This window comes from Triticum urartu, chromosome 3A, assembly GCF_056163025.1.
Source record: "Triticum urartu cultivar PI428250 chromosome 3A, HENAU_Tu73, whole genome shotgun sequence".
Taxonomy (NCBI): Eukaryota; Viridiplantae; Streptophyta; class Magnoliopsida; order Poales; family Poaceae; genus Triticum; species Triticum urartu.
This window is the reverse complement of record NC_141875.1, coordinates 98,705,723-98,766,670: the sequence shown is the minus strand read 5'-3', so window position 1 is coordinate 98,766,670 and position 60,948 is coordinate 98,705,723. Positions and strand designations below refer to the sequence as shown.

The following is a 60,948-nucleotide window of genomic DNA, read 5'->3' as shown; positions in this document are numbered from 1 at the left end:
GACTACTTACCTGAACGGACTCCTCCTCTTCATCGCCACCCCCCAGCGCCCAGAACCTGCTTCCAGAGGGGAACGGGCCAGGGGGCCGCCCGCCGGGCGAGACGCACCACCGAGCGCGCCCCACCGCAGGACGCACCGCCGTCCATCCCTCCGCCGCCGCCACGGGGTTCCCCCCGCCGTCGCCCGCGGAATCGCCCCCCTAGTCGCCAGGTCGCACGGGAGCCGTTGGGTCACCCATACGCGTTCCGCTATCTTGAGCCAATCGAGTCGTACCTCTCTCAAAATAATATTCTGGCTAAGAACACTCAGATGAGCAGAGAAAAACTTACTACTACCATGAACCATACAGGTTGCCTGCTAGCAGGGATCCCCCAAATTGCAGAGCTGGGTCTCATCTCATGTGCATTTCAGATATTTTCTCCAATGCTTCTATTAGCTTCCCAGCTCCACCAAGGAGGTGGATTATGCATTTATGCATCCATGGTGGAAATTCTGCAGACGTTGAGAAAGTAACCCTTTGTTAATCAAGCCAGCAGTGAAAACACCAGTGGATGACACTGGAGCATTCTGGAAAACATATGGATGGTCTCCTCACCGTGAGGACCAGAGAGCTTGCAACATGGGTCGGTGGGCGTTGAGCTCCAGCCTGAACTTTGTACCTGCACAGCGTCCCTGACAGCCCGCTCTACGGCGCCGCTTTGAGCAAGGGCAGGAACGTGTACATTGTTATAAGTCATATGGCCAACAAATTACACTCCGTTTACGACAAAACATAGATGATGTATTTTTTTCTGTAGTGATTTGTGCCGAGTGCCCGTGGAAATACACTCCTTGGCGTACAAAAAATTTCATGTAGTGTTTCTTTCATGAGCAATGCTATACGCACGGAATATTTTTACAGGGTATTATAGAGTGGCTTACCTGGCTGATTTTGATTAGGTAGAAATAAACTGACGGGCCCATCCCCGTTGAAAATTAAGAGAGGAGAAGATTAGTTTGGAAACAACCCGTTATGCTCAGTAAACTGTTCGTGTGTCTAGGATTTTTGTTCTTTCACAATCCTATTAATTCTCGAGCCACCCCTTTATTCATGGAAATGGTTTGAATATCATTTGATCCCAGATGCTGCCATGCATGAAAAAATAGTGCATCATTTAAAGTATCCAGGTAGACCTCATAGCTTACTACAGTCGGTGGGGACAAATGACAATTTCCCTACGGTGATATCAAACAACAACTGTATGTTCTGTTGCTGGAAATTGCCCAGCATCGAACTTGAAGCCGACGTCGTCCCAACAATGCTTAAGCAGAATGAGGAGTCCTCCTCGTTAAAGGACATGTAGTTGCCCCATGCAGCCTCATATCCGCACCACCGGTGAAGTGCAGCACCATGTCCGGCATTGCTGGGAGCTGCCGTACACCGGCAGGAGCCGGGAAGCAAGGGCTCTCCAGGCTCGTCGTGTTGAGCGCCGGCTGGCCCAACACCTCGGCCACGTGGTCGGCGACCACCTTGAAAGCACTTTCCACGAGGACGGTGAAGATGGTGCCGGAGTCCACAATCATCCCACCCGTGCCGTCGGCGTGCAGCTCGAAGGATTGGTTCGGGATCGGCAGGCGAGTGTCGCCGAGCGATATGCCCTCGAGAGAGACATAGTACCGTGATGGACTCTGCGGGCTCTGCACAAGCGGCATCGACTGCACGGCGGCGGGGCCAGCTCGGCGAGGGAGCCGAACAAGACATGGCTACCCAGGCTGGTATTGTACAAGTCGGTGAGGCAGTAGGAAAACTTCTCGAACCCTAGCTGCGCCACGAGAGATAGGCTCCCGCGACCGAGGCCGACCAGCCCGGTGGAGTTGTACCAGTCGCCCCCGTTGTCTCTCCCGCAGCCGAACGCGACAGCTCCGGCAAAGGGGGCCGGGACTTGGCTGGGGCCAGAGCCGAACGTGAGCGTCTCCGTGCCCAGGACGCCAGCCGAGTGGGAGTCGTCGCCATAGGCGTAGCGGTAGCCGCAGAGGGAGCTAGGGGCGCATCCACGGCTCCACACGGGCAGGCACGCGTCGCTGGAGCAGGTCAGAGGGGAGAAGCTGGACGAGGCGGTGGGGACGAGCGTGTCCTGCGGGAAGCAGAGCTTGCAAGGCTGACACTGCGTCCAGGTGAGGTCGCTGCCGGTGTCGAAGAGGGTGATGAACGGCACCGGCAGCGTCCCGATGGCGAGCTCCATGAGGTACTTGGCTTGGCCCGAGCGGAGCCTTGGCCCGGCCTCTGAGCTGGAAAACCCCGTGGCCGCTTGGAGGCGGCTTCTGTGTGCGGCCCGGCGCATCAGCTCTGCCTTGGTGAAGCCGCCTTTGGAGTCAATGTGGGTGAGCGTGAAGCGGTGGCCGGAGCCGGACGGTGGCGGCGCCGCTGAGCTGACTAGTGAGGCAAGCACAAGCAAGCTCAGAGCTTGTAAGTGATCCATGAAACTGAGCATGTGGATGATCAGTGCAAAGCTGGCTAGTGTAAACTTGAAAGAGCTCTGCGGTCCGAGTTTGAAACTTCCATGTCATTATCTAGGGGAGTTTTTGAGCAACTAAATTTTTGCCATCTTCCTCTTCCAAGATTCTGCACCTTAATTATGACAATGTCAAGATCCACAAGGTAAATGACAACACTAAGTTATGTAGTAGTGGAACATTAACAATGTTTGGAATGGAATGGGCATACATTATTTAGCATCCAGACGTATAGGGCGGAAGAACTGATAATAGGGCGTTACAGCATAGTTGGACAGCCGGTTTTACCAAATTATAGAGCGTTAGAACTGATAGAACTCCTCCGGCCTCTAAACCTGGTGCCGCCATTTGCAGCCACTGGCGTCGCTCCCACTACAAAAAAAAACATTCATAGCCGAGTGTTTATACTTACGCGGAGTGTTATTTATCGGGTACTCTCTTATAAATACCTAAGGCTGCGTTTGGACTTTGGATCGATGTAATTGAATACAAGTGTAATTAATTTACAGGTGTAACTTACTGGCCAAGAGCTATTTTCGGCTGGATACAAAAACAACGGGGGAGGTCTGTAAGTTTTATACGGGGTATTTAAAATGGAAATGCCAATCCAAGCAGGGCCTAAGCCGAGTACCCTTAAAAAAGGACACAGTATAAAGCGGACTCTCAGCATATCACACGCTAAGCCAAATACCGCTAAAAATGTGTTCATCTTACGACAAACACTTACACGTACCTATGGAAAACTACTCGGCTTACAGACAAGCCTCGGCATTATATGGCTGCCATTTGTCCATCCTTAACGCACTTAACGTCTGTGTGATGGCGGGCTATATAAGCCAAGTTCCCACTAATGTTGTGCTCGGCTTACAATTTCCTTTTAAAGAAAACTCCAGCCCCTTCGCCTTCATGTAAGCCGGGTGTAGGAACATAAACACTCAGCTTAATTTTGGGTCCGCTTGGCCCTCCGTCTTCCTACACTTGAACATGGTTACATGGATCCCGCCGTGGCTTAGACCTATTCTGCCTTCTGGCCGGCAAGGCCCTCCCCCTGAACTGCACCGCCAGCAGCCACCGCGCTCGGTGCGCTGCAGCCGCCATCGCTGGGGGTTGCACCGTGAACCACCACCTCGACGCCATCGCCGGTCTCTACTCGGGAGGAAATACGGATGTCTCCTACGTTACCCATAATAGAGTTCTGCTACACTTACGTTAGTTAGTATTGGATGACATGGTCTTTATTTGATTGGATAATATTGGGAGGACGGCCCCACCCCGTGAAATTCAGGGGGGTGTTTAATTAGTTTAGGAAGGTTACGTTGGAATTTTCGTAGAGTTTTCATGGATGTAGCATTCGATTTGAATGCTACATGAACTAACCCCCTAACAATGTGGTTATTATTTCGCATAGTTTCTTCTTTTGTGATAGAATCTTTTTCGTGTCTTTTGTGTCTATTATATTGTGCGTGTGATCATCGTCGTTGACAGAACTCCCGTCGATCTGCTAAACAATTTGTCATTCCCGCGGCCCTAATTTTTGAACAGAGTCGTTGCATCAGACATGTGTCCACTGAATCTTTTTCTTTTTCTTTTTGAACAGGAGGCATTGCCATTGTACCTCTTTGCGACATGAAGTCTATACGCTCTGTTGGTTAGCTTTGCAGGAGCGCAGGCTGCTCACCTCGGTTTGAGGCTTGGCTCTGCCGCGGGTCATTAGAGATTTTCTTCTATAAACATATGCCGCCAAGGGCTAGTTTTGACTGGTCTCGTTTTTTGTATATCAGTGTTGAATATGATGCATTGCCTCCACTGGCGTCGCTCCAAAAATGGACTCATATTTTCCAAATCGATCAAGTTCTTTTTTCTGCAGAAGCTTCTGACTGGCAAACAGCCAAATTCAATGCATCGAATGGCGTCCTCTTAAAAAAAATGCATGTCTTGGGCTATTTTTCTTTCGTCCACGGTTTCACGTTTTTCCTTGTGTGACGTAAAAAAAAGCCGGTGAGGTCATCAACCAAATTACAGGAGTTCTAGAATCAAAACAAAACCTGGCAATATGGATGCGTCACGCTTCACTTCAGTCACCAGAGAGTTTGAGTGAACCTGCACTGTATTGTTGCCATCCAATAAAATCAGACAATAACAAACCTTGGTTCATTGCTAATCGCCGCAGGTTATCTGTTACAGTACTAAAACTAGGGAGTCTCTTTCAGACAGTGTTTCTTTGGTTTTGTGTGCGCTGAGTAGCGAGGACAGACAGTGAAACAAAACGGAGAAGGAGGAGGCGTTGCCGTCGTACCTCTTTGCGGAAGTTAAGTTTATATCAATGTTGAATAGGATGCACTGCCTCCAGTCCACCGGCGTCGCTCCAAAAATGGACTCGTGTTTTCCAAATCGATGGAGTACTTTTCTCTGCAGAAGCTTCTCACTTCCAAAGGCCTGAGGGGATACAGACCATACAGAGTAATCTTTGACTAGACTAATATGGTCGACAAGAAAATTCCACCCGCTGTCGCAGTACACTGAATCTCCACATGGAAAATAATGCACTCCTGTCATATTATTGGCATTTACCAGCTGGCTCTGCCTTCCACAGGCCACAGGCTTCAGAGTTGCGTAGCACCATGCATATACGGCAAGTCGGCATCAGAGTTGAACATCATCCTGGCAGCCAAATTCAGTGCATCGAATGGCGTCCTCTTCTTTGACCATAAGCCGCGCCAGGGGTTAACCTGCGCCATCCGATGCCCCATCGGACCGCCTGGACGCCGCCTTTCTGGAGGTTCAGAACTTGAGAAGATTCATTCATCCACATGGCCGACTCCATGAGTCCATGGCTGACGTTAGAGCATGCGTCACTAGCAAGAGGTGACCAAGTTGATACGCTGCACCCGTTCCAACGTCAGCTCGTCAACTCAACTTAGGAAGATATATAGCACCAGAACCTCGTGATATATTACTCACCACGGTTGCCGTTGCACCGCTTCCAAGTCCTCCCAGCTTGACAAACTCCACTAGCACTTTTGCTGCCACAGCCGATTAGCCATGACCCTCTCCGGCAGCGGCGATGGCCAGAGCGGCTCCGTGAGGGCGCACTTCGTGCTGGTGCCGATGATGGCTCAGGGCCATACCATCCCCATGACCGACATGGCACGCCTGCTGGCAGAGCATGGCGCGCAGGTCAGCTTCATCACCACGCCGGTCAACGCCGCTAGGTTGGAGGGCTTCGCCGCTGACGTGAAGGCGGCGGGCCTGGCGGTTCAGCTCGTGGAGCTCCACTTCCCGGCAGCGGAGTTCGGCCTACCGGACGGGTGTGAGAACCTCGACATGATCCAATCAAAGAATTTGTTCTTGAACTTCATGAAGGCCTGTGCCGCGCTGCAGGAGCCGCTCATGGCGTACCTCCTTGAGCAGCAGCGCTTGCCTCCTAGCTGCATCATATCTGACATGGTACACTGGTGGACCGGTGACATCGCAAGGGAGCTCGGCATCCCGAGGCTCACCTTTAGTGGCTTTTGTGGCTTCTCGTCCCTTGTCAGGTACAAACATAAAGAGGCAAACCTTGTTAGTACTGGACATATTTTTGCTGCTATGATTAATTAAGTATTTTACTTCAGTAGTAGAGGACAGATTACTGTAAATTCCTTCCAGAAAAGAAAAAAACATACATATATAATAGAGTGCACAAGATAATAAAATCAACGTGTGTACTACCTTACGTAATGAAACATGTAATTCAAACTGCATAAGGAAGTACAGAAAATAAGCATTTTTCATCAGATATTTGCTAAGCCAGTTACAGCTGGTTGATGCGTCAACGATGTCTGCACTTCAACGTATTTTAAACAACTAATATCATCTTGCAGGCACATTATTAGGGGGTATTAAGTTCTTTCTAGATATAAAGTTTATTTGGTCTGTGTGCATGAAGCAAAATGAAAACAAGGAGCCTCGGTCGTACCTCTTTGCGTCAGGAAGCCACTGGGTTGATTAGGATGCATTGCGTCGCTCCAGAAATGGACTCATATTTTCCATATCACTGGGAGATCCTTTTAGCTTCTCACTAACAAAACCCTGAAAGGATACAGACAAGAAAATTCCACCCACTGTCACAGTACACTGAATGACTGAATCTCCACACAGAAAATAATGCACTATCATATTATATCGGCTGGCTCGGCCTTCCACAGCCTTGAGAGTAAAGTAGTGTGCATATACGACAAGTCAGCATCAGACATGAGGATCATCCAAATCCTGTAAAAATAACTCCTCTTTGAGCGTGACAGGCGGTAGCGGTGGTTAATCTAAGCCCTTGATGTCTGATCGGACGGCCTGGACTCCGATGATTCAGAACTTAAGAAGATTCATCCACGTGGCTGACTCCACGAGTCCATGACTGACGTGAGAGCATGCGTCACTAGCAAGAGGTGACCGGTTTGATATGCTGTTGCATCGTCGGCTCATCATCTTTCCTTAGGAAGACATAGCACCAGGTGCTATATGTATACACTATAGTTGCCATTGCGACCATCATCAGATTGTGCCCAACACATCGTGCTATCTTGCCGGTGTCACTGTCTTCCCAGTTTGACTGACTCCACCACCAGTCCTTCTGCTACAATAGCAGATCAGCCATGACCTTCACCGGCAGCGGCGATGGCCAGAGCGGCTCCGCGAGGGCGCACTTTGTGCTGGTACCGATGTTGGCGCAGGGGCACACAATCCCCATGACCGACATGGCTCGCCTGCTGGCAGAGCACGGCGCGCAGGTTAGCTTCATCACCACACCAGTGAATGCATCCAGGTTGGCAGGCTTTGCAGCCGATGTGGAGGCGGCGGGCCTGGCAGTACGGCTCGTGGAGCTCCATTTCCCGAGCGCCGAGTTCGGCCTACCGGACGGGTGTGAGAACCTGGACATGATCCAATCCACGGGTCTGCTCTCCAACTTCATGGATGCCATCACTGCGCTTCAGGAGCCGCTCAAGGCATACCTCCGTGAGCAGCAGCGCTCGCCTCCGAGCTGCATCATATCCGACCTGATTCACTGGTGGACTGGGGACATTGCAAGGGAGCTTGGTATCCCGAGGCTGACCTTTAGTGGCTTTTGTGGCTTCTCGTCCCTCATCAGGTACAATCATAATAAGAGGCAAATCTTATGAGTAATTAATTTTGTACTATGCATATTATTGCTGCTACAATTAAGTGCTTTACTTCATCAGTGGACGAAAAACTAGTGTAAATTACCTCCAGAGAGAAGAAAGCATTGAACATATAAAAGGCTACACCTGAAAGGATAAAAAGAATGATCTGAGTACTAGTTTGTGTGATGAAATATGTAATTTACACTCCATAAGGAATCACAGACAGCAAATGTTTTCATGATTAAGTTTTTAGGCCAGCTATATCTGGTTGACGTTTGTCAAAGAAGTCTGCTCTTATACGTATTTGAAACAACTACAACCATCTTGCAGGTACATCACTTATCACAACAATGTATTTCAAAATGTCAAAGACGAAAATGAGCTCATCACAATCACAGGGTTCCCTACGCCACTAGAGCTGACAAAGGCTAAATGCCCTGGAAATTTTTGTATTCCTGGTATGGAGCAAATCCGTAAGAAGTTCCTTGAAGAGGAGCTGAAAAGTGATGGTGAGGTAATTAACAGCTTCCAGGAGCTGGAGACATTGTACATTGAATCCCTTGAGCAGACGACAAAGAAGAAGGTCTGGGCGGTCGGACCAATGTGCCTCTGTCACCGAGACAACAACACTATGGCCGCAAGAGGAAACAAGGCGTCAATGGATGAAGCACAGTGCTTGCAATGGCTTGATTCAATGAAGCCAGGCTCAGTGGTCTTTGTCAGCTTTGGCAGCCTCGCTTGCACTACACCTCAACAGCTTGTAGAGCTGGGACTGGGACTTGAAACCTCCAGGAAACCGTTTATTTGGGTGATCAAAGCAGGAGCTAAGCTTCCAGAAGTCGAGGAATGGCTCGCAGACGAGTTCGAGGAGCGTGTCAAAAATAGAGGCATGGTCATAAGGGGTTGGGCACCACAGCTCATGATCCTGCAGCACCAAGCCATTGGAGGATTCGTGACGCACTGCGGGTGGAACTCAACAATAGAGGGCATCTGTGCAGGTGTGCCCATGATCACATGGCCGCACTTTGGGGAGCAGTTTTTGAATGAGAAGCTGCTGGTGGATGTGCTGAAAACCGGGATGGAGGTTGGAGTGAAAGGAGTTACACAGTGGGGAAGTGAAAACCAGGAGGTTATGGTTACAAGAGATGAGGTGCAGAAAGCTGTGAACACCCTGATGGATGAGGGAGTGGCTGCAGAAGAGATGAGGGTGAGAGCAAAAGACTGCGCCATTAAGGCAAGGAGGGCTTTCGATGAGGGAGGTTCTTCGTATGACAACATAAGGCTATTAATTCAAGAAATGGAAATCAAGACGAATGCATGTCGTTCAGTGGTTGATACAGATGGTAATAAGCTCTCTTTTTTGGTGTAAACATAAAGTAAAAGAGCCTATAGCGTATTTATCATTATAAAGGATTTCTTTTACAAACAACCGGTAGCTTGTATCAGGATCACTGTCTATTCTGTTGCGCAGATTTCATATTTTTGGGAAAGGGGATATCCCCGACCTCTGCATCATACTGATCCACACAGCCATATTTATTAAAAACAATCAGAAGTTCGGTAGTTTCATAATGATTACACGGTCTGCTTCTCCAAATGGCATGCTCTACTTTTCATTTTGCTACCACTTACTCATCAGAGTTGATAAGAATTCAGAAAGGAGAAAAAATGAAATAAAAGTATGCACATTATCAAAACTAAGACTAAAAGCAAGCGATGATTCAAGGTGAATAATCCAAAGGAAGATAAGGAAGTGAAACCCACATAAAGCACATATGAATTTAGAAACTTATGTTTGACTTAGCAGTGTGACAAACATGAAATCTCAAGGATCTCTCCATACTAAAAAGAGGCTCAAGGTTACCTAAAATAAGGTTCTCTTGTACTGTTTACATGAGAAGTAAATGAAGGATCAAACTCAAGACTAGTGAGCAAATCTATTGTTTTAAACGTGCTGGTTGATGCTCCTAGTTGCCAAAATCAATCTAATCCTGCAATTAAGTCTTCTAAACGGATAAAAGTATGTACTCAGTAAAATAAAAAGGAGCCTATAGTACAAATAACCTGTTGTCATTAGAAAGAGCCTATATATCATTGGAACTAATTTTATTTCACAAATAAACCGTTGCTTGTATTAGGCTCGCTGGTGGGGCCGTGATTGTTTAGAGATTAAACAGGGTCCAAATGACAGCAATATCAATTGTCTACGCTGTTCTGCAGGTTTCATGGCAGTCAACATAATGATTACATAGTCTTCTCCTGCAGATGTTATGCTCTCCTTTTCATTTTGCTACCACTTGCTCATCAGAGTTAAATAAGGGTTCGGAAAGGAGAAGAAAATGAAATAAACTGTATGCACATTATCAAACTGAAACTAAAAGTAAGAGATGATTCGAGATGAATAATTCAAAGGAAGAGAAGGAAATGGAACCCACATAACGTGCATATGACATTAAAATCTTATGTTTGACTTAGTAGTGTGGCAAACATGAAATTTCAAGGATCTCTCCATACTAAAAGAGATAAGGATCACCTAAAACAAGGTTGTCTTGTACAGTACTGTTTATATGACAAGTAGCTAAAGGGTCAAAGCTCAACCCCAGTGAGCAAATCTATTGTTTTGAACGTGCTGGCTGACGCTCCTGGTTGCCAAAATCAATCTAAACCTGCACTTTCGTCTTCTAAACGGATAAAATTACGTAGGAGTATTTATCTAGCAACTGGGGGCACAAATAGGAGTGAATAAGTTCAAATAAACCATGATTAAATAAAAGAATATAAACAGATGACTGTTTCATAGGAAGTATCCAGATTTACTGAGCAATTATGAACAGGCATGGTCAAATGTTCTATATTCAAAGTAGGACAGTGTGTTGAGTTCCTTACAAAGTCAAATATGAACTAGGCAATGGGAAAGATGTAGACTGGAGGAAATAGACCAAACCTGGTTTCACTATGCACCGATGAGCGATGACTCTCACTTGATCTGGAGCATTCTGTAAAACATACGGATAGCCTCCTCACCGTGAGGACCAGCGAGCTTTGGCAAGTGAGCGTTGAGGTTGAACTCTAGCCCAAACTTAGCCACGACGTGTGCATGAACGGCAGCCGGCTCCATGGCGCGCGCATTGAGCAACAGCGCGCGTAGGGCGTGGCTCCGCGCGCCAGGATGCCCACGTACACCCGCAACAGCATCCTCGGCGCCAGCAGCCACCGCCGCGAGGCGCCCCGGCGAGGAATTTCATCGAACGGGCCACGGGCGGCATGTGCTTGCTAGCCTTCCGCGCGCGCTCCTCGCCGCGAGATTGTCGCATTAACATTAACCGCGGGTAGTTGCAGTGATGCGCAGGGAACGGGTCAGCAGAGGAGTCCAGGCGGTGGCGCCCGGCGAGCGTCTGGTCCACGAGCGACGGCGGTGGCGGACTGGCAGTCCACAGGCGATTGGCCAAGGAAGGAGAGGGCCAGAGGGGGAGAGAGAGGAAGGGGAGGAGGACGCCGGCACGGTGGAGCAGGAGGGAAGCCTGTCGCTGGACGTGGACTCGTCGCAAGCTGCGCTGCGGCGGCGAGCCGGCCGGCAACCGACGGCTTTTGGTCGCGGCAAGCAGGCTCGCATTCGTCCCCTGTTGCTCACAAATGGTGGTAGCAAAAATTAATATGATGGTAGCAAAAATTAATACGATGGTAGCAAAAAATAAGTTGCTCCCAGCAAAATCAAAAAACGGTGATAGCAAAATCACAGCCAGTTGCAGCAAAAATTCAAAAAAATAGGTTTGATGTACCAAAAGGAATTAACCAGTTCCAACAAAAATTTACGTTGGCTCCAGCAAAAAAATCCATGATTACAGCAAAAACAAGTCGTCCCCATCGGTCACAACAAAAGTCTTTCACATGTCCTTGCAACAAAAAATCTAGCATGTTCCAGCAAAAAAACTTGCCGGTTCCAGCAAAAACGAGCTCGACGCCGTCTTGCTCCAGCACCGGTGAAAAGTGGTTGCAACTTTCTGGCGCCCGGTTTCAGCAAATAAAATATGTGGTTGCACCACCAAAAGCCGCTGTCTTCGCCGCCGGCACTGATGCCCTCCTCGCCGCTGGAGGCAGCTTCCTCCGCACAAGGTGTCGACCTTGCAGCACATCCACCAGCTGGCTCCAGCAAAACAAGGCATCGGTTTCAGCAAAAAAAATAAAAAAAAATCATTAAAATCGAAAGGGGATGGTAGCAAAAAAAGAAAAGGGTTGTAGCAAAAATAACGGGTGGATCCAGCAAAACGGAGGTTCCAGCACAAGTTCATCGCCGGCATGATCGATTGCAACTTGGCCGCGGCGGCTAGACGACGAGCACGGCCCTGACTGCGGGAGATGGGGAAGGAGATCGGTAGGATGTGGATGGGGACGACGACGAGCGCAGCTCCCTGATTGCAGCAGGATGTGGATGGATCCAGCTGCCGGCGCCCTGGCGACGAGTGGATCCAGCTGCCGGCGGCCATGGTGACGAGCGTCGCTCCTTGGTAGCGGGTGGGGAGGGAGATGCGCGAAGGATGTGGATGGGGATGAGCCGCCGAGCACATGCGTGAAGAGATAAGGAAGGCTGGACGGTGCGTGGGGCCCACTAGCCACGTGTTGTTGTTTTGAAGACCGCATGATCAATAGTAGATCGCACGGACGTGGTGAGACCGGTCGCTCCGCCGATCAGCCGGCACAGATCGTTTCCCTTTTCTTTTTGGATGAACCTCCCCTGTATTTAGCTGATGAGATCGGGAATGAAGAAGATTGTGAAGCTTTTTTTTCCAACGGAAGGGTTTTTTTAGCAACCAAGGGAAGGTCATTGGCTAGCTTCCAAAGCATCTCTAGCCGTTGGAGCCCCAAGAACATCACTGAACCAAAAAAATGGTGTCTTAGGGGCCAAATCCTTTATCCAGCCGAAATAGGAGTGCACCAGCCACACCCCACCCCAACCCAAAGTTTGTGAGAAAAATGATTAAGGGCCAGTTCTTTTGTGGCTTCTACCAGCTTATGGCAGAAATAAGCTAGAAGCCCAAAAGAACTCGTTTTGAGAAGCTGGCTCAACTTATTTCCACCGCTAGTTTCTTCACGATGGAAAAAAGCTGGGGGTAGAGTAGCTTCCCGCAGCTTATGACTTAAAACTGAAGGGGTATACCAAAATGGCACCGTTGTTCGCTCAAATTACAAAGGAAATACCCCTCCCAGGTCCCAGCCCGCGTCACCTGACCCGACCCCCGCAGAAAGGAAACCCGTCGCCTCGCTCGATCCCCTCTCACTCTCGCACGCCGCGAAGGCTAGGGTTCCTTGCCGCCGCCGCCGGTCCCTGGGCTCCTCGTCGCGGCTAGCTCCGGCCACATGGAAGGTGAGTAGGAGCCTATCTTCCGCCGCTTCTCTGTCCTCTGGCGCGGCTCCTCCCCCGCAACAGCTCCTGGTCGGTCCGGCCAGGGCACCACTCCGGCAGACGGCGCCCCACTCCGAAGCACCGAGGCGCGTCGCAGCTGGCCGGGAGCCCGAGCCAGAGCAGCCGTCGCCAAGGCCCTGGTTGTGCGTCCCCGCTGTTCCCCTTCCATACTATTCAAGGGTATTACAGACTATTCACCTGACAGATGAGGAAATAAGCTAAATGAAAGGAAGTGAAAAGAACTGAATAGCTTATTTTCATAGGCTTATTTCCACAACAGCTTATCTGTGACTTATTTCTAGAGTAGCTTATTTCCACAGCGGCACTCAAAAGAACTGGCCCTAAGTGGGCCAAGAAAAAGGACATATGGGGAGGCACGATTCGCAAAAACTTCCGCCGGCGCCCCCAAGAGCCCCCAATGCGCTGGTTTTGCCGGTGCTATTTTGACGTCCCGGGGAGGAGGGGGGCTGGGGACGTGGTTGGGCCGTTATTTTTTGGCAAAAAAGCGTCGCCGATCTCCATGTCATCCAAGCCACATTTGCACGTCCAGTACTACCTCCAAGGAGGTGGCTCATGCATCGGGTCCTCGTGGGGAGGGGGGCAAGAAATGCCACTCCGAGGCGGAGGGGGGCTGGTAGCAACGCTCGACAGTGTCCGCCAACTCCAAGGTGGCGTCGGCCTAGGTCCCCCGCGCTGCCAGGGGCTTGGGCCTCGATCAGTCCAAGACTACCATGGAGTCGGACGCTTGCTGCAGGCGCTCGCTCAACACCCAACTCTTCCAAGTTGGGTTGGCCGTGTCCGAGCACGCCATCTGCCTACAAATCGAGGAGATGGCAGAGTGTCTGCATCGCGACAGGCGGGAAGGAATGTTGTGATGCTTGGCAGGCCTTCTGCCACTAGCATGACGATGACTCGGACGGCGGCAACGACACCGAAGATGTGAACAACGATGAAGGTGTCGGCGGCCTCAGTGGCTATGCCTACAAGGTCATTGTCTGCTACTTGGCCTAGTTTAGTTTAATTTAATTCAGTTTTATGTCGAACTTGTTAATTTCATCAATGTATCGAACTTTCGTATTACGTGTTCGATTTGTTTCAAATATGCCGACATTTGATGATCATGGGTGCATGCCCGGCATCCGAGTGGATTTCCGCGGAGACGTTCGGACATGTGTGTGGACATTTCGCGATTCATGTTTTTTCAGATGAATTTGATGATCCATGTTGAACATTGCCCTTAGTTTTCTTTTTGAAGATGCCCTTAGTGTTTTTTTTTGAACAGGCCCAGATATCTAGCCGAGGCAGCCTGTCCAGCCTAATTTCATTTCGATTCAATGCCAAGGCCTTGAATATCTACATCCAAACAGAGCTTTAGTGTTTTTTTTTTTAAGATGCCCTTAGTGTTTTTTTAACAGGCCCAGATATCTAGCCGAGGCAGCCTGTCCAGCCTAATTTCATTTCGATTCTCAGGCCCAGACCAGGCACATATTTCCCCCGCATAGAGCCCAGGTGACCAACCAAACAGGCCCACCCACCGCCGCTCCCGATTACTTCAGCCGCCGGCCGCCGCCACCGCCACCGCCGCCATCCTCGGCTAGAGCTTCTCCGTCCCGTACCCCTGCAGACCGCGATCTCCGCCTGAACCACCGGCCGGGACTGCTGCTCCGCTTGCTCTCCCCCGTCGGAGATCCGCCCGGAGCGACTTTCGTCTTTCTGGGTAAACCCTAGCCTCAATCGATTCTTGCTTTTCTTTCGTTCGTGCTGCGAAAAATCCAGGCTTTTCGAGGGATTCCGTGCGCCTCTTACGGAGTCTGCTGTTGCCGTGGACGTTTGTGTCGGTGCGACTGCGTCGGAAATTCGCGGGCGCATTCGCCGCTGGCTGTATGCTCGGGATCTCGGAGCTCGTAGGATTCTCATTTGGAGCGTAGAGCTGGGCGCCGGATCCCTTTGTTTATTATTTATTTATTTTGAGATGCGCCAGAGAACTACTTGATCTTGCTGCCCGGGATGGTGCTGCCCATTGCTTTGTGCTTTTTTTGGCGGTGTAGATTTCTGCTTCTGTGACTGTCTCATACGCCCAATCTTTTGCGCCAAACATTTTCCTAAACCGTAGTGTGGTTTGTCGAGAATACAAATGAAATATGTCGGATAAGAGTTTGGACGCCATCCATGAGCTAGCTATGCCCAAAGGAGCCACCTGCAAATATTTAATTTAGTTTTGTCGCTCTCCATGCTGTTTCAGGTTGTTCCGAAGCTGCAGAAGCCCAAACCCGGAAACAGAGTAGACGGCGCCGCATCTATATTTGCACTGCCACGCTTAAAGCCGAGGCGGCGGAGGAAGCTGCGACAGCCATGGCGTCGTCGTTGGCAACGGCACCGGCTGCTGTACGCGATATGCAGAGCGACCTCGAGTCCCAGGCCAACGCCCTCAGCAAGATCCAGAAAGGCACGTGCGCTTTCCCGGCCCGCAAATCCCTTGAGAGTGAGAGAGGAACCCGTCCCTCCCTGCTTGCAACCCTAACTCTATCTCTTCTGCTCCCCTTGCAGACATCTCCAAGAATCACGAGGTCCGCAAGCAGTTCACCATCCAGGTCGGCGAGAATGAACTCGTCCTCAAGGCATGAACGCACGCTTCCTTGGTTCAACTCTGTTCCGATTGGTGATTTGCGTGAGTACCTGGTTTGATCTAGTTTGGTTTTGTGCGTAGGAGCTGGAGCTGCTGAATGAAGGGGCGAACGTGTACAAGCTGATCGGGCCAGTGTTGGTCAAGCAGGACAATGCGGAGGCGAAGGCCAACATCAAAAAGCGCATCGAGTACATCACAGCTGAGCTGTGAGTGGCTATGAGCTGATCTGTATCGGTTTTGAATTGTGTTGATGCTGTGATGAAGGTGTGGAATTACTTTCTTTGCAGAAAGAGAATGGATCGGGCGCTTAAGGACTTGGAGGAGAAACAGAATAGCAAGAAGGAATCGGTATGTTACTGTTTTCTTGTCAATTTTGTTTGGGCTACTTGACCACATAAGGAAAACCATTAGAAGATGATATGTGGAACTTACCTAGATTAATTTTTGGTATGTGAAAACTGTTTGGACTTGTTTGGAGTGCAGGAGCGACTTTAATTGTCTTGGTAAACCAGATGTTCTGTCATCTCTGTGATATTTTTGAACAACGTAGTTATGGTTTCCTTGAATTTATAGAGCTGCACAATGCTAACATGCGTGGCACTTTCTGAACTTTGTCTGTATAGTGCATTATAGTTTGAAAAAAAGTAAGTTGAGCTGGATACAGTGACACTGATGGAAGTTGAAAAATGACTGACGTTGTCCTAGAAAAATGATAATGAGGTGATTTAATAAAGGGGGAAACTACAGAAAACCTATGGTCCTGAGTGGAGAAGAAATTAAGACAGGATTAAAATAATTCCAGCATCAGTACTAATTAAGACTTATGAGAGGATTCAGTGCATGAGAGAGAACGGAATGGTGTGATAAAAACGTGGTAGTACTTGTATATATGTACTGTGAGCTCATGCTACCTTGTTTCCTTATCTCATTATCTGTTTTTAAACTTAATCCGGCTAGTTAGGATTATTTGGCAGTAGCCATCACATGACCAAATATCTGCAACATAAGGTGACATCAATTTTGCACTCCTTCAATTGTCAAGCTTTCCTGACTGTTATCCACAGCTTGTCAGAACCATTCCGGTGGCAGTTCCGGTTTGACTCTTGGTATATAGAATGATTTGGTAACAGGCTAATCCAGTGCGCTATTCCAGGGGATAAATAATCAAATTTGTACATAAAACAACAAGGTTCTGGTTCCCTGGCTTGAATTCAACTCGGAAACCAAACCCAAGTAGCTTGCTGGCCCAGTGATGCTGTGGTATCGTAGACAAACGCTGATCAAGCAAAAATTTCAAACGATAATGGTCTATATGCACCACAAACGTGCGCCCCCATAGGTACGGTCGCCAGTACTGCACAACATGTACAAGGCCGATGAGCTCCCTCTCATAGGCTGCTAGTTTGGCATGTTGCCAGAGGCCCTGAACCTTGATGCAAAATAGCCCCGAACCCGCTGCCCAACGTATCGCATTCCACCACAAAGTTGAGGGCCAAATCAGGGAGGTGCAGAACAGGCGCTGTGGTGAGAGTGGTCTTCAAGGAAGCAAAGGCTGTGGCGGCCTTAGTTGTCCGTACAAATGCTTCCTTCCGGAGGAGCTTGGTGAGGGGTGCAGCGATGGTGGCATGGTGCCAAAGTCACGGTTGAATTTACGATGGTAGCCAGCTAATCCTAAGAAGCCAGACACTGCCTGTACAGACTTGGGTGCTAGCCAATGAGCTACAGCCTGAACCTTTTGTTGATTTATAGCCACACCCTTGGATGAAATCACGTGCCCGAGATATGTGACAGGGTCTCGCCGGAAGAGCACTTAGAGCGCTTGATGAAGAGGTGGCGTTGATGCAGTGTGAGGAGGACCATACAAACAGGTCGGAGTTGTTCTGACAGGTGCGGTGTAGGATGGAACAGCTACTTCCTATTCATGTGAGCAGTAAATGGAGAAAAGCTGTGTGGAGGCGATAGATCCTGAAAATGCAAATCGCGTTTTCCTATTTTACTCATCCAAATTGCATATACTTGCCTTAACAGAAAGCCTAACAAGATCTAACCAAAACTGGTTTCCTAAAAATCCTCCAAAAACCCGTTTTCCAAAATCCCACATCTAATTATCAGTATCCAAACAAACCACTTTGGCCCTTTTTGATTCACATTAATCCAAGAACGCGGGAATATGAAAAATCTAGGAATCAGACGGCATAACATGTTGAAGCATATTATATATGCCTGTTGGTTACTGGAAACACATGAATACGAAATAGGAGTTTTATTTGAAAGGTTAGGTGTGTGCCATATTTGTCATGGAAACAAAGAAAAATTTCTATGAGGTTGGATCTAACAGAAATATTCCTTTGGAATTGCACACAAAGTAGTCCAAGATTTTATGGGTTCTAATCATATAAATCAAATAAGCTTTGAATTAGGAAAAAAAATATGGTTTTGAATAAAAGAGGCCCTTAAATTCTACCTCCATGATGGTCATCCTCGTCACGACCATTCACTACTGTACCATTAAATTAACTACCCGCAATACTGTATGACTGTATTCAGTTACCTCTGCAATGCTCGGAAGAATTGTCCAATTTCTTTTTGTTAATGTAATTTTTGCCAAGCAGATAATCAAGCTGCAACAGAAGATGCAGGCTGTACAAGCAAAGGCACAGGCGTAAATGAAGGGCTCCCTGCATTAGGGCCTTCGTCCTCCCAAATGTATGGGTCTGTACAAGGCGAAGTTAGTTGCCTTGTGTTATCTATCCCCTAAAAAGGTGAAAGAAATCTGTAGTGTTCAGAGATTGAGAGAAGTTCCAGGTTTGTGTAGTGAGAGATTTTGTTTGAGAGTGGATACTCGGTTGAAGATGTACCTCTTGCTGGTTTCTAGTGATATGGTTGAATTGACTTTTGTTTCGAGAAGGAATTGGATCAATTTTTTCATGTACCACTTTATTTCTTCTATCTTTGCTTATGTTGATTAATAGATTCATTTTTGTCAATGGTGTTGGGAAGTTTTTTATTTTGTGTGGGAGACCTTGATATTTGAGTATGTTAATTCTTGCTGGTTATCATAATCTTGGAGCTAATTCTGTCTGACATCTTGGAGCGCCGTGTGGGCTTGTCTGTTGCGTTTTATAATAACATGATGAATCCAATGGTATTTCCAATGGTATTGATTTGGTGGTGTATATGTTAATATATTTGTCTATAAACTTGTGTGTGTTGGGGTGGGGGAGTCGCATCATTGATTGAGGAAAGTAGCCGAATGTTCGTGTTAGACCTGATTGATATTGAACCATCAGAATAAGTATGCCTCCGTTGCAACATGCAAGCACTTAACTAGTTGAATCAATATTCGTTTTCTTTAGCTTGTACCAACAATTTTTGGGATTTGAAGGGGTATTAAGGATTGGTCGGAGTGATTCACTGTATAAAATTAAAAACATTGGTTTTCTGGGAGTAAAGATTTTCTTGGGATGTACTACCCCTGTACACTAATATAAGGCGTTCTTGCAGTTCAATTTAAACTGCAAAAACGTCTAACAATAGTGTACAGGGGAGTATTAGAGTTGCCTGTAGTCTGGAAAAAATGGGAAACTAAAGCGGCAGCCGGAACGCAAGGTCGGAAAAATAAGTGAAAAAAAAAACTACAGCTCCTCATCAAAATGAGCTAGCGTGGCATGATATCAAGTTAGTGTACATCATACAGCTCCTAGCACAAGCCACACAAGAGCCCTTACTGAAAAGATAACAAAATTGTCACCCCCAGAGTGTTTTCATCACTACACGTACTTGCCCCTGTACTTCGGCTTGGAATCTTTATCAAATTTGGGCTTCCCATCATGCTCCGCGGGGCTGAACACGGCAGAGTGCAGGTTGCCCTCCTCCATCCATTTCTGGTGGTTCTCCCTGAACTCCTGGTGCCGCTCCTCGCCGATCCTCTCGACCTCGTCTGTGTAGGGGCCGACCTTCACCATCGTCAGCAGAACCCGGCTGTACCGCAGGCTTAGGATCTGCTCGCAGGAGGAGACCAGCTTGAAGCAGGGGTGCTCCGGGAATTTTGCCACGTCGGCAACATCATCCTCCCGCAAGACGGGATAGAAGAAGACGAGCCTGCCACCAATCACCAGCATTCTCGCTGCAAGGAGGAGAAGGTCGTGAACGCATTCTGCAAGACTGTATGGCGCGGTTGATGGAATATGGTTCTCTCTCTTGTCGTCCGGAACTATGTACGGAGGGATGATGCCTTTTAGGAGCTTCCGACCGCCCGACTTTCGCCCACCAGCTCGGACACCATATGGGGGGTCGCAAATGATTGCATCAAATATCTGGTGACAAAAGCAGCAGCAGTTTATCATTTCTTGTGACCAAGATAATAGAATAAGACTGTATCTGGTGATAACAGAAGATAACCTCCTAAAAATAGCATCCAAGGAAAGATGCAATGTTCAGTTGTAGACCACAATGCAATGTTTTTATTTTTGCGTGGCCCACAATGCAATGTTAACATAGTACATTTGTTCTATCACATAATAGTCTAAAGGTTGATATATCACACAGTAGTTTATACATTATATGCTCCAAGTACTGCTTTCAAGGAGTATTAAGCAAATATAGCCATGAATTATTTTCTCATGGGACTAACAAACAAACATTTCATGGTGAATTTGTTTCAGAGATGGCTATACCAACCACATGAAGGTCATACAAGCATTCAACTATGTGACTGAGTATCATGTCATGTGCGTCCAGATTTCAAGCACAACTACAACATTCGGTGGCATTAATTTGTGCAAAAGGGTCAGTTGCTGATACTTTTCTTCATTTCCAATCGGTCACTAATGAACAATTCCAAAGCTGCGATAGTAATGCACTGAAATATTGCATAAACAACAGAAAATGCAGGATAGTACCTCCTTCAATCCTGGACGCCAAGGTGGCAGGTTGTTATCTGCTCGTAGCACACACAAAGGCTCTGGCAACTTGTACTGAATAAGATAACATGGTCAACACATTACATGAAACATAGGTATCCACCAACTCACGGACTAAATAAGATGTCACTACTTCAAGATACTAATAATGATTATTCAGATGAGACTCATGGCAGCCATGCAAGAAGCTTCTCTGAACAAAAATTACCTGCTCAAAGTTGCTCCAAATATTGCAATCGGGGCCACGACCATCCCGCACAACTCTTATATCAATATCTGCACCCTGAAAGAACTTAATAAGCATGACATTGCCTAACAAAAAGGAGAGCGGTGTATTTATTTCTGCGATAAGCACAAACCATAGTCATGGCTCCAAAATGTGCAGCAGCCACTAAAATGCTCCCGGTGCCAACAAAAGGGTCATACACAAGTTTCCCAGGCTGTGCGAGCCCTTGGTTGGCCATGAGAAAGGCCATTTCACAATCCATCGCAGTTGGGCCAATGTACTTCCTGCTCTTCAACTCATATGTCGGCACTACATGCCTATCTGCTGCTCCAACCAGCCGGCCAAAGAATACCGTCTTCTGAGCAACTGGTGGCAGGCCATTTTGTGGCCCATAATCATCAGTCTCCAAGACAAAGAACTTGTGATCGGGCTTCTTCAAATTAACACGACCCTAAACAAGAGGAACAGCACCGATTATATAAAGGAAATAACAATTGGCATTCACAAATGCCTTGGAACTAATAGCACAAGGTAGAAAAATTGTGGCACAGTGGCAGCAACCTCGAATGGAATGTAGGTGAACCTCTTTATAATCGCATTCTGTTCTTCGAAGCTGACCGCCTTGCCGAAGCTGTCGACGATAATCTTGAACGAGCTTTCCGGCGTCAGGTACGGCAGCTTCCTTTCGTCCGGGTACGCCCGTATCGCCTTCTCCAGTTCGTCGTAGGTGGCACCCTGCCCCCACAGCTCATAGATCCCCTTCACGAGCAGGCCTGGCACACGCAGTGTCCGGGATAAACGCGAGAAGCTAGGCAGCGGCGCATATCATGCAGGTTACGGGCATGGTACCAGAAATCAATAAACGATGACGAGGGCAGCTCGCTTACTGCGGTTGGCGATCTGCGCGGCAAGACGCTCGTCGCCGGGGAGGCGGACGAGGTGGAAGGGGGAGTCTTCGTGGTGATTCTCGGGCGTACGCCACTCTACAGCGGCCCCGGCGCCGGGGCCGCCGAAGAGCTCGGCGAGCGACTGCACCTCCGGCCGCCGGTAGTCGAGGAGCCTGTGGTAGAAGACGCAAAGGTACCACATCTCTCCCACTCTGTTTTCTGCGTGGCTCCGGCAGGTCGACGACGGCGGAGGGGGTGGCGTCTCCGGCGGCGGCGGGTGGAGGGAATCGAAAGCTGCGTGCGGGAAGGAAAGATTGAAGAGAAAACCTACGTAGACCACAGCGCACAGTGGGCTTATCGACTCGACGGCCCAGACTGTAATTGAACTGCGCCCGCACTGCCAACAGCCCAGATTTTTTTTTTTCCGAGAGTAACTTTATAGAAGAGAGAAAACAATGTACAAGAGTTTGTGGTGCATAGCCAAAGGTCACAAGCCGACCGAGTCCACGTTACAACTCCAACTCCACACACTACGTTAACTCCTCACAAAATGGTGTCGACTCCACGCCCTCCCGCTCTCGCCCAAGTGCGAAGTTCATCAAGAATCCTGTTCACAAGATCAGCCACCGAGATGGGTGTGGCCATCAAGCGGAAAACCCGTACATTCCTTTGCTTCCAAAGGTGCCAACACACTAGCATCACCAAGCTATCAAAAGCCTTACGTGTCTCCTTATCAAGCCGATTTCTGGTACTCCCCCACCATGACTCCAGAGTATCGCTCACCATCGGTGCTAGGGCAGGGGTAGTCCTCGTGTTGGAAAGAATGTTGTGCCATACTTGGCGCGAGTAGATGCACTGGATCATAAGATGATCAACGTTATCCTCCTCCTGGCCACAAAGATAACATGGTGAGGGGTTATCTTGTAGCCCATGCCGCAGCCTTCTATCGGATGTCCATATTCTATGTTGCATAGCGAGCCACATGAAAATCTTGTAGGTGAGAGGTGCCCAACACTTCCAAATCCAATGCGCATAGGTCACACTGATCGCACCCTTGAAGAGCATTTGACACGCGGAGGCTGAAGTGTACACCTGCTTGGAGTTCCAGGGCCAAACAGCCTCATCCTGCTCGGTGGGAATAAGCTGCATCGTAATAGCAATCTCCCAAAGGCTGATCAATTGAACTAGCTCGTTCGTGGAGAGCTCACCGGAGATGTCTGTGGCCCAGCGGTGGTTGAGAAATCCATCATGCACTGTCCGCTTGTTCACAGTTTGTGTACGTACTTTGCCTCAAATGCTCGGGGCAATCTCCCTGGCTGTCGCACCTCTCATCCATCTGTCTTTCCAAAACAACACCATGCGACCGTCCCCAAGTTTCCAATGAACCAAGGTGTCAAAGGCCGACTGGACTCGCGGATCCATGACCATCGAGAGACCATGCCACGATCTGCCTGGATCCGTGCGTCTAAGTCATTTCCAACGCAATCTTAAAGCCAAGCCTTGGTGGTTTAGGTCGAGAAGGCCAAGGCCACCTAGCTCCTTTGGCCTGCACACTCTTTGCCAGGCAACAAGACACTTCCCTCCGTGAATTTCCTCTGATCCGTCCCAAAAGAATGCTCTGCAATGCTTGTTCACTTGCTCAATAGCCCACTTGGGGGCATCCGAAACGATAAGATGGTGGGTGGGGCGTGCCATCACCACATCATGAACAAGCACCAGCCTTCCAGCTCTAGTGATTAACCCTTTCTGCCATCCAGGCATGAAATTAAGTACGTTGTCCACTATCGGTTGCCATTCAGAGCGCGCCAGCTGCTAGATGGAGAGTTGCAGCCCCAAGTACCTACAGGGAAAAGACTCAATGCTCCACGACATTGCACGCTGAACCAAATCCTTATCTCCATCCTCACCTCTGATCAAAATGGCCATGGATTTTGTGTAATTGATGTGCAGTCCAGATGCGGTCCCGAAGATGTGCAGGGCCTCTTTAACAAACCTAAGATCCGAGACTGTGGGTCTGACGAATAATACGACATCGTCCGCATATATAGAGAGCCGTTGCATGGGTGTGCAGCCCGGCATTCTACTCAACACACCACACTCCTAGGCTTTAGTGATGAGGGATGTGAGGACGTCCATCGCGATAACAAACAAAAGTGGCGAGACCGGGTCTCCCTGCCATAGCCCTTGAGCATGTGCGAATTTCTGTCCCGCGTGACCATTAACCACCACTCGAGAAGAGGCCGTGGAGAGTAAAGTCGCTATCCATGATAGCCAAGTATCCGAGAATCCTTTGGCTCGAAGGAACTCAAAAAGGAATGGCCAAGACAGGGTGTCAAACGCACGCGAGATGTCTAACTTTAGCATGACTCCCTTTGCTTTTCTTCGATGGAGTGAGTGAGCCACCTGTGTGACGAGCATGAAATTGTCGTGAAGGTTCCTCCCCTTGATGAACGCCGATTGATTTGCTTGGATGAGCTCATTCATACGCGGCCGTAGTCTGTCAGCGAGAAGCTTGGAGCCTATCTTGGGCAGGCTGTGGACTAGGCTAATGGGTCGAAAGTCTCCCACACGGCACACACCGACCTTTTTGGGAATGAGAGTGATAAGAGCCTGATTTAGCCTTCCAAACCCGCGACCATTACCGAGAAACAGATGGTGGAGGGCTGCCAACAAGTCGCCTTTGATGATACTCCAGGCTTTTTGGAAGAAGAGACCAATGAAACCGTCCAGCCATGGTGCGCGATCCGCATGCATCTCCTTAATCGTGGCCCACACCTCATCCTTCGTAAACAACACGTCCTGGTCCATCAAATTTACACGTGGGATCTCGAGGAAGTCCAGGTCGATCGTGTTCTCCTACGCTCTCGTCGTGCCCAGCAAGTCTTTGTATGTTTGGAAGAAGATTTGTTCTTTGCCGAGCTGGTCCGTGATCGTATTGCCATCATGCAATATAGCCGGGATAAAGTTTTTCGTCTTCCTTCCATTTGCCATGAGGTGAAACAGTTTGGTACTGGCATCGCCCTCCTGCAACCACCTTATGCACGACCTTTGCCTAGCGATCGTGCGCTCAAGTGAGGCCAGGCCTAATGCCACAAGCTTAAGCGATCGGCGCGGCCACCTTTCCCCATCCGAGAGCAAACGCCTTTCTTGCGCCATGTCAAGCTAGAAAATGATCCAGTTAGCCATCGCAATTTGTAACTTGACGTTGCCAATCCTCTTCTGTCCCTAGGCAGTTAGATGCCGAGTTGCGTTCCTGAGGAGTGCGTCAAGCCGTTTGAACAGATCATGAATGTTGGGGTCGCAGACCCAAGCCTCCCTTAACGCATCTTCAAAACCATCAAGTCTAGCCCAAAAAATGTCAAATCGAAAGTGCCACTGTGGGTGTATGTCACTAGTAGAAAAAGGGTCAAACGTGAAGCACATTAGTGCCGGTTTGTATACATTAGTGCCGGTTCCAACGGCTAGCCGGGCCGCTTTCATTAGTACCGGTTCGTGGCGAACCTTTAGCACCGGTTCGTGCCATGAACCGGTACTAATGAGAGTGGTGGCAGGATGTTGTCAGACTGGGGCCCCTCCAGCCCCTTTAGTACCGGTTCTTGGCACGAACCGGTACTAAAGGTCGTCCTACATAAACCCTTCGTCCACCCGAGCTCGCTCTGTTCTTCCCCTTTCCCCTCTCCTCTCTGTTCTTCCCCTCTTCCTCTCGAGCTCATCACACATTTTGCCCAAAATTTGTCAAGATTTGAAGGCCCCCATCCATTCAAATGATCACAAAGGTTAGCAACTTTGTCCTTTCATCTCTCATTGCTAGATTAGCTCTTGCAATGCTTTATATAGTGATTAATTTGTGAGTTTAGTAATTTGGGAGGATATATATATATGTGCTAGTATTTGATTTATATGCAATTTGAGGTCAAAAATAACACTTAGTTTGCATATGTAGGTGTGGTTTACTTAGTGCCTTCTAAATCTTCGTCGTAACCACCGTCGATCGCCCGCACCGTCCCGTCGCCGGCACCACCTTGTGGTGAGCCTCTTGTTCATGAAATTTTATATAAAAATTGATGTTTGTGTGATTTGGATATATAGTTACTCGTATAATTATCTTACCCGTACGTTGTTTGTTATACATATAGTGCCATGGTTTTGATATCCGTCCCCGTCGGCCCTCGTCCTTGTTATGATTCGGATGTGGTATATATATTCTCTTTTAAAACTAGTTGCATTTCGTGTTTATGACAAATTATGCCCATCAAGTTGACATAGAAATTTTTTCTAGGAGGTATGTGAACCAGAAATTCCAACCGACCCTATTGTCGAGAGGTTAAATTTAGTTGAAAGAGAAAATGAGTACTTGAAAGAAAAATTGAAAAGAATTGAGGGGGAGAAGATGGAATTGGAGTTGCATGTTGCCGATGTCGTCGATGATCACAAGATCAAGATGGAGAAAATGCGCTTGAAGATTAGAAAGATTAGAAAATATGCCATCGATAGTGAGGCTTGGTATCATTATGCTGTTGGATCCATTGTTACCTTAGTTGCGATCTTGATCGTATTTGTTTTTGCATTTAAATGCTTTAGCTAGAGAGTTATTTGTTTGTTGCATTTAAGTGTTGTATGAACTTTATGTATGAACTTGTATTAATTTGGTCTATTCGGTGTTGTGTAATGAAGATGAGCCGGCAATGGATGTACGATGACCGATGCTCTCCCCAGTTCGTTGAGGGCGTGCATACTTTTCTGCTTGCGGCTGAGGCAAACAAGCGGGCGGATGGTTTTATGCCTTGTCCATGTGCTCGCTGTAAGAATGGTCACAATTACTCTACGTCAAGAACCATTCACGTCCACATGTTTAAGTCCGGTTTCATGCCCCACTATAATGTTTGGACCAAGCACGGAGAAAGAGGGGTTATGATGGAAGACAATGAAGAAGAAGAGGACGACGACAGCTATCCTGGCCATGGGTTCCCTGAATACGATGATACAACAATGGGGGAAGAAGCTGAGCCGGTAATGCGGGAAGAAGCTGAGCCGGCAATGCGGGAAGAAGCTGAAGAAGAGGCATCAGATGAGCCCGTTGATGATCTAGGTCGGGCCATTGCCGATGCAAAGAGAAACTGCGCAAGTGATTTGGAGAAGAAGAAGTTGCAGCGCATGTTAGAGGATCACAAAAAATTGTTGTACCCGAATTGCGTAGGTGACAAGAAAAAGCTGGGCACCACACTGGAATTGCTGCAATGGAAGGCAGAGAATGGTGTATCTGACAAGGGATTTGGAAAGTTGCTGGTAATGATAAAGGATATGCTTCCAAAGGACAACGAATTGCCCGAGAGTACGTACGAAGCAAAGAAGGCTGTCTGCCCTCTAGGGTTAGAGGTGCAGAAGATACATGCATGCCCTAATGATTGCATCCCCTACCGCGGTGAGTACAAGGATTTGAACGCTTGCCCGGTATGTGGTGCATTGCGCTATAAGATCAGCCACGATGACCCTGGTGATGTCGAGGGCGAGCGCCCCAGGAAGAAGATTCCTGCCAAGGTGATGTGGTATGCTCCTATAATACCACGGTTGAAACGTTTGTTCCAAAACAAAGAGCATGCCAAGGCGATGCGATGGCACAGAGAAGACCGTAAAAAAGACGGAAAGTTGAGAGTACCCGCTGACGGGTCGCGGTGGAGAAAAATCGAAAGAAAGTACGGGAAGGAGTTTGCAGATGACGCAAGGAGCGTATTGTTTGGTCTAAGCGCAGATGGCATTAATCCTTTTGGGGAGCAGAGCAGCAACCATAGCACCTGGCCTGTGACTCTATGTTTGTATAACCTTCCTCCTTGGTTGTGCATGAAGCGGAAGTTCATTATGATGCTAGTGCTTATCCAAGGCCCTAAGCAACCCGACAACGACATTGATGTGTACCTAAGGCCATTAGTTGAAGAACTCTTACAACTGTGGAATGGAATAGGTGTACGTGCGTGAGATGAGCACATGGGGGAAGAATTTGACCTAAAGGCGTTGCTGTTCGTGACCATCAATGATTGGCCTGCTCTCAGTAACCTTTCAGGACAGACAAACAAGGGATACCGCGCATGCACGCACTGTTTGGACGATACCGTCAGTATATATTTGGCTAATTGTAAGAAGAATGTGTACCTGGGACATCGTCGATTTCTTTCGAGCAGGCATCCCGTAAGAAAGAAAGGCAAGCATTTCAAAGGTGAGGCGGATCACCGGACGAAGCCTCGCCACCGTACTGGTGCTGATGTACATGATATGGTCAAGGATTTGAAGGTGGTCTTTGGAAAGGGTCCTGGTGGACAACCTGTTCCGAATGACGCTGACGGACGCGCACCCATGTGGAAGAAGAAATCTATATTTTGGGACCTGCCCTATTGGAAAGACCTAGAGGTCCGCTCCGCAATCGACGTGATGCACGTGACGAAGAATCTTTGTGTGACCCTGCTTGGCTTCTTGGGCGTGCATGGGAAGACAAAAGATACACCTGAGGCATGAGAGGACCAGCAACGTATGCACGGAAAAGACGGCATACATCAGGGTCATGCAAGCTACGCTCTTACCAAAGAAGAGAAGGAAATCTTCTTTGAATGCCTGCTCAGTATTAAGGTACCGTCTGGCTTCTCGTCGAATATAAAGGGAATAATAAACATGGCAGAGAAAAAATTCCAGAACCTAAAGTCTCATGACTGCCATGTGATTATGATGCAACTGCTTCCGGTTGCATTGAGGGGGCTTCTACCGGAAAACGTTCGATTAGCCATTGTGAAGCTATGTGCATTTCTCAATGCAATCTCTCAGAAGGTAATCGATCCAGAAATCATACCAAGGTTAGAGAATGATTTGGTGCAATGTCTTGTCAGTTTCGAGTTGGTGTTCCCACCATCCTTCTTCAACATCATGGCGCACGTCCTAGTTCACCTATGCGAAGAGATTAACGTTTTGGGTCCTGTATTTCTACACAATATGTTCCCCTTTGAGAGGTTCATGGGAGTCTTAAAGAAATATGTTCATAACCGTGCTAGGCCAGAAGGAAGCATCTCCAAGGGCCGTCAAAATGAGGAGGTCATTGAGTTTTGTATTGACTTTATTCCTGACCTTAAGCCGATTGGTGTTCCTGAATCGCGGCATAAGGGCAGACTGGATGGAAAAGGCACGCTAGGAGGGGAACAAATAATATGTATGGACGGACATTCTCTCACTGAAGCACACTACACAGTTCTACAGAATTCCGCCTTGGTGGCTCCGTATATGGATGAACACAAGAATTTGCTACGCTCCAAACACCCGGAGCGGTCTGATGACTGGATTACATGTGAACAAACCAGGAGTTTCGCCAGCTGGTTGCAGACACATACCATGCATGACACCTCTATTGAAGATGACCTGTACTTGCTGTCCCAGTTACCATCTTCGAATATAATGACTTTCAAAGGGTACGAGATAAATGGTAATACATTTTACACGATCGCCCAAGATAAGAAGAGCACCAACCAAAACAGTGGTGTCCGCTTTGATGCAGAAACCAAGACGGGAAAGGAAACATATTATGGTTATATACAGGACATATGGGAACTTGACTATCGACGTGGTTTGAAGGTCCCTTTGTTTCGGTGCAAATGGGTCAATATGACACGAGGCGGGGTAACGGAAGACCCGCAGTACGGAATGACAACAGTGGATCTCAACAATCTTGCGTATGCAGACGAACCATTCGTCCTAGCCAATGATGTGGCACAGGTTTTCTATGTGAAGGACATGTCTACCAAGCCAAGAAAAAGAAAAGATAAGGAAGCGAATGCATCGTATGATGAGCCAAAGCGGCACATAGTTCTTTCTGGGAAGAGAAACATCGTGGGAGTGGATGACAAGACAGACAAGTCAGAAGATTATGAAAAGTTTGATGAAATTGCTCCATTCACAGTGAATATTGACCCGAGCATCCCGTTAAATGATGAAGATTTTCCATGGTTACGGCGCAAAGGGACACACGCGAAGAAAAAGTTTCACACCCAAAGATCTGGGATGTGATCGGCTTCACTATCATCACTTTCTTCTGTGTTTCACACCCAGAAGGGAATCTCTGTAATAGTTAGGGTAGTTAATTATGTGTTTTGGCATTTGAAACGCGAAGAAATTTTATGTGCAAACAAATTCTTTCATGCCTTTACTGATTTTTAAAGTTAAGTTATTCACAAACTAGTGATTCACACTAATTTCAAATAATTCAAAATTTAAACTATTCAAATTTGAAAACTACGGGCACTAACAAAAAGTTTGTAATTTTTTGTACCTAAAGCAAAAATATTCACAAAGAAACTCTAAATACACAAAAAAACAACTCAAAAATAAATAAAGCAAAAAAATAAAAAAGCCCGCCTACTAGGCCAGAGCGGCCGGCATACGACTAGAAACCCAACCTGTTGTTGGGCCAGGATGCAGGCCCGCAAAGGCCCAGTAGGCCAACAGGGCAGCACAGAACATGTAGGCCCAGTAGGCCTGCTTTGGAGAGGAGCTCGAGAGAGCTACCGCACGGGGGTTTATAAACCAGTGTGGTCACCCCTCGGCTAGCGAGGTGGGACTAAACTTGCCGCACTGCACCTGCGCCAGCGCACCCCCTTTAGTATCGGGTCATGGCACCAACCGGTACTAAAGGGGGGGCCTTTAGTACCGGTTGGAGCCACCACCCGGTACTAAAGGGGGTCGCTTCCCGCCGCTTGGCCTGGCCAAAACAGGCCTTTAGTACCGGTTGGTGGCTCCAACCGGTACTAAAGGCCCCTCCTATATAAACAACACTTATGAAAATTTCAGTTTCTCATCTGCTTCTTCTCCTCTGCACCGTCGCCCGCTGCCCCCGTACGTCTCCATGCCTCGTCACCGCCCCCGTCGCCGCCCCGTCCCCTTCATCGCCGCCCCGTCGTCCCCGTCGTCACCGCCACCCCGTCCCGCGTCGTCCCCGTCCCCGTCGTCGCCGCCCCGTACGTCCCCGTCGTCGTCGTCGCCCCGGCCCGTACGTCCCTGTCCCCGTCATCGCCGCCCCGTCCCTGTCCCCGTCGTCGTCGTCCCCGTCGTCGCCGCGCCCGTCGCCGTCCTCGTCGCCTCTCGCCTCGCCGGTGAGCGCACACACACACATACATTTTTTGTTTTTTAGTTATACAAATAGTTAGAAATTTTTCTGTTTTTTAGAAATTGTTAGAAATTTTTCTGTTTTTTAGAAATAGTTAGAAATGTTAGAATTATTAGAATAGTTAGAAATGTTAGAATTGTTAGAATAGTTAGAAATGTTAGAATTGTTAGAATTTTTTTTGTTTTTTAGTTATAGAAATAGTTATAAAAAGTTAGAATTGTTAGAAATTTTTCTGATTTTTAGTTATAGAAATAGTTATAAAAAAGTTAGAAATTTTTCTTTTTTTTAGTTCTAGAAATATTAGAAATGTTATAGAAATGTTAGTTATATAGAAATGTTAGAAATTTTAGTTATCAAAATCCAATCATTAAAAAATGTTACTTTTTGCGGGCATATAGCTAGTATTTGTTCTCGACGATGCCCGGCCCGCATCCTAGCCGTCGACCCATCCGCGACGACGTCCGACTGACCCATGTCCGGGACTGGGCTCCGCCGGGCTGGCACTGGGAGGTGCTGCCTGGAGGGGCGCGCCGCTTGATGAGGAACCCGGCCTCGGGTCCCGTCGTCGACCCTGATCTCATTTGGTGGCGTTCGCGTGGGCCAGTTTCGGTGCGGAGGGAGCCGGCCCCGCCGGAGGTGGTACGTCGCCGTGTCAGGGAGGAGGACAAGCACGTCCATCGCTACATGGTTGCGTTATAGGGCGGCAGGTTCTCCAATACCTGGCAGTTTCTTCAAGGATCTCACTTCAGCTATGATCCTGTGAGGGTTCCTTCTCTTTGGGTGTCCACCGCCCGCGCCGCAGGAACCGCGAGTGTCCTAGATTCTTCTGTAGTATTCGATCTTTATTAGCTACCTAGCCAGTGATGTACTCGATATATAATATTCAAGACGATGTATTCGAGATTATATATTATTCGAGACGATGTATTCGAGATTATATCTATTATTCGAGACGATGTATTCGAGATTATATCTATTATTCGAGACGATGTATTCGAGATTATATCTATTATTCGAGATGATGTATTAGAGATTATATCTATTATTCGAGACAATGTAATTTGAATACTAAATTGTTTTATATTTCTTTTGGCATAGTTAAATAAAAGCTATGGCGGACAATACCGACAGAGAGGGAGAACAGACCATGTTCGATATAATACGCGGGCCAGATGATGATCAGAATGAAGAAGATTATGACGGCTCCGAATTTCTAAACAACACCGGAGAGGGTGATATGACATTCGATCGCGACGACCGAATTGATGAAGTCATGAACTACGATTATGACAACACCGGAGAGGTATATATATTTATATAAGCAGGCATCTGGTGATCATCACATGTTTTAAATGAGTTGAAGATATATTAACGAATCGATCTTTCTTCTTTCAGCCATCCGGATCGAGCAAATCTTCAGGCAACAGGACGAAACGAGGCCCGAACAAAAAGTTGAAGGAGGGCGTAAAGTATAATATCGAGGCAATCAAACCTAATGGCGAACCATTAGTGCCTAAGAAGATTGCGGACAAGTTCGTTCGTCAGTGCGGAGTTCTTGTGAAGGACCAACTCCCAATCTCCCCTCAAGAATGGAGAGAGCCAGCAAAGCCACGTCCAGATCTTACTTTTGTCGATGACAGACAAAAAAGTCTGCTTTGGGATACTCTCATGGAACATTTCACCCTACCAGATCATTTCACAGAAGCAGATGTGCAGAAAGTCAAGGACGCTGCTCTTAGGAAGATGGCGGTTGCATTCAAGAACCACAAGAATCGTGAATGGGACAAGTACGTCAAGGGAGGAAGGAAGACTCCAGTATTCGAGGGAACACTAGAGAATCAAAGTGCTCATTGGGACGATTTCATGAAATTCAAGGATTCAGAATTATCTAAGGAACGGTCAAGAATAAACAAGGCCAATGCCGCAAAAAAGGATAAGTTCCATAAGCTGGGGCCAGGTGGCTATGCGGTGGGAATGCCTAAGTGGGATACGTCTGAGAAAGAGATGCTGGATGCAAGTGTCACTCCAGAAACATTGAGCTGGCCCCCCAGGTGCAGGACTTGGTTCTATGCGCATGGGGGGGAGTTGGACCCGAAGACAGGCAAAGTTTCCAAGAAGGCATGTCTGGACGGAGCCGAAGATAAGCTACTTGTTGCAATAGAAGAGGCTCGATCCGGGTTGTTCGAGCCCAACAGAGAGAACGACGAGCTTACGCGTGCCCTGGGAAATCCTGAACACCCGGGAAGAACACGAGGCATGGGCGCTATTCCGTGGTATGAGGGGTTTTTGGACTGGAACGCCGACTACAGAACCCGTGCGAGAAAGAAGATTGCGGAGGAGAAGAAGAGGAAGATGGAGGAGGAACAGAGGAAGCTCGACTATGAACTCCTTCAAGGCCTAGAATCAGCGCACGCAGACTTGGCAATCAAATTCCAGCGGCAGCAGGAGCAGATCGACTCACTTAGCCAGCAAAGGGGGTCTCAGCAGCTGCAGCAGCTAGCGGATGATCCAACATTGGATACCACCGCCCCATCCATGCCGAGAAGCAGCGTGGGTTCCGCCCCGTTTGACGCAATGCTGGATAGATACCCCGTGGATGACATCGCGGAGAACACTAACTGCGAGCTACACTTCAAAATTAAGAACATATCCTTGAAGGTGGCGGACGGTGTTGCTTATACAAATTCCCCCGATGCAACCTTCCATTGCAACCCGATTCCAGCAGGCTATGCTCGTGTCGTGGTTGATGATGTGGTGGACCAATATTCGGGGCTAGAGCTTGACATTCCTGGAGGTGACGAGGAGCACACACTCGGAGATGCCAAACATTGTATCATCCTATGGAGAAAGGATTGCATCATCTTTCGAAGGCCACCGACACCGCGTCACCCGACTCCTCGTCGAAGTCCGCCACCGAGTCAGCAGACTCCCGCTCCTCCAAGTCCACCAACGCGTGAGGCCACTCCTCCTCCAAGTCCGGCAAAGTGTCAGGCCACTCCTCCTCCAAGTCCGACACAGCGTCAGACGTCCACTCCTCCTCCAAGTCCGGCACAACCTCAGGCCACTACAAGTCCGGCACAGCTTCAGGCCACTCCTCCTCGTCCAACTCAGCCCCGTCAGCCGTCTCCGCCGCCTCAGCAATCGCAGAAGAGACACCCCGCAGCTATGGTGCGTAGCGGTATGAGTCGAGGTCATAGTACAGGAAGTACAGGCGGAGGCAAGCGATATAAATATGGTCCAAACCTCACTACTCCTCTTCCTGAGAGGGCTTACGACAGGACCGAGGAGCAAACCAATGCCATAGTGTGGGCAAAAGTCGACGCCCATTTTGGACCGAATCCGCCACCGCCGCCAAGGGAGAAAGTTCCTGTGGAAGTAGTTGACCACTTCATTCGTATGGCTCAACCACCAGCTCCTAAGCCTGTTGACACAGACTATGAGCGCCACATCAGGAAGTTACATCGACAACGTCTACAGAAGAAGGCGAGCTCGAGCTCGAGCAAACAACAAGTAGCTGTCAAAAAATGCGGGAAAACCGTTGCCCAGCTGGGAGAACAGGCGGCGCAATCGATCCCCCCGCTTGTTGTGCCGCGAACAACACGTGACAGTATGCGCGCCCAATATTATTGTGGGCAAACAGTTTACGTTCCTGAGGTGGGCGATGTGGTAATAACCCAGGAGCATATAATGCAGGCTGAAACTCTCAACATCACTGTTGGACAACTCCTCGAGATCGAGGACATGCCTGTGCTTATAGAGGAGGAAATAAAATGGAAATATGCCCGGGGCCAACCTTTGGTCAAGCCAGAAGAGGTCAAGAAGCTCCCAACGAGAATGTATGAATTGCATCAATGGTACATGGACATTACCAAGAGATCCGATCGAGAGTCCCTCATGGTGCAAGTCAAGAAGGATCATTACTACCATGAGAAACCTGTGACCGTTGAGTATTATGAACTGTTTCAGTTATACAATCAAGACGCACTCGACAAATCTATCGTCAGTTGCTATTGTCTGTAAGTGATTTCTTTCTGTAATTTAAGTCTCAAGCTAGCTGTAGTGATCCTTTTGATCAATCATTACCTGTAATTATCCTCACTACATTCTTTTCTGTGGTATTATGCAGGATGAAGATGTATGAAATGAGAAAAGGTGGACGCTATGGCATTGGGTTCATTGACCCAAACACCGTTAATGAATACACATGGAAAATAAACAAGCATTATGAAAAGCAGGTAGAGGACATCATGCTAGAGTTCTTGAAGCGCCTCAAATACAAAGAAGATATACTACTTCCTTACAACTTCCAGTGAGTCACACTTTCTTGTACTACAAATTCCTACTAGCTAGCTACATGTTTTTGCTTACATATGCCCGCTTAATTAAGACATGCAAACGTGTGTGCATGCAGATTTCACTGGATCTTGTGTATCATTAAAGTTGACGCCGGAACAGTTCAAATACTGGACTCACTACTCAAAGCAAATAGTGACTATAACATCTTGTTTGGGATAGTCAACAGGTAATTTCAATCATTATTAACTATATATCTTGGCCTATTTAGTTCGTCATTTCATGATATGAACTATTTAATAACCCCTTTATTCATTTTCTTTGTCGGCGGGCAGGGCTTGGGCAAGGTTCATCAGCGTCACGGAAGGCGAATGGAAACGACAGCTGAAATGGTTTCGACCCAAGGTAAGTAATTAAGTAGTACTAGCAGCTAGCTAGCTGCCATCTCTTTAATTATCATGCTTGATTAATTATTATCTGATCAAATTAAATTCCATTCTCATAATAAAGGCCCTGAAGCAGGCGTAGGGGACTGATCTGTGTGCATTCTACGTTTGCGAGAACATTTGCATGACGGCGTCCGAAAGGAGCAGATCTCAAAGACAGGAATGGGTACGCTTGTCAGAATACTATTCACAATTTTTACACCATTATCGATATCTGGTCACACAACTAATACACATGCATATTGATCTCCTTCTTAATAGTTCAAAGAGGTGCGGGACAAGCTCCTAGAAACGGAGCACGTAGAAGCACTTCAAGAGGAAATAGCGGGATTTTTGCTCGACCAGGTCATAAATCCGAAGGGAGAATACTATTACCCGCTACCGCCCCCATCGACCAGGTCATGAACCACTTCCAATTGTCATCGTCCTCCGAAGGCACCAATTAGGCTAATGCCACTGGCTCCGAAGGCAACATGCATATGGAGAAATTGTATATAGCTATACATGTGTGTATGTGTGAATTAATATGGTGGTTTGTGAGACATTGATGATATATATATGATTGGTTCTACTAGAAATTCTATTTATATATATATATGCATAACGTGTACAATGTGTAGTATCGTAAAATACCAGCAAACAAAAAAGAATTAAAATGGAAAACACAAAATTAAATGAAAAATAAATCATAAAACCAAAACCCCCCCAAACATTTTAGTACCGGTTGGTGTTACCAACCAGTACTAAAGGGCTCCCGGCCCCCGGAGCTGGCTCGTGCCATGTGGTTGCCCTTTAGCACCGGTTCGTGCTGAACCGGTACTAAAGGGGGGGGGGGCTTTAGTGACCACACTTTAGTGCCGGTTATGGAACCGGCACTAAAGGGCCTTACGAACCGGTGCTATTGCCCGGTTCTGCACTAGTGTGTGCTCGGTCAAGGCAAGGTGCAGAGGGCAGTGATCCGAGGTCGCCGTTGACATGGCTTGGAGCAAGCAGTCTGGGTAAGCAAGCTCCTAGTCCACCGAGACAAGTGCCTTATCAATTTTTGTGAGCGTGGGGACCTCTCTTTCATTGCTCCAAGTAAATGCCCGCCCGTGCATGTACAGCTCCTTGAGCCCATTGCCATCGACAAACTGACGGAATCTATGCATTGTCCTCCTGTCCAGAAGCGAGTTATTCTTGTTTGAGGTTTGGAGTATCATATTAAAGTCACCAATGATCATCCAGGGACCCGGGCACAGCTCCCTCCTCGCTGCTAGCTCCTCAAGGAACAACAACTTATCCTGATCCTCTTGCGGTCCATCGACCATTGTTAGCCACCAAGGCATACCATCCAGTGGAGAGATGTACCCTGTGATGCAATGTGTGTCTCTAACATAGTTCGTAATGTTGATCAACGCCGCATTCCAAGCTAAAAGGATCCCACCCCTCATATCCGTAGCCGGCAAGTAGTAATACCCATCATAAGACGGGCCAAGACATTGCATAATGGTAAAAGTGTCAATACAAGCAAGTTTAGTCTCCTGGATACAAAAAATAGCTGGGTGCACCGAGTCCGCAAATTCACGTAGCGCCTTTTTCTTGGCCGGGCTATTCAAGTCACGCACGTTCCAACACACCAACTCCAGCTTGATCGACGACACGGTGTCGATGTAGAACTCCAGCGCTTGCCATTTAGGCAAGCAGGGTCACCCTCGGTGTGTCCTCCTGGCCAAGATCAAAAGGTATGGCCTTGCCAAAGATGGATGCGATCGCACGTAGCTGTGGCTCTTGGATGGGCGAGTCGAACATCTACTGCAACTGTGCAAGGGCCTCGCCAGTCACAGCCAAACCCTCCGGTGTGATGCCAAGTGCTTTGAGGAGGACCGTCTCAGCCGCAGTCGCTTTAGTCTTCCTTGGCGCGTTTACAGTTGCAGACTGAGTGTTGCGGCGGGGTGTGTACTCTAGCCCTGTGTTCTTCCCACGTATAGCTTCGATCTCCTGAAGCAGTGGCGGAGCCAGTTTCTTAAGCAATCCCGCGCAGAAAGCCTTAATATTCGCAACCGAGATTTGTTCTTTGGGCGGAAGCAAAACATCGTTTGGGGCAAGAGGTACATGCATGTGCACGTCAACATCCATGCAAGCTGCATGGTCCACAAGATGCGGCCCCACGATGCAGTCCGTCCCCTCGCAGCCAACCTCTCCCAGCCTCCTGTCGCAATCTCCAGCTGGGCCCTCAATTCCCGCCTCTGCTGGCGTGGTAGTGGGAGGCAGCAGTTCTTCCACCGGGTCCCACCCTGGTGCTTGAAGGAAATATGCCCTAGAGGCAATAATAATGTTATTATTTTATTTCCTTATATCATGATAAATGTTTATTATTCATGCTAGAATTGTATTATCCGGAAACATAATACTTGTGTGAATACATAGACAAACCAAACGTCACTAGTATGCCTCTACTTGACTAGCTCATTAATCAAAGATGGTTATGTTTCCTAACCATAGACATGTGTTGTCATTTGATTAACGGGATCACATTATTAGGAGAATGATGTGACTGACATGACCCATTGCATTAGCTTAGCACCCGATCATTTAGTATGTTGCTATTGCTTTCTTCATGACTTATACATGTTCCTATGACTATGAGATTATGCAACTCCCGTTTGCCAGAGGAACACTTTGTGTGCTACCAAACGTGACAACGTAACTGGGTGATTATAAAGGAGCTCTACAGGTGTCTCCAAAGGTACATGTTGGGTTGGCGTATTTCGAGATTAGGATTTGTCACTCCGATTGTCGAAGAGGTATCTCGGGGCCCTCTCGGTAATGCACATCACATAAGCCTTGCAAGCATTTCAACTAATAAGTTAGTTGCGAGATGATGTATTACAAAATGAGTAAAGAGACTTGCCAGTAACAGATTGAACTAGGTATTGAGATACCGACGATCGAATCTCAGGCAAGTAAAATACCGATGACAAAGGGAACAACGTATGTTGTTATGCGGTCTGACCGATAAAGATCTTCGTAGAATATGTAGGAGCCAATATGAGCATCCAGGTTCCGCTATTGGTTATTGATCGGAGACGTGTCTCGGTCATGTCTACATTGTTCTCGAACCCGTAGGGACCGCACGCTTAAGGTTTCGATGACAGTTATATTATGAGTTTATGAGTTTTGATGTACCGAAGTTAGTTCGGAGTCCCGGATGTGATCACGGACATAACGAGGAGTCTCGAAATGGTCGAGACATAAAGATTGATATATTAGACGGCTATATTCGAACACCGGAAGTGTTCCGGGTGATTTCGGAGAAAACCGGAGAGCCGGAGGGTTACCAGAACCCTACCGGGAGAAGTAATGGGCCATATGGGCCTTAGTGGAGAGAGAGAGGGGCAGCCAGGGTGGGCCGCGCGCCTCCTCCCCCCTGGTCCGAATTGGACTAGGAGAGGGGGGGCGGCGCCCCCCTTTCCTTCTCCCTCCCCACTTCCTTCCCCCTCCTAGTAGGAGTCCTACTCCTACTAGGAGGAGGACTCCTCCTGGCGCGCCAATAGGGGCCGGCCGGCCTCCTCCCCTTGCTCCTTTATATACGGGGGCAGGGGGCACTCCTAGACACACAAGTTGATCCACGTGATCATATTCTTAGCCGTGTGCGGTGCCCCCTTCCACCATAATCCTCGATAATATTGTAGCGGTGCTTAGGCGAAGCCCTGCGACGGTAGTACATCAAGATCGTCACCACGCCGTCATGCTGACGGAACTCTACCCCGACACTTTGCTGGATCGGAGTCCGGGGATCGTCATCGAGCTGAACGTGTGCTAAAACTCGAAGGTGCCGTAGTTTCGGTGCTTGATCGGTCGGGCCGTGAAGACGTACGACTACATCAACCGCGTTGTGCTAACGCTTCCACTGTCGGTCTACAAGGGTACGTAGATCACACTCTCCCCTCTCGTTGCTATGCATCACCATGATCTTGCGTGTGCGTAGGAAAATTTTTGAAATTACTAAGTTCCCCAACAGTGGTATCAGAGCCTAGGTTTTATGTGTTGATGTTATATGCACGAGTAGAACACAAGTGAGTTGTGGGCGATATAAGTCATACTGCTTACCAGCATGTCATACTTTGGTTCGGTGGTATTGTTGGACGAAGCGGCCCGGACCGACATTATGCGTACGCTTACGCGAGACCGGTTCTCCCGACGTGCTTTGCACAAAGGTGGCTAGCGGGTGACAGTTTCTCCAACTTTAGTTGAACCGAGTGTGGCTACGCCCGGTCCTTGCGAAGGTTAAAACAACACCAACTTGACAAACTATCGTTGTGGTTTTGATGCGTAGGTAAGATTGGTTCTTGTTTAAGCCCGTAGCAGCCATGTAAAACTTGCAACAACAAAGTAGAGGACGTCTAACTTGTTTTTGCAGGGCATGTTGTGATGTGATATGGTCAAGACATGATGCTAAATTTTATTGTATGAGATGATCATGTTTTGTAACCAAGTTATCGGCAACTGGCAGGAGCCATATGGTTGTCGCTTTATTGTATGCAATGCAATTGCGCTGTAATGCTTTACTTTATCACTAAGCGGTAGCGATAGTCGTGGAAGCATAAGATTGGCGAGACGACAATGATGCTATGATGGTGATCAAGGTGTCGCGCCGGTGACAATGGTGATCACGACGGTGCTTCGAAGATGGAGATCACAAGCACAAGATGATGATGGCCATATCATATCACTTATAATGATTGCATGTGATGTTTATCTTTTATGCATCTTATCTTGCTTTGATTGATGGTAGCATTTTAAGATGATCTCTCACTAATTATCAAGAAGTGTTCTCCCTGAGTATGCACCGTTGCGAAAGTCCTTCGTGCTGAGACACCATGTGATGATCGGGTGTGATAGGCTCTACGTTCAAATACAACGGGTGCAAAACAGTTGCACACGCAGAATACTCAGGTTATACTTGATGAGCCAAGCATATACAGATATGGCCTCGGAACACGGAGACCGAAAGATCGAGCGTGAATCATATAGTAGATATGATCAACATAGCGATGTTCACCAATGAAACTACTCCATCTCACGTGATGATCGGACATGGTTTAGTTGATTTGGATCACGTAATCACTTAGAGGATTAGAGGGATGTCTATCTAAGTGGGAGTTCTTTAGTAATATGATTAATTGAACCTAAATTTATCATGAACTTAGTACCTGATAGTATCTTGCTTGTTTATGTTTGATTGTAGATAGATGGCCCGTGCTGTTGTTCCGTTGAATTTTAATGCGTTCCTTGAGAAAGCAAAGTTGAAAGATGATGGTAGCAATTACACGGACTGGGTCCATAACTTGAGGATTATCCTCATTGCTGCACAGAAGAATTACGTCCTGGAAGCACCGCTGGGTGCCAGGCCTGCTGCTGGAGCAACACCAGATGTTATGAACGTCTGGCAGAGCAAAGCTGATGACTACTCGATAGTTCAGTGTGCCATGCTTTACGGCTTAGAATTGGGACTTCAACGACGTTTTGAACGTCATGGAGCATATGAGATGTTCCAGGAGTTGAAGTTAATATTTCAAGCAAATGCCCGGATTGAGATATATGAAGTCTCCAATAAGTTCTATAGCTGCAAGATGGAGGAGAACAGTTCTGTCAGTGAGCATATACTCAAAATGTCCGGGTATAATAATCACTTGATTCAATTGGGAGTTAATCTTCCAGATGATTGCGTCATTGACAGAATTCTCCAGTCACTGCCACCAAGCTACAAGAGCTTCGTGATGAACTATAATATGCAAGAGATGAATAAGACTATTCCCGAGCTCTTCGCAATGCTGAAAGCTGCGGAGGTAGAAATCAAGAAGGAGCATCAAGTGTTGATGGTCAATAAGACCACTAGTTTCAAGAAAAAGGGCAAAGGGAAGAAGAAGGGGAACTTCAAAAAGAACAGCAAGCAAGTTGCTACTCAAGAAAAGAAACCCAAACCTGGACCTAAGCCTGAAACTGAGTGCTTCTACTGCAAGCAGACTGGTCACTGGAAGCGGAACTGCCCCAAGTATTTGGCGGATAAGAAGGATGGCAAGGTGAACAAAGGTATATGTGATATACATGTTATTGATGTGTACCTTACTAATGCTCGCAGTAGCACCTGGGTATTTGATACTGATTCTGTTGCTAACATTTGCAACTCGAAACAGGGACTACAGATTAAGCGAAGATTGGCTAAGGACGAGGTGACGATGCGCGTGGGAAATGGTTCCAAAGTCGATGTGATCGCAGTCGGCACACTACCTCTACATCTACCTTCGGGATTAGTATTAGACCTAAATAATTGTTATTTGGTGCCAGCGTTAAGCATGAACATTATATCTGGATCTTGTTTGATGCGAGACAATTATTCATTTAAATCAGAGAATAATGGTTGTTCTATTTATATGAGTAATATCTTTTATGGTCATGCATCCTTAAAGAGTGGTCTATTCTTATTAAATCTCGATAGTAGTGACACACATATTCATAATGTTGAAACCAAAAGATGCAGAGTTGATAATGATAGTGCAACTTATTTGTGGCACTGCCGTTTGGGTCATATCGGTGTAAAGCGCATGAAGGAACTCCATACTGATGGGCTTTTGGAACCACTTGATTATGAATCACTTGGTACTTGTGAACCGTGCCTTATGGGTAAGATGACAAAAGCACCGTTCTCCGGTACTATGGAGAGAGCAATAGATTTGTTGGAAATCATACATACAGATGTATGTGGTTCGATGAATGTTGAGGCTCGTGGCGGATATCGTTATTTTCTCACCTTCACAGATGACTTAAGCAGATATGGGTATATCTACTTAATGAAACATAAGTCTGAAACATTTGAAAAGTTCAAAGAATTTCAGAGTGAAGTTGAAAATCATCGTAACAAGAAAATAAAATTCCTGCGATCTAATCGTGGAGGAGAATATTTGAGTTATGAGTTTGGTGTACATTTGAAACAATGCGGAATAGTTTCGCAACTCACGCCACCCGGAACACCACAGCGTAATGGTGTGTCCGAACGTCGTAATCGTACTTTACTAGATATGGTGAGATCTATGATGTCTCTTACTGATTTACCGCTATCGTTTTGGGGTTATGCTCTAGAGACGGCCGCATTCACGTTAAATAGGGCACCATCAAAATCCGTTGAGACGACGCCTTATGAAGTATGGTTTGGCAAGAAACCAAAGTTGTCGTTTCTGAAAGTTTGGGGTTGCGATGCTTATGTGAAAAAGCTTCAACCTGATAAGCTCAAACCCAAATCGGAGAAATGTGTCTTCATAGGATATCCAAAGGAAACTATTGGATACACCTTCTATCACAGATCCGAAGGCAAAACTTTTGTTGCTAAATTCGGAAACTTTCTAGAGAAGGAGTTTCTCTCGAAAGAAGTGAGTGGGAGGAAAGTAGAAATTGATGAGGTAACTGTACCTGCTCCATTATTGGAAAGTAGTACATCACAGAAACCAGTTTCTGTGACACCTACACCAATTAGTGAGGAAGCTAATGATGATGATCATGAAGCTTCAGAACAAGATACTACTGAACCTCGTAGATCAACCAAAGTAAGATCCGCACCAGAGTGGTACGGTAATCCTATTCTGGAAGTCATGCTACTAGATCATGATGAACCTACGAACTATGGAGAAGCGATGGTGAGCCCAGATTCCGCAAAATGGCTTGAAGCCATGAAATCTGAGATGGGATCCATGTATGAGAACAAAGTATGGACTTTGGTTGACTTGCCCAATGATCGACAAGCAATTGAGAATAAATGGATCTTTAAGAAGAAGACTTACGCTGACGGTAATGTTACTGTCTACAAAGCTCGACTTGTCGCAAAAGGTTTTCGACAAGTTCAAGGGATTGACTACAATGAGACCTTCTCACCCGTAGCGATGCTTAAGTCTGTCCGAATCATGTTAGCAATTGCCGCATTTTATGATTATGAAATTTGGCAGATGGATGTCAAAACTGCATTCCTGAATGGATTTCTGCAAGAAGAGTTGTATATGATGCAACCGGAAGGTTTTGTCGATCCAAAGGGAGCTAACAAAGTATGCAAGCTCCAGCGATCCATTTATGGACTGGTGCAAGCCTCTCAGAGTTGGAATAAACGCTTTGATAGTGTGATCAAAGAATTTGGTTTTGTACAAACTTTTGGAGAAGCCTGTATTTACAAGAAAGTGAGTGGGAGCTCTGTAGCATTTCTGATATTATATGTAGATGACATATTACTAATCGGAAATGATATAGAATTTCTGGATAGCATAAAGGGATACTTGAATAAGAGTTTTTCAATGAAAGACCTCGGTGAAGCTGCTTACATATTGGGCATTAAGATCTATAGAGACAGATCAAGACGCTTAATTGGACTTTCACAAAGCACATACCTTGACAAATTTTTGAAAAAGTTCAAAATGGATCAAGCAAAGAAAGGATTCTTGCCTGTGTTACAAGGTGTGAAATTGAGTAAGACTCAATGCCCGACCAATGCAGAAGATAGAGAGAAAATGAAAGATGTTCCCTATGCTTCAGCCATAGGCTCTATCATGTATGCAATGCTGTGTACCAGACCTGATGTGTGTCTTGCTATAAGTCTAGCAGGCAGGTACCAAAGTAATCCAGGAGTGGATCACTGGACAGCTGTCAAGAACATCCTGAAATACCTGAAAAGGACTAAGGATATGTTTCTCATATATGGAGGTGACAAAGAGCTCATCGTAAATGGTTACGTTGATGCAAGCTTTGACACTGATCCGGACGATTCTAAATTGCAAACCGGATACGTGTTTACATTAAACGGTGGAGCTGTCAGTTGGTGCAGTTCTAAACAAAGCGTTGTGGCGGGATCTACATGTGAAGCGGAGTACATAGCTGCTTCGGAAGTAGCAAACAAAGGAGTCTGGATGAAGGAGTTCATATCCGATCTAGGAGTCATACCTAGTGCATCGGGTCCAATGAAAATCTTTTGTGACAATACTGGTGCAATTGCCTTGGCAAAGGAATCCAGATTTCACAAGAGAACCAAGCACATCAAGAGACGCTTCAATTCCATCCGGGATCTAGTCCAGGTGGGAGACATAGAGATTTGCAAGATACATACGGATCTGAATGTAGCAGACCCATTGACTAAGCCTCTTCCACGAGCAAAACATGATCAGCACCAAAGCTCCATGGGTGTTAGAATCATTACTGTGTAATCTAGATTATTGACTCTAGTGCAAGTGGGACACTGAAGGAAATATGCCCTAGAGGCAATAATAATGTTATTATTTTATTTCCTTATATCATGATAAATGTTTATTATTCATGCTAGAATTGTATTATCCGGAAACATAATACTTGTGTGAATACATAGACAAACCAAACGTCACTAGTATGCCTCTACTTGACTAGCTCATTAATCAAAGATGGTTATGTTTCCTAACCATAGACATGTGTTGTCATTTGATTAACGAGATCACATTATTAGGAGAATGATGTGATTGACATGACCCATTCCATTAGCTTAGCACCCGATCGTTTAGTATGTTGCTATTGCTTTCTTCATGACTTATACATGTTCCTATGACTATGAGATTATGCAACTCCCGTTTGCCGGAGGAACACTTTGTGTGCTACCAAACGTCATAACGTAACTAGGTGATTATAAAGGAGCTCTACAGGTGTCTCCAAAGGTACATGTTGGGTTGGCGTATTTCGAGATTAGGATTTGTCACTCCGATTGTCGGAGAGGTATCTCTGGGCCCTCTCGGTAATGCACATCACATAAGCCTTGCAAGCATTTCAACTAATGAGTTATTTGCGAGATGATGTATTACGAAACGAGTAAAGAGACTTGCCGGTAACGAGATTGAACTAGGTATTGAGATACCGACGATCGAATCTCGGGCAAGTAAAATACCAATGACAAAGGGAACAACGTATGTTGTTATGCGCTCTGACCGATAAAGATCTTCGTAGAATATGTAGCAGCCAATATGAGCATCCAGGTTCCGCTATTGGTTATTGACCGGAGACGTGTCTCGGTCATGTCTACATTGTTCTCGAACCCGTAGGGTCCGCACGCTTAAGGTTTCGATGACAGTTATATTATGAGTTTATGAGTTTTGATGTACCGAAGTTAGTTCGGAGTCTCGGATGTGATCACGGACATAACGAGGAGTCTCGAAATGGTCGAGACATAAAGATTGATATATTAGACGGCTATATTCGGACATCGGAAGTGTTCCGGGTGATTTCGGAGAAAACCGGAGAGCCGGAGGGTTACCGGAACCCTACCGGGAGAAGTAATGGGCCATATGGGCCTTAGTGGAGAGAGAGAGGGGCAGCCAGGGTGGGCCGCGCGCCTCCTCCCCCCTGGTCCGAATTGGACTAGGAGAGGGGGGGGGGGGGCGGCGCCCCCCTTTCCTTCTCCCTCCCCACTTCCTTCCCCCTCCTAGTAGGAGTCCTACTCCTACTAGGAGGACGACTCCTCCTGGCGTGCCAATAGGGGCCGGCCGGCCTCCTCCCCTTGCTCCTTTATATACGGGGGCAGGGGGCACCCCTAGACACACAAGTTGATCCACGTGATCATATTCTTAGCCGTGTGCGGTGCCCCCTTCCACCATAATCCTCGATAATATTGTAGCGGTGCTTAGGCGAAGCCCTGTGACGGTAGTACATCAAGATCGTCACCACGCCGTCGTGCTGATGGAACTCTACCCCGACACTTTGCTGGATCGAAGTCCGGGATCGTCATCGAGCTGAACGTGTGCTAAAACTCGGAGGTGCCGTAGTTTCGGTGCTTGATCGGTCGGGCCGTGAAGACGTATGACTACATCAACCGCGTTGTGCTAACTCTTCCGCTGTCGGTCTACAAGGGTACGTAGATCACACTCTCCCCTCTCGTTGCTATGCATCACCATGATCTTGCGTGTGCGTAGGAAAATTTTGAAATTACTACGTTGCCCAACAGTGCTGTCTCCTGATCCAGAGATCCCATCGTGTTTGGCGCCTCACGAACTGGCCCACTCTGGGGCTCCACGCGACCGGTCTCCGCCATGGTCAGGTCGCCCATGCTCTGGCCCACTGGACCCACGGCAGCAGAGGTAGCTGCAACCCCAGCTTGCATCGTCACCACATTGGCTGGCTCGCTCTCCAGTGGTGCGGACCGTACAAAATCCTTGGCGATCCCCACGCCCTGTCCCAGCGTTGCCCCAATGGACATCTCCTGTCTACCCGAAACAACTGCCTTGGGATCCATCGAACCTGCCATGATAGCTTTTGTCGCCACGCCCTACACATCAATGGGAAGAGAGGGAGACTAGTCTGGCCTATGGGAAGGCGACTGTGGGCCCTTTGCAACCACCAAATCCTGACCCAAAGTGGCGACCACGGGATTTTCTATGGTCGAGCGCCCCGGATCCACAGGCTCCTCCTCACGGCCTTGCACAAGCCCCTCCGCCGCCACCGGGCTCACCGGCGCCGGAGCAGGAGGCCGGATCGTCGGCGATGCAGGAAACCCCAACCTCGACGACACGGCCACCCAAGCACCTGCCATGATTGGCGGAATGCGCCAATCCGAGGGCCCACGCGCCCCAACAACGCCTGTCGATACGAGCCACCGGCAACACCTCCCGCCGGCGCACCGCCTCTGACATCCCGAATTCCACGCGTCCAAGGTAGCACACGCCATTCTCCACTGCCCGAGAAACTATCCGAGTCTTCTGGCAGACCACTTTGGCCGCTCCCATCTGAGCTTGGCGGCCGCAACCACCCCTCCGGACCGGCGTGCTCCCTGACCCTGCCAATATGGATGAGCGTCTTATACTCGAGCAGCTAACGAGAAGTTGGCCGGCGAGCCACCGGGTTGAACTCCGCCTCAGGCTCTGGCACCCATAGTCTTCTCGCCACCGGCACCTCATCGGGGTCAACACACCAGGCTCGTAGCTTGAACAGGGAGAGGTCCTCGCGGCTGGCTGTCTCCGGTGCCAAGCTCTCCACCAGGCAGCCCGAACCCAAGAGCTCCGCAGCCGTGTCCCGTGTCCAGACATGGGAAGGCACTCCCTCAATCATCAGATCCACCTGAGAACGCATCACTTTTGACACTGCTTGTGCTTGCCGCAGCCAAGGCCTAAAGAACAACTTGAAGAAGCCATGCTCAATGAAGTCCGCCGTAAGGGCCTGGTTCCTGATCTCCGGCGTCGCAAAGACCACAAGAAAATCCTCCGGGAAGAACTTATGAACGGAAAACTTGTGTCTGGGAACATTCAGTTGTGCCGCGATAGCCTCAGCCGCCTCCATAGACGAAACTGCCGGCCTGGAACCGCCAATGTACGCGACCACAACTGTTTTGAGTCTTCGCTCCATGTCATCCATCTCATGGGTCCGCGAGATGATGCAAACGTCCATGGCTGCTGGAGTCATGGCCGCCGCAGGCAGCGCCAGCCAGGCTCCCGCAGGTACGGTGTCGGCCGGGACTGACGAGGGCCTCCCCTGAGGAGAGACCTGCCAAGTCACCGGCGACAGCCTGCACGCGAGCCCTGCTGGCAGCTGCTGCAGACCAGTCCGCGCCACCTTGGCCATGGCCTCATGCCGGAGCTCCTCTTCCGGTCGCGGGCTCCGAGGACGCGAGCACCCCGACGAGATGTGTCCCTCCAGCCCGCATCGGAAGTAGAGAGGCTTAAAGGTGCAATCTTCCCTGTGATGCCCATCCCGGGAACACTTGAAACAGAGGCCGAAGAGATCCGATGGGACCTCGCGCCTCTCTAGAGACGAGGCCGGCGACCGCGACCTGGGACGCTCCGCCGCCACGAGCCGTGTCTGCCTGAACTCCCACTTCCGGCGACGCCAAAGCGCCTTGCGCGAGGGGCCTGGCCTTCTCCACGGGGCCGCCACAGCCGCGTCTGCAGCCAAATCCGCGGCCACTAAGCCAACCTGGGGAGGCGCGCCCGCGGAGGAGCTCGCGGATCCCGGTGACCCGAAAAGGCCGAGTCCAGAGACAACGGGCTGCAAGCGGGAGGAGATCGACCCCGGGCTGCCAGGGCTGGGAGGGTTCGAGGCCGTGGATGGAGGGTGGGCGGCGGAGACCGGAGTGGTCACCGGCGCGATGGGGTGGACGCCGGTGCCGGAGTGGCCGGCAGCGGAGGAAAGGGCGGGGAAGCGGGGCGGGAAAATTAAGACAGCGCTAGCTGTGAATCCGCGCTCATTTACGTTTCCCTTTTCTCAAAAAAATTTTATGTTTCCCTTCTTCCAAGTTCCAACAATCCACTAAACCCCGTATAATTTGGCGGTAAAAGATCGGTCAAAAGTTCATGGCTCGGGTCCTAGGCCGCCGCACCGGCACCATGCCGGCATGCCACCCGCCTTGGCTTCCCCGCCTCACAGTGCCGACCGCCACCACAACCCCCTGTCGCGTTGCTCATCGCTCTGGTTGCTTCGACCGTTGTCGCCACACCTCCTAGTGTCGTGTCGCTGACTTGCGGGCCCCATAGACATTTAGTGAGAGATAGAAAAAACAAGATTTTAGGTCAAGAAGTTTTACAGGAACTGAAAAAAGCAGTTGTCTGACAACTTACCGTAAATTATATGGTCATCGTATAAAATCATTTTACGGGATGGTTTTACAGAAGTTGCTGTAGTTACTCTTAGCCTAAAAAAAGTTGATGTTTCTCTTCTATGTCGCCAGCAGGTTCCACATTTCAACAATTTGTTGCTACTTTTCTGGTTTTCTTCGAGTGGTTTTCTCTTTCTTCTGGGTTTTGCTTCGTTTTGGGTTTTAGTGTTTTTTTTCTTTTGTTATTCTATGGTTTTATTTATTTATTATACTTTCCATTTTTTTATTTGTCGATTTTTTCCTTTTTCATTTTCACCTTTCATTTTCCGTTCAGTTTTTCTCTTTTATTTTTTTCATCTGATTTTATCATTTTTAAATTTGTTCTTATCATTCCACAATATAGGAATATATATTACACGTGTGAACAATATGTTTAATATTTTATTTTTAAAAATACATAAACTTTTAATATATAAATATTTTAAGAAAATACATGACAAATATTTTCAAATACGTGAATACTATATTGGTTATGTGATGAACAGTTTTCAAATATGTGATGTTTTTCTAATATGAAATTAACATTTTATAAATACATGAACGATGTTCAAGTATGTGATGAACATTATTTAATTACACGATGGACTTTTGGATGTGATGAACAACTTCCAAGCACGTGATGAATATTTTTAAAATATACAGAGACATTTTTAAACACACAATGAATATTATTTTTTAGTAAAAGGTGATTTTTTTTTCAAATAAGTGATGAATATATTTCCAAATATGTGATGAACATCTTTCACATATGCAATGTTTTTCTAAATATACGATGAATATTTTTCAAAATACATGTACATTTTGTTATTCACCATAATATAATTATTTTCCTTTTCAAATAATTGTCATTTTTGTATTAAAATATGTTAGATAAAAAATATTTTGCTGGAACATTAATACCATGTAGGTCGCGTAGCATGGGGGTAGGGACCACTCCCGTACAATCGGAGTACAACAAACATAATCAAAATGGCTCAGACGTGTCTTACATGTGGTTTGTCTACTATAAGCGATACGAGTTCACTGGTACCCCGTGCAAAGATCACTCCCACCTTCTTAAGCATTGACAAGTGACGCATAGACAAGTGACGCATTGCATATGCGCCACTTTTCGCAACCTTAGAGTTTTTTTTCCATAGGTTCGTTTACTCAAAACATTTTATCTCTTAAACCGCGCTGTCAAATCTCAAACTGTTTTCACCGTTGTATTTCTCGCATCGAGATATTCGAAACTAGATACCATGTTAATATGTTTGAACGAACTTTTCACAAAAACCCTGGGAAAAAAAGACCCATAGTACAATTTTTTCCTCACTTTTTCTTCTCTTCCCGAAAGGCACAACAGTGCCTCTTACTGAAGCTAATTTGCGCCTTCACAAGAAGCAAATATGTGCCTATTAGGGAAGCAAAAAGAAATGCATTTTTTTCTTTTCTGAGAGGCACAAGGAAGCAAGTTTGTGCCTCCCGTAAAAGAAGATTTATTTTCTTTTGCGAGAAAAGCATTTTTTTTCTTTTGCGAGAGGCACAATCGTACCTCTCATGAAAGCAAATATGTGCTTTCACGAGAAGCAAATCAGTGCCGAAGCAAGAAAACTATGTTTTTTTTGCTGAGAGGCACTCCTCTTGTGAAAGCAAATCTGTGCCTCCTACGGAAGCAACAAAAATTGTTTTTTTGCATGTTTTTATTATCTCTTCAAAACAAAGGGAAAACCGGACGAAAACAAAAAACCTGAAAAAAAATCATCTAAAACATGAAAACGGTACAGAAAAAGTGAAAAACAAAATCCCAAGGGAGCGCCAGCATGCTACACGTGGCGATATTGGTGCGCTCTGAGCCCAACAAAATAACCCTAGCGGGGCTCCCGCAGGGGGTACCCTTGATTAGTTGCACTCACCATACTAACTTTTTTTGAGGGGTAAAAACCCGCTTTATTCATCAAACTCCACATGAAGTGGGATACAAACTTGGTCGTGGGGAACACCATACCAGACATGGCGGCCCGGACCTGTAGAGAGTGCAAATTTTGCTAAGCGATGTGCTTCATAGTTAACAACACGGCTTTCAAAATAAAAGTTACAAGAAAAAGTAGAGGCTTTGATATTGATCTCGTTGATGACTGCGCCATAAACACCACGTGCCCTTCTGTTGATGTCCAGCACTACCTGTCGACAGTCCAATGGCACGGTAAATTGATGAATACCCAAATCCTTCGCCAGGGACAAAGCTTCCCGACAAGCTATTGCTTCCAATGTGGGGGATCATAAACTCTCAACTACAAGAGCCGAGATTCCAATGAAGTTTCCCCCTTCATCTCTACAAATAGCCACCGCAGAGCCACCCCTTATTACACGTACTCCTGCATTGACATGGATCTTGTAATGACCAGCAGGTGGCTTCTTCGGTCTTGCATGGCCTGGTAGTGGCGCCGAACCGTTCCTGTTCTGGTTCTGCACTGGGTTGCTAATGACCGCCAGGTCTTGTAAGTACCTCTCGATGAAGCAGTGGGTCGCTTGAGGACTCTGAAATATTGCTTCATGAATAGCTTTCCTCCAGGCATGCCATATGGACCAAAGTGTGACTGCCATGATGATAAATTGATCATGTGTCAGCAATCCCATCACTGTGAACAGCCAGCCTTTTGCTTTTGGTTCGGTATTCGCCGTCATTTTATGTGTGATCTCCTCATCCTCTAGCGCCCAAACACTTCTCGAAGATGTACATTCCAAGAGAGAGTGTCGCCACGAATCTTGAACTCCGCATAGTCCGCAGGTGCTTGAGTCAGCCTGTAAGTGCATCTAGTGCCCCTTAGTGATTTTGGTGTATTGAAGACTTATAGGTTAAGGGACTGATGCGTTTGTGAGTGTACACATGTCTACAAGTCCATGAGGAGTTTGATATTTACAGAGGAAGCGGCCCCTAAAAATGAAGTTCTTTGACTGAAGACTTTGAAAGTGAAGAAATTGGTGTGATCCTGAAGATGTGGTATTCATTCAAGGAACATGAAGCGTGAAGACTTTTGTTTTCGTAGTTTCATTTTCTCTTTCTTGAGTCATAGGAAACACTGTACTGTTAAAGGGGGTCGAAGAAATACTAAAGAAAAATTTCCAAGTGATGCTCAACTCAAATCCTACATCTACCAATCCCTTCAAGTGAAGCCATTGGAAATCTCATACAACTCAGTCAATTTCTTCAGTGACAGAGACGAAGTTCTTCTGGTCTCTGAGGAATTTGTTCTGACTGAGGAGTTAGGAATTCGCCAGTGCGGATTGCCTACACAGTGAGGATCATGATAGCCCTGAGGAATTTGATACTCAAAATTCCGTCCGTTGCTGTGCTATGCGCCAGCTGTCCCAAAATATCTACCCACCTAATGGTCATATCATTGAAGGACATTTATGTCTTATCATGTCAGGCTGCTCCCTAGGCTATAAATAGCTGCCTCCCTACAACCACTAACTGGTTGGCTGCTCCGAGAGAAACCGACACTTGTCATTTGAGAGCATCCCATCCTCCGAGGACTTTGAGTGAAAATCATCAAGTGAGGAAAACCCAAACCCAAACACTACAAACCCAAAGTGATTGAGCATCACTGAAGAGATTGATCCTGCGTGGATCCGACGCTTGTTACCTTTGAAGACTGTGCATCTTCCAGACGGTTAGGCGTCATGGTCTAGAGCATCCAAGAGGAAATTGTGGATCGCCGAGTGACCGAGTCTGTGAAGGTTTGGAAGTCACCTGAAGACTTACCACGAGTGATTGGGCGAGGTCTGTGTGACCTTAGCTCAAGGGGAATACAGTGAGGACTGAGTGTCCTAAGCTACGTGTTCAGGACTGGGTGTCCGGGACTGTGTGTCCTCCGGTTTAAATACCTAGCCTCCCTAACCAGAAGTACAACTGTCACAGCAGTTGGAACTGGTCTACCAAATCATTGTCTTCACCAAGCTACTTGGTTCCAATTCCTCAACCCTTCTAATTCCCCATCTCTCTGTTGTGTGCTTGTTCATATCTGTTTGAAGACTTTGGCTGAAGACTTTCTCTATTTCCTCAGCTCAATTTCATCAGCCTATTCGTCTTCATTCTGTATATCCTGTGTTTACGCTTTCTGTACTCTGTGCTTGTTTTCATTTCATCATGAAGACCATGCTCTTGTTCTATTATGTTTACTTCAGAGTACTTATTCCGCTGCAAGTAGTTCTTCACTCAAAAATTTCCTCACCCGCAAATTCCTCAGTGAAGAATTCATAAAAATCGCCTATTCACCCCTCTAGTCGATATAACGCACTTTCAATTGGTATCAGAGCAAGGTACTCCCTTGTTCTGTGTGATTTTGGTTTAACCGCCTGGAGTTTTAGTTATGTCGACCGCAGGTATGATCAAGGTTTCTGCTAGGTGTCCTACCTTCGATGGGACGGACTACCCTTACTGAAAGAATAAGATGCGCATGCATCTTGAGGCAATTGACAATGATCTCTGGTACATTGTGGAAAATGGCGTTCCCTCTGTCACTCCTACCATCAACGCCGCTGATGTGAAGAGATTCAAGCAACTCGACTCTCAAGAGAAGAACATCATATGTGGCCATCTGAGCAAAGGGCAGTATGGCAGAGTGAGTGCTTTGGAGACAACTAAGCTTATCTGGGACAGGATGTCCAAGGTTAATGAGGGAGTCTCAACACAGTGTGACTCTCCAGTTGATGTTCTTCGCAATCTCTTCAACCGCTTCAAAAGACTCGACAATGAAAATGTTCAGCAAACCTTCGATCGCCTCACTGACATCTCAAATGAGCTTCAAGAACTTGGTGCCACTGATATCACCGACCATGAGGTGGTGAAGAAATTGCTGAGATCGGTTGATTCCTCATTTGATACCTTGGCATTGATGATACAAGAATGTGGAGACTATAAGTCACTTGATCCCGCTGATATCCTCGAGAGACTAAACACTCATGAGTTCCAGCTTGCTAAGAAGAGAGATCTCTATGGACCAAGTTATGGTAGATCACGGGCTCTGAAGGCCAAGGCAATGTATGAATCTGAAGGTGAAGATTCTGGCAACAGCCTTGGTGACCCTAAAGAACTGAGCCAGGAGCTAGCAATGCTCGCGAGGAAGTTCCAGAAGTTCTCAAGACGTGGTTGCTTTGGTAAATCCTAAAGAAGTGGTGACTTGAGATCAAATTCCTCATCCCATGATTACAAGAAGAGACTCTATCACAAATGCAAGAAACCCGGACACTATATTCAAGATTGTCCTTAGTGGGAAAATGAATCAAAGAAGAAGAAGTACAATGATTACAATTCAGATGATTCAAAGAAGAAGAAGAAATCTTCAAAGTCCTCGTCATCAAAATCTTCAAGGTCCTCATCTCACAAGAAGAGCAGCTCCAAGAAGGCTCGAGCATTCATTGGCAAGGAAATGGACTCTGAGGCTGAATCTGAGGAAAATTAGGAAGAGGAGGAATCTGAGGAGTCATACTCTGGTGTCGCGAGCCTAGCCCTTGCTACCGCGTTTGTCAGCAAGTCCATCTTCAACTATGAAGAAAAGGACCTCCCCAACACTACTGATGACGGTGATGAGGACTACGCTCCCACCTATTGCTTCATGGCAAAAGGCTCAAAGGTACTCAAATATCCCTCCTCTGAATCTAGTGAGGATGAATCTAATGAAAACCTCAAACCCAGCTATTCTAAACTTGCTAAGATTGCTATGAAATTGCAAAAGACTCTTGAAAAGGTTCAAAACATGCTGGATAAAAGCGATGATATGTTGGGAGAGGAAATGGATTGCACTAAAATTTTGACTAAAAATCTTGAGAGACTTCAGTCCAAGTCTGACAATCTTCAAGGTCATCATAACACTCTCCTATCTGATCATGAGAAGCTTTCTTATGAATTTATTCAAAGAAAGGAAGATCTTGAGCAGTTAAGAGTGAGTTATGATGATATTCAGAAGGAGCGTGATTCATTACTTGCTCAACAGATTAGCGCTACTCAGGATGAATTTGTTCCTCCATGTTTGAAGTGCATTGAACGTGAAACTGCTAATTCTTCACCTGAATGCTCAAATACGTCCATTGCTGCAAATTCTTCAACTACCTCTACTATCACTAATTCCTCATCTGAGGACATTACTAGTATCACTGATGATGCAGGGCTGAAGGAACTGTATATGACAGGCATGTACAAAAGCCTCAAAGGGCATCAGTCTCTTTGTGACGTGCTTAAAAAATAGATCCTCAACAGGAACCCTAGGAAAGAGGGTATTGCCTTTGAGAGGAAACTCAATGCTGATGGGACCTACTAGAAACCTGAGCAGTATCCCAAAACCTCTTGGGTTCCCGCAAAGGGACCTTCAGTGGATCCATCTACTTTATCTGGCTTTACATGTGAATCTTCATATTCTTCTGATGAGTCATTTGACTCCAATTATAAACTTTTCAAAAATTAGAATGGTGAAGTATTTGCTAGATATGTTGGCACTAACTGCAGGAACGGTTCTCCTATGAAGAAAATCCGGGTTCCCAAAAGGCGCCTTGAAAATCTTGAGGTAAATGTCATCATGACACCACCTGTGAAGAATAGGAACCCCATATCAAATTCTTCATATGGACCAAATTCTTCATATGGATCCAAGTCCTCATACAGACCAAACTCCTCACGTGGATCAAATTCCTCAAAAGGATCAAAGTCCTCATATGAGCATCATCGTGCTAACCCGTCTGTTTCGCAGGGAAGATCTAAGGATTATGGATATGTGTATTATTCTTCAAATAATTATGTTCATATGTCCTCGAAGAATTTCTCTGCTTACTCTTATGCTTACCCTAACCCCTCTTATGTGAAACGAAGTGGATTGGCATCTATGCCACCTTACTCTTATGGAGCTCGCAGAATGATGAACTCTTTGCCACCCCTTCAGATGTGGGTGGTGAAGAAAAAGAACTAAACTCTTATGCAGGGTCAGGTCTCCAGACGAACTTAATCGAATGTGCTTGAAAGGATGCAAGCTAATCATGAAGAAATGAATTTTCATTTCTCACGTCCTCATACTGCTTTATCTGTTCTATTGCTTGATGAAATTGATCTGAAGAAATTGATACCATATTCTTCACTAATGAAGTATATGAGTTCGTAAGTTGCACTAATTCATATGCAGGATGATCAACCCAAAGCCACTGAGTGGGTCCTCGATAGTGGATGTACAAATCACATGACTGGTGACATGAGCTTATTGATGGACTCTTCTTTATCTCCATCACATCTGAAGCATATCACCTACACTGACAAAGGCAAAATCAAGGTATTGGGTCTAGGTAAGGTTTCAATCTCAAAGGATCGACACATGGACAAAGTCATGCTTGTCGAGTCCTTAGGGTTCAACCTCATGTCTGTCTCAATGCTTTGTGATCTTGATATGGTTGTTGCATTTGGCAAGTATTGTTGTGTTGTGATCGTGGAAGCTGACAATTCCAAAGTATTCGAAGGCTTTAGGAGAGGAGATTTGTATATTGTTGATTTCTCTACAGGACCACAACCTGCTACATGTTTACTTGCAAAAGCTTCAGAAGGCTGGCTATGGCATCGACGACTTGGTCATGCTGGCATGAGGAATCTGCACACGCTCGCGAAGAATAAGCATGTCATTGACATCGAGGGTGTCAAATTCCTCAAGGACCATTTGTGTGGAGCTTGTGAAGCTGGAAATATGACCAAGGCCAAGCATCCAACGAAGACTATCATGACTACTACTCGGCCATTCGAATTGCTTCACATGGATCTCTTTGGCCCTACTCACTATGCCACATTTACTAATGCTACATCTTTATATGGCTTTGTCATTGTTGATGATTATTCTCGATATACATGGGTGCATATCATCACTTACAAAACTGAAGTGCAGGAAGTCTTCAAACGATTTTCCTCGAGGGCTTCAACCAACTTTGGTGTGAAGATCAAGCACATCAGAAGTGATAATGGAACTGAGTTCAAGAACACTGGTCTTGATGACTATCTTGATGAACTTGGTATTACTCATGAGTTATCTCCTCCTTATACTCCTCAGCAAAATGGCGTTGTGGAGCGCAAGAACAGGACTCTTGTTGAGATGGCTCACACTATGCTTGATGAATACAAGACGCCTCCTCGCTTTTGGCCTGAGGCAATTGATACTGCATGCCACATCATCAACAGGGTATATCTTCACAAAATTTTCAAGAAGACTGCATATGAACTCCTCACTGACAAGAAACCCAATGTGAGTTATTTCAAAGTCTACGGTGCTAAATGTTGGATTAGAGATCCTCATCACAATTCTAAATTTGCACCGAAAGCACATGAAGGTTTTATGCTCGGTTATGGTAAGGACTCGCACACCTATAGAGTCTTCAACACCTATCACCACAAGGTTGTTGAAACTGTAGATGTGCAGTTCATGAGACTAATGGCTTGCAAAGAGAGCACCTACCTCTTGTGACAGATGAAATACCTCCCGAGGAATCTATTAAGTTCAAGGCTACTGAGGATGTCATTCCTACCGAAGAATCTGCTGAAGAAGTCATTCCAGAACATGAAGAACGTCATTCTGATGCACCTGAGGAAAATGGTGCTGAAGAAAATACTGATCAAATTCCTCAACGACAACCCGCTCATCCTTGCGTTGCAAATGAAGTGCAAATTGAGAAAATCATCAGCAACATCAACATTCCAGGTCCTCTCACATGCTCAAGAGCTTCACATTTATCTAACTTTTGTGGGCACCTTTTCTTTCGTCTCTATCACAGATCCCACTAAGGTAGATGAAGCATTTCTGGAGCCTGAGTGGATTCAAGCTATGCAAGAGGAATTACATCAATTCAAGCTCAACAACGTCTGGGAACTGGCCAAACGTCTAGATCCTCGTAAGCACAATATCATCGGCACAAAGTGGATCTACCCTAACAAGCAAGATGAAAATGGCCTTGTGGTGAGGAATAAGGCACGGCTTGTAGCTCAAGGCTACACACAGGTTGAAGGAATTGATTTTGATGAAACTTTTTCTTGGGACCCTGATCCAAAGTCACATTGATCTAGCCGGTAACACCTCATATCACTTTGCGGCCTCACGCACGGTATTCCCACGAGTGTCGCCTTACCCTGGCCCGGGACCGTTCGCGCCTTTTGGCTCACGTATATGAGTGTGTCGCTAGCATCCATATGACAGAGAACCCGGGCCGACATGGCTAGTCGTGAACCCAAAGTGGCACTAACCTATGGGGACAGACATACATGATTCACATCGAGCATGTCAGTCAGCAGCGTGTGAATCCGGGCTGTAGCACTGGGCTAACAGGACTCCGGACGTCACCGCGTGACATTTCCCCGAAGGGACAGACACATGAACGAAGTGAAACACATGCCGGCCAGTCAAGTGTCCTGAGCAGTAGTGCTGGGCTAGCAGGACTCTGGTGAACCAGGCTGTAGCAGACTACTATGGCTCAAGGAAGCACTAGACTACATTTCCCCATATGAGAGGCTGCCAAGGATAAACAACTAGATTGTCGGATCCCACACATAGCAATACACGTCACACGTATGCATAACATGCAAGTATGTGCTGTACAACATGGCATCACAACATAATGCAACTCATATAGATAAAGGCCCAGAAGAGCCACATAGCATTAAATACAAACAGGGGTCACATGACCCATCATTCAGAGCATGCAAGCAACGGAAGCATTACATGTCTGAGTACAGACAACTACAAAAGAAAAAGGCTAAGAAGCCTGACTATCTACAAGTCCCTCCCAAGGGTACAAGATCGTAGCTGAGGTGCAAGCTACTCGTCGAAGTCCAAGTAAACTAATAAGACCGAAGTCTCCGCTGCAAAAACATAAATAGATCAACGTGAGTACAAAGGTACTCAGCAAGACTTACATCAGATCCTATCATACATGCATTTGCATCAAGAAGGTAATGTGGGGTTTAGTTGCAGCAAGCCAGCTTTGACTCAGTGGCTATCCTGTTCTATGACAACGAGAAACTTCTGTGAGGTGAAGCAGCGCGCCGAGTCCACTAAACACCACATCAAGCACACTACTATGGATTCATCCTCGTCTCCTTACGAGAAGGCCTTCCACAGCACTCACACTTGTCTTGAGCATTTTAGAGTATCCACTTTAAGTTGTCTATGTACCACGTAAGCATCCAAGAAGTCCATAACCGAGGACACGGCTATTCAAATAGATCATGATAACCCTGCAGGGGTGTACTTCTTCACACACGCTCTCACCAATTATCACCATGTACACGTCATGTATCTCGGCAACCTTCAAACGGAAGCCTGGCGAGGGTGTTGGCCATGACCTGACTATCCACACAAGACTCTAGTCCAGGTTTATCGCCTATTCGGGTTCCATCCGCAAGGAGATCCGGCCAGGGTGTCGCTCACGGCCCCAAACGATATGTGCAGGGTTCCCAAGCCAACCTCGCCGGATGGATCTACGCTTGGTACACCATGCCACTTGTGCCTGGTCTGTCCCAAGCCCACCTGGCCGGGTGCCACTTGGTAGACTACTAACACTACCTACAAACACCAGAAACTATTTGCGACTCCTAGACAGAGATCAAGTTGGCTAATAAGTCGAGAGGGGCACTTAAGCATTCCAATGTGTGGTAGTAGCTAGTCATTGGACAACATACACGGAACTCAGTGCTTAAGGACGGTTCCAGTGAGACAGCCCACCATGTACTCCTACATGGCCTCTCACCGCTACCTTTACCAAATCGTGTTCACACGCTTAACTCTCAGCACCAGAACATATCGTACCACTCCAATTCATTCCCGATGAATCAGACCTGACACAACTCTAAGCAATAGCAGGCATGGCATGGCAAGAACACAACATGGCTCAATCAACTCCTACACATGCTAGTGGGTTTTAACTATTTACTGTGGCAATGACAGGTCATGCAGAGGAATGGGTTCAACTACCGCAGCATAAAATAGCAGTTGAATCATTGTTGTCCTAATGCAATAAATGAGAGCAGGAGCGAGAGAGTAGGATTGTATCGGAATGAACAAGGGGGTTTGCTTGCCTGGTAGATCAACAAGGAAGGCACTACTCCTCAGACAGGTACTCTGGAAGGGTCTCCAGAGCAGGACCTATCGAGAAGGAACGGTGTCGATAATCAAACACAAGAATATGAAACAATATGATGCATGATCATGGCATGAGTATGTGATGTGCTTTGAGCTAATGCATTTAGCATTCTATTTGGAAGAGGTCCATTTGAACCCAAGGTTCAAATGCAACTCTAAATTAAATCTTTATAAATGCCATTTATATGTTTTCACCTATACAGCAAGTATAAGTTGGTTAGACATGCATGAAACAGGTACAGATGAATAGATTGAATTTTTCTGATAATTTTTCATATATAAATTATTTCAATCTGAGCTACGGTTGAATTTCTATAAATTTTTGAAGTTTTGAATATATTCTGGAATTTCCTGATTTAATTTTAAACCAGAAAATGAATAACTGCGTCATGCCGGTGTCAGTAGGTCAATGGAGCTGACCAGGTCAAACCTGACGTGTGGGGTCCACACGTCAGTGATCGGTTAGTTAACAGGGGGTTATTAAACTAATCTAATTAAAGGATTAGGGCGCCTGGGCCCACTGTCAGTGTCAGGGATTAGTTAAACGGTGATTAGCCTTAAGCTAATCACCTGTCAGGCCGGGCCTGCACGTCAGGCCGGCTAGGGTCATCGGCGGCAACCTCTGGA

The 60,948-nt window shown here is 46.9% G+C and overlaps 3 protein-coding genes, 1 long non-coding RNA gene and 2 pseudogenes across 6 annotated transcripts; 3 read left to right on the top strand and 3 right to left on the bottom strand.

The window, feature by feature from the left end:
• Window positions 1-1,174: 1,174 nt before the first annotated feature.
• On the bottom strand, window positions 1,175-2,459 carry LOC125543077 (aspartic proteinase nepenthesin-1 pseudogene; annotated as a pseudogene).
• Window positions 2,460-5,520: 3,061 nt separating this feature from the next.
• On the top strand, window positions 5,521-9,209 carry LOC125543073 (UDP-glycosyltransferase 73C3). Of its 3 annotated transcripts, none has more exons than XM_048706325.2 (2): window positions 5,521-5,801; window positions 7,962-9,209. In XM_048706325.2, exons 1-2 carry the CDS (start codon window positions 5,536-5,538, stop codon window positions 8,998-9,000), a joined length of 1,305 nt encoding a protein of 434 aa, XP_048562282.1. In that variant the 5' UTR covers window positions 5,521-5,535; the 3' UTR covers window positions 9,001-9,209. The 3 variants fall into 3 exon arrangements, with proteins under 3 accessions (XP_048562282.1, XP_048562280.1, XP_048562281.1); XM_048706323.2 differs by having other exon boundaries at window positions 5,521-6,029; XM_048706324.2 differs by lacking the exon at window positions 5,521-5,801 and adding an exon at window positions 7,061-7,618.
• A 5,314-nt stretch (window positions 9,210-14,523) lies between these two features.
• Window positions 14,524-18,645, top strand: PFD6 (prefoldin 6). Its single transcript, XM_048706322.2, has 6 exons — window positions 14,524-14,749; window positions 15,275-15,478; window positions 15,580-15,650; window positions 15,740-15,864; window positions 15,946-16,006; window positions 18,271-18,645. Exons 2-6 carry the CDS (start codon window positions 15,385-15,387, stop codon window positions 18,322-18,324), a joined length of 405 nt encoding a protein of 134 aa, XP_048562279.1. The 5' UTR covers window positions 14,524-14,749; window positions 15,275-15,384; the 3' UTR covers window positions 18,325-18,645.
• Window positions 18,646-19,281: 636 nt separating this feature from the next.
• On the bottom strand, window positions 19,282-22,035 carry LOC125543071 (uncharacterized). The gene is made up of 6 exons (XM_048706321.2): window positions 21,694-22,035; window positions 21,368-21,579; window positions 20,940-21,257; window positions 20,789-20,863; window positions 20,560-20,634; window positions 19,282-19,974 (listed from the first exon to the last, which is right to left on the bottom strand). The coding sequence occupies exons 1-6, from the start codon at window positions 21,893-21,895 to the stop codon at window positions 19,429-19,431; spliced, it is 1,428 nt and encodes a 475-aa protein (XP_048562278.1). The 5' UTR covers window positions 21,896-22,035; the 3' UTR covers window positions 19,282-19,428.
• Window positions 22,036-25,586: 3,551 nt separating this feature from the next.
• LOC147978748 (uncharacterized) lies at window positions 25,587-26,345 on the top strand. The gene is made up of 3 exons (XR_015599620.1): window positions 25,587-25,720; window positions 25,830-25,887; window positions 25,973-26,345. It is a non-coding gene; the product is annotated as an uncharacterized LOC147978748 (long non-coding RNA).
• A 20,546-nt stretch (window positions 26,346-46,891) lies between these two features.
• Window positions 46,892-60,948, bottom strand: part of LOC147978747 (uncharacterized) — a 14,129-nt pseudogene continuing 72 nt past the window's right edge.

Excerpts from the sequence above, each read along its gene's own strand:
- PFD6 (XM_048706322.2), top strand. The coding sequence starts at position 15,385 with ATGGCGTCGTCGTTGGCAACGGCACCGGCTGCTGTACGCGATATGCAG. Across the intron at positions 15,865-15,945 it reads GAGTACATCACAGCTGAGCT|AAAGAGAATGGATCGGGCGC; the intron begins GTGAGTGGCTAT and ends CTTTCTTTGCAG. Across the intron at positions 16,007-18,270 it reads AGAATAGCAAGAAGGAATCG|ATAATCAAGCTGCAACAGAA; the intron begins GTATGTTACTGT and ends TTTGCCAAGCAG.
- LOC125543071 (XM_048706321.2), bottom strand. The coding sequence starts at position 21,895 with ATGTGGTACCTTTGCGTCTTCTACCACAGGCTCCTCGACTACCGGCGG. Across the intron at positions 21,258-21,367 it reads TCACCTACATTCCATTCGAG|GGTCGTGTTAATTTGAAGAA; the intron begins GTTGCTGCCACT and ends CCTCTTGTTTAG. Across the intron at positions 19,975-20,559 it reads GGCGTCCAGGATTGAAGGAG|ATATTTGATGCAATCATTTG; the intron begins GTACTATCCTGC and ends TTTTGTCACCAG.
- LOC125543073 (XM_048706323.2), top strand. The coding sequence starts at position 5,536 with ATGACCCTCTCCGGCAGCGGCGATGGCCAGAGCGGCTCCGTGAGGGCG. Across the intron at positions 6,030-7,961 it reads GGCTTCTCGTCCCTTGTCAG|GTACATCACTTATCACAACA; the intron begins GTACAAACATAA and ends ACCATCTTGCAG.